The 72089-nt window shown below is 36.7% G+C and overlaps 5 protein-coding genes and 1 long non-coding RNA gene across 10 annotated transcripts in view; 3 read left to right on the top strand and 3 right to left on the bottom strand.

Moving 5' to 3' along the window:
- LOC139818956 (uncharacterized) overlaps positions 1–6072 on the bottom strand; it is an 8241-nt gene extending 2169 nt beyond the window's left edge. The window contains exons 1-2 of one of the 2 annotated variants that reach the window (XM_071788021.1): positions 5934–6072; positions 3942–4748 (exon numbers count right to left, since the gene is read on the bottom strand). In XM_071788021.1, the coding sequence (XP_071644122.1) occupies positions 4024–4626 (603 nt within the window). In that variant the 5' untranslated portion in view covers positions 4627–4748; positions 5934–6072 and the 3' untranslated portion in view covers positions 3942–4023. Of the gene's footprint in view, positions 1–3941; positions 4749–5933 lie in introns of those variants that run through there. The other variant, XR_011733562.1, reaches the window with a different exon arrangement.
- LOC139818955 (putative inorganic phosphate cotransporter) overlaps positions 1–9952 on the top strand; it is a 15521-nt gene extending 5569 nt beyond the window's left edge. Inside the window, exons 3-7 of one of the 2 annotated variants that reach the window (XM_071788019.1) lie at positions 1330–1630; positions 5939–6195; positions 7287–7436; positions 7679–8053; positions 8293–9952. In XM_071788019.1, coding sequence (XP_071644120.1) covers positions 1330–1630; positions 5939–6195; positions 7287–7436; positions 7679–8053; positions 8293–8460 — 1251 coding nt within the window. In that variant the 3' untranslated portion in view covers positions 8461–9952. The remainder of the gene's footprint in view (positions 1–1329; positions 1631–5938; positions 6196–7286; positions 7437–7678; positions 8054–8292) is intronic. The other variant, XM_071788020.1, reaches the window with a different exon arrangement.
- Positions 9953–16398: 6446 nt separating this feature from the next.
- Positions 16399–20394, bottom strand: LOC139818962 (uncharacterized). Of its 3 annotated transcripts, XR_011733565.1 has the most exons (7): positions 20380–20394; positions 19688–19839; positions 19306–19487; positions 18992–19236; positions 17603–17758; positions 17161–17271; positions 16399–17047 (listed from the first exon to the last, which is right to left on the bottom strand). It is a non-coding gene; the product is annotated as an uncharacterized lncRNA (long non-coding RNA). The 3 variants fall into 3 exon arrangements; XR_011733564.1 differs by lacking the exon at positions 20380–20394 and having other exon boundaries at positions 19688–19911; XR_011733566.1 differs by lacking the exon at positions 20380–20394 and having other exon boundaries at positions 18992–19232; positions 19688–19911.
- A 9267-nt stretch (positions 20395–29661) lies between these two features.
- LOC139818904 (uncharacterized) lies at positions 29662–34328 on the top strand. The gene has a single exon (XM_071787934.1). It carries the CDS (start codon positions 31215–31217, stop codon positions 34326–34328), a length of 3114 nt encoding a protein of 1037 aa, XP_071644035.1. The 5' UTR covers positions 29662–31214.
- Positions 34329–34576: 248 nt separating this feature from the next.
- On the top strand, positions 34577–45742 carry LOC139818905 (putative inorganic phosphate cotransporter). Its single transcript, XM_071787935.1, has 6 exons — positions 34577–34699; positions 36685–36985; positions 41779–42035; positions 43782–43931; positions 44155–44529; positions 44826–45742. The coding sequence occupies exons 1-6, from the start codon at positions 34643–34645 to the stop codon at positions 44997–44999; spliced, it is 1314 nt and encodes a 437-aa protein (XP_071644036.1). The 5' UTR covers positions 34577–34642; the 3' UTR covers positions 45000–45742.
- Positions 45743–62934: 17192 nt separating this feature from the next.
- LOC139819217 (uncharacterized) lies at positions 62935–63666 on the bottom strand. Its single transcript, XM_071788413.1, has one exon. It carries the CDS (start codon positions 63664–63666, stop codon positions 62935–62937), a length of 732 nt encoding a protein of 243 aa, XP_071644514.1.
- Between the last annotated feature and the right edge of the window lie 8423 nt (positions 63667–72089).

Raw genomic sequence — 72089 nt, 5'->3', positions numbered from 1 at the left:
TAAATATAAGATAGCTTTATTATAGCTTTACATAGTTTCTTGTCGAACTTTCGAGAGAGAACAGAAAACGTAACGCTTACGAGGCGGAAGTGCCAGCTCAACCTGAAGCTATATAAGCACAACGACGGAAAACGCAGGGTGTCGCTAGCGCGACCATGAACATACTAAATATATAAGAATTGCCTACTTAACAGATTTATTTTGTCTTTTTCGACTGACAACGTCACACCAGCGATACCAAAATGTAGAACAATGGCACCTAGGCCTAGAACAACTATACATTGGGTGCCATTGTTTTACATTTTGGTATCGCTGGCGCGACGTTGTCGGTCGAAAAAGACAAAATAATTCTCTACCTTCAAGAGTAAAGTGCCCTCTATATGTTTGTTCCGACAAAACTGGTAGTTGTTCCTGATTGTTATAGGCCTAGGTGCCATTGTTCTACATTTTGGTATCGCTGGCGCGACGTTGTTGATCGAAAAAGACAAAATAATTCTTACCTCCAAGAGTAATGCCCGATCTACAATAGCTGTAGTAAGCTGTAGTAAGCCTCAAGATGTAAGAAATTGACCAATCACAGTCGATTATTCTCCTCACATTCGCCTGTAATTGGTCAATTTCTTACGGCTTGAGGCTTACTACAGCTTACTACAGCTATTGTAGATCGGGCATAAAGTGCCCTCTATACGTTTGTTCCGGGAAAATTGATAGTGTTCTTCGTTGTTCTGTTCATTTTCAGCTTAAATATGTAATTTGGTTGTCAGAAAATAATAACGATAGCTACAAACATAGAAACATTACTTAAGCGCTCTATGTACTATTTTTTGTTATATCTTTGTAAATATATCTTGTAGAGATTTAATATTTTGGAACAATGTTTAATTAGAACAAGAATAATTAGAACAATCCAGAACAACAAAAATTTTGGATTTTTCAAAAACTGGAGGGTACTTTAAAAAACAGATTTTTTTCTTTTTCCACGGTGTTTTTCGTTTTTTTGAACTACTAACTGTGGAACAATGTAGAACAAATAGAGAACAACCGGGAACAATTAAAGAAATATTTGAAATACAAAAATGAGGGGCTAACTTCATACAGGTATATAATTTTTAAGTTCAGTTTAGGTATACATTTTTTCTTCTTACGCGCGCATTAATGTTTCTTTAATTTTATTTCATACATGTACATAACGGGATACAAAAATTATTAAAAATTATTTCAGACACTTAAATCTCTGTAGTAATTTTTTTGAATAATATTGTCTTGCATAATTTCCACTATAGGCTCACTGAGGTTAAAATTATTCGAAAGTATTGATTACGTTGTCAGGATTACGGTTGGACTAAGACGCAAAAAGACTTGGTGCTTAGTTCGTTCTACTGGGGCTACCTGGTGCCGCAGGTGCTGAGCGGCTACATCGTTAATATCTGGAGCAGCCAGAAGCTTATTGTTATCGGGATGCTGTTCTCCGGGATATTCAATGGCTTAACACCGATTGCCGCTCATTATGGGGGTCTGGAGGTCGTCCTAGTTTGCAGAATAGGCATGGGTCTTACTCAGGCTTGCATGTATCCTTGCATCCAAACCCTCCTCTCAAAGTGGGTGCCGCCCGGTGAAAGAGCACGACTGGGTGAGAATAGATTCAGAATCTGCGCTTAGCACATTCCAATTATATTAGGAAACAAACAATTCGTAGGTTATTTATTTTGTGAAAAGATATAAGGTAATTAAATACTTGACATAAAAATTTCTGACAATGAGTTATTATTAAACGCCAACATTCTCTCTGTTAAACTTGCTGGAAAGTAATGATTGACTCTGTGTGTGTGTGTTTTTTTTATAGAGGTCGGAAAAATACTCTTACGTATCATCAGGACTTGATGTTGTGCCTGGGTATGTCGGACTCGGATCTCCTCTACGGACTAAAAAACCTCCTCTGTCCTCAGCCTCTGTTTTCCCCGCGGTACCGCCATTAGGCATTACTTCACGGGGGGAGAATCTAGCTATTGCTCTTTCTTCTGTATGTCGAACGTCAAGGCTTCATTGCACCTCGTTGTCGAAGTCACATCTTCCTTTCTTCAATTGTTTCGATTTTTCGCACGTTCTCTTTCTAAACGACGGAGCTCTTGGAGAACCTCCGTTGCGAAAGAACTTGTCGCCTCCCATGCTTCCTTTGATGAGAGCATAGCTCCAACTAGTGACTTTGGCCGAATTTCTAAATGAACGGCAGCTTCCCAAGCACTGCGTGACAGGTTAAAACGAGGACACGTAAAAAACACGTGCTCTACATCTTCACTCACTCCGGGGCAAGACGGGCATTCTGGAGAAACATCTAATTTAAATCGATGTAGATACGCTCGAAAACACCCATGTCCTGATATCATCTGCGTGAGATAATAGTTAACTTCACCATGTTCGCGGTTTAACCAAACATCTATTTGCGGAATAAGGCGGTACGTCCACCTGCCATTTGTTGTGATGTCCCACGTTTCTTGCCATCGTTGTATGCTTCTCAGTCGTTCTTCAGCTCTGAGCTCCACCGGGCTCATTGAGGTTGATCCCTTTCGTCGGTAGAGAGCTCTTCGTTCTTCCGTTATACTTCAATAGGTAGCATTCCGGCAATGACACACACTGCGTCTACAGACACGGTGCGGAAAGCATTGGCGACTCTCAGGGCACTCAGCCTATATACTGGCGTGATTTTTTGTCGTGATTCTTGTGTTTTAAGTGCGTCACCCCAAACGGAAATTCCATATGTGAGCACAGACGTACGTGACTATACTGAAGACAGTAATGCTCTCCTCTTCTGCTTCGGCTCTCTTATGTTAGACATTAGCCGTACTAGGGTCACTCCGACTACCGACGCTTTAGCACCTACATGTTCTGCCTGCTGTTTGAAGCTAAGTCGGGCATCAATTATTACTCCTAGGTGCCGAATAAACGGCTGGGATGTTATTTCATGCTCTCCAACTTGCAGTGTGACTGTCTCTAGTTGCTTCCTACTAGTGATAAGCACTGCCTCGGTCTTGTGTTCTGCCAGCTTCAAGCCAACTGAATCTATCCACTGGCTGATCTTCTCGAAGGTGGTGTCAAAGACAAAGTTTATCTCTTCTAAATGTTTCGCGGCAATCACAATAGCAACATCATCTGCATATGCCACGAGTTTAGTTTCTCTTGGCAATGCTAGTTTCAGCAACCCATCGTACATGATATTCCAGAGGAGAGGGCCCAGAACCGATCCCTCAGGTACTCCTCCAGTGACTCTATACTCTTTCGGACCAATCTTAGTGTCGTTATTTAAAATCCTATCTGTGAAGTAGCTTGCTACCATCCTTCGTAGGTATTTCGGTACACTCATTTCGGTGAGAGCTCTCATAATACAGTCCCACTTGGCGGAATTAAAGGCATTTTTGATGTCTAGTGTCACCACCAAGCAGTACTTCTTCGTGCCTCTTTTCCATCTGGTCCCGGCAATCGCCTCCTTCGCTGTGCCGACGACAAGATCGATTGCATCCAGCGTGGAGCGACCTTTACGAAAGCCATATTGGTTGCTGGCGAGCAGCGGCTCGACTGCTGCTTCAATTCTTCTGTGAACAATAGTATTTTTCCAGCTGTATCCAACATGCAGAGTGGACGGTAAGATGTTGGTTCATCCGGTGGCTTTTTCCCCTTAGGAAGCAGTACCAGTCTCTGTTGCTTCCATTTCCGGGGAAAGATACCTTCTTTAAGGCGTGCGTTATATACCTCTAAAAATAGGTGCTGTTTTGATAGCCGATTCAATGCGATGTTTGGGATTCCATCCAAGCCAGGAGCTTTCGTATTGCCGACTCTATTACACGCTTGCATTAGCTGGTCCTCTGTGATTAGTGGGATCTCTTCTATCTCATGTTGTTCTGTCAGGTGGTGAAGCTTCTTTTGTTGGGGAAAAAGCGTAATCACAATCGTCTCCAGGAGTTTCGGGCACGTGGGCGATTGCATTGGTTGCCTTTTAAGGTGAGTCATGACTACTTTATAAGGTTTGCCTCACGGGTCGTTTTCTACTTCCTCGATCAGATCACGCCAGCATTGTCGTTTACTATCTCTGATGGCCTTGCGTAAACTTCGGCGTGCATTTTTGTACTCTGCCACCAGTTCTTCATAGTTTGACTTCTTGCGGCCACGCTGCGATGCTCTTCTCTTTATAAGACATTCTTTCCGGAGAGTAGCAATGTGGTCGTTCCACCAGTGCATCGATGGTAGATTATTTATGCCGCGTTTTCGGGGCATACTTGCGTCACAGGCTTCCGTGATCCTCTTCATCAGCTCTTCTGACTTATTTTCAGCATTTCCACTGTTGATTGGCTGAGTATCCAGGGCCACGGTGTAAACAGCAGTATCAAAGGCGGATACCTTCCAACCAAGTGTATTAAATTTCCTGTACACCTCTCCAGTAGTTTTTCCAGTGGACACTTCCCACAGTATCGCGCAGTGGTCACTAGCCGTGTAAGTGTCCAACACCTTCCAAAAGCAGTTTCCCTTAGCGAGGCTGCTGCTGACGAAGGTAAGATCCACAGTGGAACTCGCATCACCTCTTACGAACGTTGGTTTATTACCACTGTTGAGCAGGACCACATCCAATGTCGACATGGCCTCTAGTAGCGCTTCCCCTCGTGCATTTGTCTCCTTGCTGCTACAGTCCACTGCCTAGGAGTTGAAGTCCCCTGCGATTGCCACGGGAGAGTGCTGCTTCGCATCCTCAGTCAGTCGATCTAGGAGATCCGTGAACTCTAGCTAATGGAAGCAGGCTGGGTGTGTGTGTGTGTGTGTGTGTGTGTGTGTGTGTGTGTGTGTGTGTGTGTGTGTGTGTGTGTGTGTGTGTGTGTGTGTGTGTGTGTGTGTGTGAAGAAGTTGCTAAAGATTTTATTTCAAGATTGTAGAGAAATTAGTGACTGCTCGGGAAAATATTTTTTATACGTATATGTATAATTATATATATGTATAAAGTATATCCATATTGTATATATATTTTTCACTTTTATAATCTCTGTTTGTACACATATATAAGAAAAATAATAAGAAGAATAATTAAAAAGTAACTTTTAATTAGCCTTTTTGGTAAAAAATAAAACTGCGATTACATTATACAATATTTTATCTATATAAAATCATATATAATTTCGGCAAGTCCGTACATCAAATACATGTCTGCCATCTCCTGATTTAAATAATTATTCATCCTTATTCACTTAACTATTACTTATAAAACGCATGGCCAATTAGTGAATTATTAAGTGTTTCTAACAAGAGAACAAACTGAAGTGAGTAAACTCAATCAATAGAACGTGTGAAATCCACAAGATCGAGAAATATTCAGTTGATATTTAGCACTGTTTACAAATACAAACCAAATATGGCCATTTCGATCCTCCTATGAATAAGGTAAGCAGCTGTAAATAACTGGAACACAAAAATGGTTATAACTCGGGACAAGATCAAATAAATGTTTATATAAACTTTTTTCATTGTTTTTGTGTTTTCAATCCACTGCTGAAGTGAGTTCCACATGTTAGAAAATACCTTGTATAAGAACAGAGATTATACAAGAGAAAGAAAAAAAATATATAGAAATATTATATATACATATATATAATTATATATAATAAGTTTTTTCTCAATTGTTCTGCAGTAAAGTATTTTTGAAACGTCATACCATCACGTTACTTCCTGCTTTGGTTATTAAAATTAAATTTAGTTTCTTAGAAGAAGAGTTTTATATGTATTTCTTTCTCCTTCTCTCTCCGTATTGTTTATAGTTCCGAAAGATTACTGATAAATGAGTAGAATTTGCAAAAAACGAATTTTATAATTCTATAGTAAAACAACTAACAGCAAATTGTATTTAATTGTATGTTAATTGATATAATTTTGCAACTAAATAAGTCTAAACATTATACCTCAGGAACATTCGCTTATGCGGGCAGCCAACTCGGCGCGGTGATCACAATGCCGATTGCTGGAGTTCTCGCTGCATCCAACAGTGGTTGGCCCAGTATCTTTTACATATTCGGTGTATTAGCGATTATCTGGAGCATAGCGTTCCTTTATTTTGGAGCAGACACACCGTCCATTCATCGCAGTATTTCTCCGGAGGAGAGGATGTATATAGAAGAAAGTTTGAGGACAACTGAAGCGAAAAGCGATGACGAGGTCAAACAGGTAATAATCCATTATCATAAATCTCAATGACACAAATAATGATTTTTGGTGTTACATATACACTGGGCAACAAAATTATCACAACAAAAATTTACGTCAAAAATTTGCCCAACTTCAAATAAACATAACTCCGCGAAAAATTGTCATATCTGAAAGATTTTTTTTCATTTTAAAGGGTGAAGTCTGTACTTTAAGGAACCATTGTTAGATTTTGAATTTAGCCTCCCCCCTCCCGCCATTCTTCCAAAAGTAAGGATGTGTTACGTCTCCAAAAAATTACATACTTTGACACATTCTACGGAGTAGAATGAATTTTTTTCGTAACTATCATGGCAACCATCGTAAAATATGGACTTGTTTCTGCAAATTAAAAAAAAATTAAGTCCGTACGATTTTTTTTCGCTGAGTTATGGCTTATCAAAGTTATCTATGCATTTTTGTGCATTCAATCACCGCCAACATTAGTATTACCCGATGAACACTACGGAGAGGTTATTGGTCGGATTTTGCCTATAGTGTGTGTGTGTGTGTGTGTATGTGTTTAAAAATTTTTTTTTAATTTGCAGAAACAAGTCCATATTATACGATGGTTGCCATGATAGTTACGAAAAAAATTCATTCTACTCCGTAGAATGTGTCAAAGTATGCAATTTTTTGGAGACGTACATAACACGTCCTTATTTTTGGAAGAACGGCGGGAGGGGGGAGGCTAAATTCAAAATCTAACAATGGTTCCTTAAAGTACAGACTTCACCCTTTAAAATGAAAAAAAAAATCTTATAGATATATGACAATTTTTCGCGGAGTTATGCTTATTTGAAGTTAGGCAAATTTTTGACGTAAATTTTTGTTGCGATAATTTTGTTGCCCCAGTGTAGTAATACTTGTTTATCGCCTTAATATATTTTTCTGTATCATAATATGAAGAAAGAGTTTCTTCAATTTCGAGCTTGAACATCTTTTTTACATTAGATTATTTTTACGATACTCGCGACAAAAATATTTTATGTTATATAATGATTTAAGGCTGTAAACATGCAATAAAAAATAATACAAGGTATTTATATTCAGAATAATTTTATATCTTTTAGAAACTGAAAACACCGTGGAAGCACATATTCACTTCGCTACCTATGTGGGCTATCATAATAGCCCACTCCACGCAAAATTGGGGAGGAACGACTTTATCGACGCAAATACCGAGTTACATAACAGGCGTGTTGAATTTCAATGTCAAAGAGGTAAGCAATAAAATTTGGCAAACGAGTAAACAGGATAAAGAATATTTTCTTCCTATATTAGTTTCACGAATTTGGCGAAATTCATTTATTCGACTGCAATCGTTTTAATATCCGTGATTTAATATTTATAATAGATATATTTGAAATTATTTCCACCTTATTTGGAATTATTTCTTCTTTAATCGATTAGACATAATACTTTACATAAAGAAATTAATTAAAATATACATTTTCTTTTGTAGAGTGGTATAATTTCCGCTTTGCCATACTCGGTGAAGTTTATTCTTACCTTTCCCATAAGCTGGCTATCCGACTTCGCATTGAAGAAAGGTGCGGCTAGGGGTACAATTAGAAAGATTTGCAACACAGTGGCTTATTGGGGTCCGGCTATCGCTCTGGCATGTATGAGCGTCGTACCCACCGATGGTTATATATGGGCCATTGTCATCCTTGTTCTGGCAGTAAGTCTGAACGCTGGGGGTTTAAGCGGCTTCCTCATCAATCATATAGATCTTAGCCCAAACTTTGCTGGGACCATGGTATCCATCACCAATACCTTTGCCACCGTCATCTCTATTATCGCGCCACTAATATGTGCCATCATCGTCACCGACGAGGTAATCATCTGTTCTCTTTCTTCTGTGTGTGTGAAATATCTGCATGTAATATATATAGTAATTTTATAGTTTACTCAATTTTCTGAAAATTTTTTATTTAATTCTATATCTTCAAATTTACCTATATATCTACTTATTATTTACAATTCCTACTATTTTATCCTTAATGAACTTACTTAATTGCTTCAGAAACAATGAGAAAGTTTCTAACGAGTAACGAGTGATCTCTCGCTTTTCAGAGTAACGTGTATCAGTGGAACATCGTGTTCTACGTCTCAGCGGCGCTTTTCTTTCTAGGTAATTTGGTGTTTGTGATATTCGGCAAAGGCGAGATACAATGGTGGAATGACCCAAAAGCACAACAGCCGAAACGAAAGGAGAAAAAAGAGAACGAGACGCAGATTTGAAATTTTATAAAATTAACTTTGATACGCTCTTGTGAAATTTTTGTAACTTGTCATTGGACTAAATCCTACGGCAAGTTATAAAGTATGCGGGTGTGTAATGTAGGGGAGACCGGGGCTAAAAGTAACACGGGTAAGTTGTCACAAAGCTTATATCTCACTTAATAGATTGAGTGGAATATTTTTATTTATAGTATAGGTTGCTCCTATCGTGTTAGTCGGGTGCACGAAATAGCTCATTTCAAAAACATCGCATGTAATATTTACGAGCACTTTTTAAAAATTGGATCGTGAGTAAGTTTTTCTTGCCTGTATTTTTATTATTCCGTTGGTTTTTGGAATTACTGTCGTAATATTTCTTTTTGGTCATAAGAAATATTATAGTTTTAAATAATTTTTCCTGTATTTAGTTAACCGTCATTGCAACATAGTTTATAAATATAATCTTCTTTGTTCAAAATGACCGTTCAGGGTAAGTTGTCTCAAATGAGATGGGATTCAAAGTTTATGAGAATTATTATTCTTTTATTTACTCAAAGCTTATGAAAGTATTACAAAGTTTATGAAAATTATTATTCTTTCATTTACTCTAAGTTTATGAGAATTATATTACAAAGTTTACGAAAATTATTAATTTTTTGTTTAATTCATGCTGCAATATATTATTAAGTTAAATTTCCCAAAAACTGGTACTAACTTTAATAAAATATTAAAATAGGAACTATTTGTCGTGTGTTTCCTCTATATGAAAGATACGTGACAATCAATCCAGAGTCATGTGACAACCAACCCAGGGTATGGGATAAGTTGTCACATTTGCGCGGTTTTGCTTAGATTTAAATAACTTTTTTGTGTATAAATATATATAAGTCTAATATTTTTTTTCTTACACTTAAAAGATGTAGCTACATTATAAAGTAGTATACGATATTATAAAATATTGCTAACATTTTTTTTAAAATCAGTATTTGAAAAGTGTGAGAACTAGCCCCGGTCTCCCCTAAGCCCGAAGTTAGGACTGGAGCTGATTTATATTAAATTTATATTTATAAATGTACTTTTAAATATCGGAACGTTACAAATGATCATTTTCATCGATAAACAGCTGTACATATCATTGGTCCAAAGTGTAATGTAATGTTTCAATTTTGTGTTACACCGATGTTTTCGTTATCCACTAGCCTCACTTATCAGAGCTGATTATATTATCGTTAATCTGACTAATAAGTTAGACTTATAACACCAGAGGTACATTATTATGTGTATATAAGAATTTTTACTTTTTATTTTGATTGGACTTAGAACAATATTTTAGATACAATCACATGCATATTACGTGTTTAAAATAATAATAGACATAGTTTTAAAAGTTTCACATACAGTGTTTATGATTTCCTCAAGCATTCTGGAAAGTTAAAATAAAGTCAAGTTTTGTACGTAAAGAGAACATTTGTCAAATAGCTTTTTATAAATAAAATAAAAACTTTTAAGATCACTAGAAGATTACTGGAAGCTAATTATAATAATTAAGCACTGTAATACTAAAATTACTATAAAGCTAATTATAATGTAAAAGAAAGTGTCTGGAAACCGATTATGAGATGATTTATTCCAAAACAAATGCCTAGTAACTTATCAGGAAAAAACAGGTTATAAAATTTAAATATGTGTAAAAATTGATTGTGAATATAGAGAGTGTTTTAGAAGGTACGGGACAAATGTTAGGGGTTGATAGGTCTCTCTCACGAAAGAATTTTTATTAAGGGACCCTTCCGATGCATCCTTGAGGAGCTATGCGATCTTGTTCGGATCGCCTGTGAAGTAGGCAACCAGTCGCACGACAGTGCGTGACAATACTAGTCCACATGTTCTTTAATGTTGTATTTTTTATTGCTTTTTAAAACTTTTATTTATATATTTTATTACAGGAGATGCTCAAAGTATCTGTCTTGCACTTGATTACATTTATCACATCTGTGTAGCATTGAATTTCTTACTGCTTGGAATATTTCAATATTTTTCCTGATTTGATTAGAAGCCCCCGTTATATTTTCAATTAACTTTCAGTTGTCGATCAACTTGACGCCTCTTGACTTGTTTTTGTAAATACATGTTAGGTAAAAGTAAAGGGATAAGAAATTTATTATTTAGATGTAATTAACGTAATCAGGTGCGAGGCAAGCACTTTGACCACCTCCTGTAATAAAATGTGTAAATAAAAATTAAAAAGAACAACCAAAAAGCCAAAATAAAATTAAAGAAAGTGGACTAGTATCATCAGACGTCAATGCTGTCGTGCGAGGTTGCCTACTTCACATTACAGGCGATCCAAACAAGGACGCGTCGAAGAACACGAGTTTGTTAACAAAAATTAATTCTTTTAGTGAAATTTAAAACATTTTTTCATACCTCACGGTTTCAGAGATATTCACTCGTAATCAAATATATAGAATTTTTTTCGAGGGGTTGTTTTAATCCCTAAACATGCTTCGGAGCTGATAAAAAAAAAATACGTGTTTGTTATTTTTTTCGCCACTCTGCAATATATCCAAATTTTACCGAAATCGGTGAAGGACAGTTCCAAACCCTTGTAAGTGCTACAAAATTCCCGTTTTTTCCATATCTTTCGACGTTTATTTTCCTGGTATGTATTGATCGATAGATACGACAATACACGTTTTTGCCAAGGCTCTAAATACTCGAGAGCGAATCTCTATCTGATAGAATGTCAACTGGCCAGTGTGGTGCTTAAGTTATTAACATTCGCGTTATCTGTACAGAACGCAGAAAAGATTATTTATCGTTCGCGATTGATTCGTATTCACGCGATGAAATCTCAATAATAAAATCTCAGTAAGTGACAGAATAATTAAGACTCAGTTACAGATTTTGTTAAGTCTTTTTCCTTTCTTTTATCGTACGTTATTCTATTAACGAAACACATTTATTTCAAATCAATCATCAAATAATTCATATTGCTCGCATCTTGGCAGTAGTGTTAAAATTTTCTTCTAATTACAAAACATTTCGATGTATATGATTAATTTAATCAGTATTAAATTAATAAAATCTTGGTGACGGACAATGATTTACCTCAAGTTTCTGATTCGCACACCTTTCAACTCTCTTCAATTATGTATTTATGAAAAGAAATATATCCAACAGAGAAGATTATGTAAGTATAGAAAAAATATTGTTTTTAAATAAAGAAATATCTCTTCTCTTTAGTAAATATTCCTTTCTTTTTTATTTTATATTCCTCTTTTTTTATTCGTTATAATTATTAAAATATATAAATTTGCAATTTGAAGCAAATCTGTGTTATTAAATTATATCACAATAATAATGCAATAAAAATCCAAAGATTAAATGTTAATCCCATTCAGGAAATTAATGGAAGATAAAACAGACAGTGAAGAATATTGAGCAGGTGTATAATTGAGTGGGATTACATTTTGCTATACAGTGATTTTTGATGCTAAAGAAATGATATGTTTATTAATATGACAGCAAGACGTGCCGTCGCTTAAGTAGACGTTCAAATGTAAAAAGGTGGGAGAATCAGTTTTCGGTGATAATATAAAGCTACGTGGATACGGTCGATGTGTCGTTGTTTCTGCAATTTGCTTCAGTGTCAGCTTCGTTAAAAGTTCACTATAATGGTCGTCTTTGCGAAGGAAAGAGTCTTTACGATACCTTTCTCGGAGAGGATAAAAGTTCCACCGACTAAACCGAAAGGTAATCTATTAAATAATGATATAAATAATATATATGTCATAAATAGTGCGTACAGATTAATAAAATTCTTGTGCAAAGGAACAATTCTCTATAAAGGGAGGAAGAATTTCAAAAAATATTTCGTGAATAAATTCATTAATCCTTTAGGAGCCACATTGCACATCGATCCCGTTGGAGTAAAATGTTATAATTTATAAGATAGTCTTAAAAGACGTCCTTGATGAAAATTTTTTAGTTTTTTTAGTTTTTTTTTAGTTTTTTTTAATGTACATAATTATGTACACAGGCCCCTAAAGGGTTAAAATGGAAGATTTCAGTGAAACTTAGAATTATCAAAGACTATCAATACTCATTTAAATTTATTTACATACTATAAAAGAAAAGGATAGCTATTGCTAAAATATACGTTTGACACTTCGTGAATTATTAATTTTAGTGACAAATTCCTTAATTAATTTGGAGTCAAGATTTTTTTTTTAGCAAAAATATCTTAGTTTTTAAAAATATTTTTTTTCTCGTTCTAATTTCAATGTCAAACTGATTTATGTACTTTTTTAAAATCAAGTTCATAGTAATTGGCAACTCTATACACTGTTGATTGACGATGCATAGTAGAAATGCGATAGAATTAGTAAGCATGTCAAGATGTACGTTTGATGCATATAGCAGATAGGAGAAATTCTTATCGTAGTCTGACGATGCCGAATTGATTAAATCAAATTACGTCAAAATTGATTACGTCAAAATTTTCAAGTAAAAAGTTCTTTACAATTTAGTATCCTACAATACAAAAATTTCTTTTCTGTCTTTTGGAGGAATCTTACACAGAAAAAAAAAACATTCTTATTTAGAGAATATTTTTATTTTTGACATGTAAATCTTAAAATGGGATTATATAGCGTTGAACAAAGATAAATTACTAGCACCGAGGCATTATATATAATTCAATAAAGAAAAATATATTCTTATTATTTAAAAATAAATTTTAATAACGGAAAGCAAAAAAATGAATAGAGAATACAGTAGGTAGGGGAGACCGGGGCTAACTCGACATCGGGGCAAACTTGACACTAGACTTTTTGCTAATTTAAATCTATCGTAGAAACTTGCCTTTCCTACTGGTAAATGCGTCTTTATGTACTAGTATTATCAACGGGATTTGATGACATTCTAAGTTATGGTGTAATTTTTAGCGCGACATAAGCGTTTTTGATGGTGAAAAGTAATTTTTCTGATCTCTCGAAAATTTCTACTCTTTCATCGAGCTTTACTCTTGCAAACCTATCATATATGTAAATGATTTTCATGGGAAATTTGATGCTCTATATGAATCCGATAATTGTTTTTGTACATTTTCAAAATTTTCATGTTTTTGAAGTGACAAAAGTTAAAAACGACGTCCGGGGCAAAGTCAACACCACGCCGTTTCGTCGGCTCCCAGTAACAAACAATGCTTGTCATGCAGCCGTATGGCTCATGACAAATGTATGCGCACGTCCGATCGCGAGTTTACCTGCATTAATTGTTTTTCAGACATGAGTTTAGATGAAGATAATTGAAAGTTCAACAATTTTTGTTCTCATTATTTTAAATGATTGTTCTAGCTACTTTATTCCGAATTTTTGTACTTTTTAAATACACAATAAACAATGTATTTTCATTTTCAGACAGTAAAAAATAAGTTCCAGATCAAATTGTGTCGATCAGACAAAGTGTTAAGTTTGCCCCGGCGGGGTGTCGAGTTTGCCCCGGCATTTTTCAATTCGAAAATTTGTCTTTGCGTCACTTTTCCTTTCCTGGCGGCAAAACATAGCGACGTACAGCAACTTTCTGAATCAATTTTCTACCTGAAGGAACACTCTTTAAATATATACCATTGAATTTGTCTAAAAATTAAATATTAAAAATTGCCTTTAAAAAAATAGTGTCGAGTTAGCCCCGGTCTCCCCTACTTTCAAACTAAAAATATTCATATTATAACGATAAAGACAGTTTAATCTTATTTTAAAAAATTAAATACTCTTTATATGTAAATACAAATAATGTTGATTCAATTTTATTATGTTACAATGAAGAAAAAGAAATCGAAAGAATAAAAGACATTGTGGATGCCCATAAAATGCATTCGCTCATTTTACTAACCAGTAATTCGCAAACGGAGAGACCAAATTAGTTGATAGGACCAAAATTTTTTTGTTGGCGAGTTTTGTTTTGTTGAATTAAATTAATTGATTTCTGCAAATGATTAGGTTGTTTAGAGAAACCAACGTCTTTTGTTGGAAAGTATTTGTTCCCTTAACAAATATTATTTAAATTTGTGTTGTCCGAAACAAAAATTATTGCTGTAGTTGCGATTCGTAGTTAATTCGTGACCCAACACATTATTTTTCTTCGTACAACACAATTTACTTTGTTCAAACAAATAGCCCTCGTATTTGGTTGTAGCAGAATTGGATCTTTTTTTCTTTGAACAAATATTTGGTTTCACATACATATTCTTGCAACAAAATTATTTTGTTTTTCCAACAAAAGTATTTGTTTGCTTATATAGAAACAAATAACTTATGTTGTGTCAACCAAAATTTGGTTATTTCCACCAAATGGGTTTCTCAGTGCAACAACGATGTTATAGACAGCGCATGGCAAAAAGAGCTTTCTCGCATTTAAAATACATCCAGCCGCGTATATTAAGCAGAGGCGAAAAGCGGATTGAGTTTCGGAACCTCATTATAATCAATAAAAATTATTTTTGAGTAATAAAAATATATTTTTTTTTATTGATTTATATATAATGCTTTGATGAGAGTAATTTATCTTTGTTTAACGCTGTATCATTTTAACATTTACATGTCAAAAATAAAGACATTCTCTAAATAAGAATGTTTTTTTCTGTGGGTGCTATTTGAGGACACCGCATTATCATTAAAATAATCATATTATTTATGTCACTCTTTAGGTGACAATTATTATATTTAAATTAAATTATAATATTCTTAAAATACAAGAATATAAAATTATTTTAAAAAAATTATATATTGTTGCTTATATATATGACACTAAATAATTGTGATTTAAATATATTCGTCTTGATTAAAGACTAACTTTTTTCTGTGTATATATTTAATTAGAGTAGATATAATTAAAAAATATGGAAATTAAAAAAAAAAAGATAAATTTTCTACAATTAACCCTTTCAGTCCCAGGCGGCGATATATTGACCACCTTTTGAGTCTTCTTTCCTTCATCGTAACTTTTAGTATAACTGCAAAAACTTGCATTTTTTTCTTTTTTATGTTGCTAAGGTTCAAACTTGATAATCAAGTAGCATATTTAGCAATATTGTTTATAGCTAAATTAATCCGGTTGATTTTTACAAATTCGTCCGCCATATTGGATCCGCCATTTTGAATTTTAAAAATCTGATTTCAGATTCGTAATCAGCGACCCCAAAAATCATATACTCAATGCGTTTTGTAGATATTTGGCTATTCCCTTAATTATGGGACTGAAAGGGTTAAGAGATACGGTAGTGTCTCGCACTAATAATAAGTGTACGCGTAGCGAAACACATTGCAGTCCAATCCCCAGGTAACACATATTAATTTCATGTACGTTTTTTGAACGTATACAGTTTCATAACTGTAAAGAACCACCCAGTAAGCAAAAAATCATTATTACAATGTTATTGCAACGATATTCTATAACTTGTAATGTTGTTAAATATGTAGTTCTTAATGTTGTATAGAACATCATTATGAACATACTTTGACCACGATTCCGAAATTTCAGTAATGTTGAAATGGGAGTGCCATAACGTTGCAAATAACATTGCGCTAAGGTTTTTCTATAATTCCTGTAATGTTTTTGACATAAAAATTTAAACGTACTATCAACTTTATTACAATATTATATTAAGATTACCGTAATATTAATTCTAACATTTATTTAAAGTTTTTATTGATGTTTTATTTCTATTACAGGCAACATGTTTTCAATAAATATGCAATAGTAATAAAATATCTCAATATTTATTGTCTAATTAATATTTAGATTGCTTTTATAGACCAGGCTGGGACAACTTTGAGCTCCAGAACCACGACACTTCTTTTCTATCTACGGAAAATAGGGGAGTGTTGTGACTCCGGAGTTCGAAGTTGCCCAGGCCTGTTATATACTAATCTGTATTAGGGAATAATTCACTAATTATCATAAAAAAAGTTTTATTTATATAAAAATAATATATACCATATATTACAGTTTTCAGTTTATCACAATAATATCTTTGGTGAAGATCACTGATCCTAGCGGAAGGTTTTGGGATAAAACTCATCTTTCAAATAAAAAAATCAGATTTCTGTCTCAAATCCAGGAAAAAATGCATTTTAAGGCAAGATCAGATGTGGTTCCACATCTTCGTCGTTGATCCTTGAATACAAACTAAACGTAATATTGAGAAAAAATGTCAAACCAAATAATTTTATCAAAATCTTCCTTTTTATTTGAAATGTGTCCCCTCGAATGAGGGTGTTAGTGCCTTCGACCTTATCCTTTTAGATCATATAGCACAAATCACTATTTCTAATGTATAAAAATTTTCTTTTTACTATTGCCTAGACCTATGTATTTTTTTTCATTCTACAAACTTTCTAAAACGGATTATTAAACCACATACAGGTCTTTCAATCCTTAAACCATTTACTTCCTCTTAATCAACCCCTTACAGGGAAACAAGTTAAACGAGGACTGTATATGCGGGATGCAGACTGAGTCGAGATCAAACCTAAGACCCTTTTGTTACTATAATAATCACTCGCGCGGAGCCACGCAAGTAAGATAATATATTTATCACTTCCTGAAAAATAAAAGTAGAATTAAATTAGTGAAAAAGCTACTTATAAATTATAACGCGGCAAACTATAATAATTTTATTTTATAGAGAGTATATACCAAAATACATTACATTACCTTTTTAATGTTTTTTTCTTTCCTTACGGACGTTTGCGAATCTGAACCACTCCATTACAAAGTGTTCAAAATCTTTTTCTGTATTCCGAGGGAATATTGCTCTAAAAGCTTCTGGAATAAGAAAAATTCAATACAGTTTATTGTTAGATGAAAGAAATAAATAATGTTAATTTAACGGCAATTAAAACTTATGATAATTATTGAAATAACACAAAAGTTTCCGGAATAGTTTACATATATACTAAATCGATCAAAAGTATTAGTTTATGGATATATATATATTTTTCTTTTATTTTGTAAGAATTTTTAACGTGTATGTGTGTCCTGCTTTTTAACGATGATTGCCACAAAAAAATAGGAGATAATTTTAATAAATTCTGAGACATAAAATATAACATTTAATACTGCAAGTAATATATACATCTCTTAAAAAATTACTTACTTTTAATGCTCAGAATTGCATATCTCCAATTTTATAATTATTTTTTTGGCCAGTCCATAAACACATGGAGGCTAAGTCATCAGAAAATGTAGCACTCAAACTTCTTCTAATAAAATCCTTTTCATGTTTCCCTCCAATTAACATAACCTTGTTCACCTGAAAAATTTATACTTGTAATTCTATATAATGCAGTTTATTATTATAAATTGCAAGGAAAATAATTCAGAAGACTTTTAAAATATAATAACACATATTATGGGATATTATAGAACACATTAAAGGACATATATTATAGATATAAGTTTGTAAAAAGAGTCAGAGTAACCATTTTTGGTTTTAGACCCATTGGGTGCTCCTCTTCAAGATTCTATTTGATCGTTTTATACATAAAACATACAGTTGAATACATTATAGAAATTAATACAAATACATTTTGATTTTTGAAGGACACCATATTTGAAAACTTTACCGACAAAATTCTACCTTCTTTTAGAAAATTTACATATATCGCATTGGTTGCATAGAATTACAAATGCTTTTACATAATAAAAATAGGTGTAAATCAATTAGAGCATTTGCTCAATATATCACAAAAATGATTAAAAAATTTCAAAGTAAAGATCTCGAGCTGTCAATGTAAATATTTATCTGTTACAAAAATTGTACAACTTTTATATATTATCAGTATGTTTGGTCCGTTAAAGAAAATTGTAAAAAAATATTACTGTACCATTTCCATTAAATTTAAAAGCTTAAAAATATACGAAAAGTTTGCAAGAAGATTTTTATATATAAATACTTAATCTTTCTGCTAAATATGGTAAAACAAAGCAACACACATTTATATATAGAATATCTATATGCATAAAAGACTTGAACAATGTAGTGTGAATGCGTTAGTACTTATTTGATATGACGTTTGGATGATTTTGTCTGTATGTTACTGACACTTTTAGAGTTTTCATCTATTTTTTCATCTAATAAATTGTGTCATAAACAAAAAATATATGCGTATGTTACGCCACAATCAAAATCACTATAAACATAGTAGATACAGATAATGCGCAATTACTATCTTTGCTATACCTAGGCACTACATTGAAAATAATACCAAAAAATCGGTAAAAATTACAAGTCCTGGTGATCTCTTTGTCGACTCTAAATTACAAATATTATATTTACTACTCTTGGAGAGAAAGGGAGAAAGAGGGAGAGAGAGGGAGAGGGAGAGGAGATATCTCTTACAGTCTTTTCTTAATTCTTAAATTTTTAAAGTCTGATTTTATTGTGTAAATTTATATCTACTACGATTATGTAACTACTAACCCGAAATGTTATTTGTAAATGTTTATAGAATTAATTATAATTGTGATAAGCAGCTTTACTTACAACTTGCATGAAAGCTTCTGGATCAGTTTTTAGCATATCTTCAAATTGTCAATGGAAGATAAGGGGAGATATTGTCCAATCTTTGTATCTTGTATAATATACTTTCCTCAGAATATTGTTCAGCCTCGCGGTCCGAGTACATCAAAAATATGTTCGATCCTTTTAATACTTTGGTATATTTCTTTTCTTCTGCAAATCTCTCTCTTATATATAGGTCGAAAAATAGATCTTAAATCACCAGCTACCTATTTACAGCACATATAGATAATTGAGTTCTTATCATTAATATGCAAGTTTTAGAATATAATAATTACCCATATAAAAATGTTGTATACAATTAAAAGTGCTCGACAGCACAAGCACAAACGTATACGTATATATGACACACTCACGCATCATACGTATATGTAAGATAATGCGACTACAGTCTCCAGAACTATTACTGCTTCCGATTGACTGTTGCGACAAGCGTGCGTCTGCTCATGATCTCGAACAGCTGAAAATAATCGGCAGTAAATTGCAAGAAAATAGCAAATAATTCCACTATATAGCTTCTACCGATACCCAAAGAACGTTATTTGTAGTTAACCTAAATTATAGGTTATAGATCATCATATCAGCTACTATTCATAGCACGTATGGTTAATTGAGTTCTTATTATTAATATACAACTTTTAGAATATAATAGTTACTTACTTATATATAAATATACTGTAAATAAAGAGCACTCCGCACTGCTCGATCCACACGCGTGTATACGCACTCACGCATCGTACGTAGGATAATGTACGCATCATGGCTGTTGTCTGTCGCGATGAGCGTTGCGCACAATATGAAACAATAACATTCTAACAACAGAAAATTAATATACTACCAACGTTATTTCCAAGTCCAAATTACAAGGAATTTTGAACTGTTGCATTGATCTCAAATAAATGTCAGAGTAACATTTGAAAAATATTTTCTGTAACGTTTTTAAAATATTTTAACAACATTCAGAAAAATCATATTACGAAATAATATTTTTCAAATATGTGTATAATATTATTAAAAAACGTTTAAAAAATACACATAAAGTCAATATTTCTAAACGTAAATTTAATGTTCCTTGCTTACTGGGCATTAAGAAACGTTTGAACAAAATGTTTTTGAAACCATGATTTAAGAAACGTACCGTATTCTTTACGTTTCTACAGTTAACAAAAATACCTATTTGTTAAAGTTTTCCTTCCAAAATTATAATTTGCTTTATCTATATATACATATAATAGCTTTAATAGCTTTTTTGAAACTTTTGAATTTATATATTGCACTAATTATTACACAAAATAAATCATTTTATCCGTGCACATATATCCACTTATTTACTTTAATTACTTTTGTCTTACTGGCCTTAATCTATTTGTTATCGGACAAATCTGAGCTTGGAAAACTTCCAACAGTTGCAAAATAAACGTTCTGCTGAACGTGGCCATTGAAAGAACATTTTATACGTGTGATCCGTTTTGAAGAACTTCCTGAACTGGTGCACAATAATAATGCAATTAAGTTAGAGTGAGACAAGTATATTTTGTTTTACTTTAACTTATTGCACGAATGTGCACCAGTTCAGGAATTTCTTCAAAAAGAATAGACGTCATAGATGGTATATGCATAAAGCTTCTAGAACATTCTTACGCATGTCTCAAAGATATCATAAACACGTTCAAAAGACGTGAAAAGTAGGAATTTTAAATGTCTTAAAACAAAACGTTTCTATAATAGTTTTTTAAACGTTATTTTATTGGAAAAGAAACGTTTTATCGAACGTTTTTCGAATGGACATTTTTACTCATAAGAAACGTTTCTAGAAATCGGTTATGAAACGTTTCGGAAAAACGCTTATAAAACATTTCTGAAACGTGTATGTGTTACCTGGGTCTATACGCGAGCCGATGCGCCACGTGTTGAGAGATCCTTAGATTGTTGAATCTTAATAACGGCTGAACCAATCTCAGGTAGTACATACACGTTTCAGAAATGTTTTATAAGCGTTTTTCGAAACGTTTTATAACCGATTTCTAGAAACGTTTCTCATGAGTAAAAATGTCTATTCGAAAAACGTTCACTGGAACGTTTCTCTTCCGATAAAATAACGTTTAAAAAACTATTATAGAAACGTTTTGTTTTAATGATAAAAACATTTTAGATAAAGACATTTAAAATTTCTACTTTTCACGTCTTTTAAACGTGTTTATAACGTTTTTGAGACATGCGTGAGAATGTTCTAGAAGCTTTATGCATAGACCATCTATGACGTCTATTCTTTTTTGAAGAAATTCCTGAACTGGTGCACATTCGTGCAATAAGTTAAAGTAAAACAAAATATACTTGTCTCACTCTAACTTAATTGCATTACTGATGTGCACCAGTTCAGAAAGGATTCTTTAAAACGGAACACAAATGTATAAATGTTCTTTCAATGGCCACGTTCAGCAAAACGTTTATTTTGCAACTGTTGGAAGTTTTCTAAGCTCAGATTTGTCCGATGACAAATAGATTAAGACCGGTAGGACAAAATTAATTTAAGTAAATAAGTGGATATATGTACATATTGTGCATGGATAAAATGATTTATTTTATGCAATAATAATTAGTGCAATATAAATTTAAATGTTTCAAAAAAGGCTATTAAAGCTATTATATATATATATAGATAAAGCAAATTATAATTTTAAAAGAAAAACTTTAACAAATAGATATTTTTGTTAACTGTAGAAACGTAAAAAATACATTTTTTAAATCATGGTTTCAGAAACATGTTTGTTCAAACGTTTCTTAATGGTTCTTTACGGTTATAAAACTATGTATACGTTCAAAAAACGTATATGAAACTATAATATGTGCTACCTGGGATCAAATCCTGAGTAGGTTCAATCGATAGTTTGGGTTTGAATTATGCAATAAAATTGCTTTTATTTTTCGTCTACGAGCGGAGATATTACAATGCAAAATCCGAAAGTATTATATTAAGATACGTCATTGTCGTCGCTCAAGAAAGGGAGGAGATACGTGTCTTTTTCGCTTTTCGTTAATGGATGACGTAGTTCTTCGCTAACGCTGCATTAAAAATAATGGTAATTGTTGAGGATATCTTCAGCGTCTCCATATATACACAGAAAAAAATAATATTTTTGTTTTGAAAATATTTTTAGTTTTAACGTGGAAATCTTGAAATGAGATTATATTGCGTTAAACTTGCTTGAAGAAAACTTTGCTTGAATAAAGTCATTACATATTTCAACTTTTTATTTCAATATTTTTTTCTTGTTGCACTATACAATGACTTTATTCAAGCAAGTTTAACGCAATATAATCTTACTTCAAAATTTCCATGTTAAAACTAAAGATATATTTTCAAATTAAGAATATTCTTTTTCTCTGTGTATACGTAAGGAATATCTGATCTGAGCATATTTCCGTGGGGTTAAAGTCTAAGAGGAAAAGAGAATCTTTATTTAATCAATTAAAATGGTGTCCTCTCAGGAAGGATTTCTGATAATAAGACAAAGATATTCTTGACATGTTTAATCTCATCACAACTTGAAGTAGTATAAAAATAAAACATTATTGAGATTAAATCAATAATTCCTATTCTTTTCTCTCGAATAAAATAAGATTGATATCTTGACTTAATATCTTCAGAGACAATTAAGAGATACACACATATATATATATATATATATATGTATATATATATGTAACATATATATATATATAACATATATATAACATATATATAACATATATATATAACATATATATATAACATTATATATATATGTAACATATATATATAATGATAGATATGTAACATATATATATATATATATATATATATGTTACATATCTATCATCTATCTATATATTGTTGCGCTCGCCGAGTCGTTCGTTCACTCACACACGCTCACACTCCCGACGCTCACGGAAATAACAGAAACACTGCAGTTATAACAAGAATAATCTCGATGTTTATTATAACGTCGCGATACAGGAGAGCGTGGACCACGTCCGCACGGTCCAGCAGCTCGAGAACAAATCTATCAGCTGTTTCATTAAATCAATAAAATCAATAACTGGCTCGTTACTAAGGACAGGCTACATTCGACTTTCCGTTGCACGCTTCAGCTCGGTGTCGGAAAGGTATACCGGGCGGCATGCACGCAACAATATTATATATATAAATTTAAGCTTATATATATTCTTGCGTTTAAATTAAATTTTTACGCAATGTTATAACGCGCGATGTGTTAGTGCCACAATATTTGGCGCGAGCTAGGCCGATGAGTTACCGTCTTTTGTCGACGCCAATATAAAGATCGATTTAGACACAGGATGGAGACAATAGGAATCCTTGTCTAATATGTTTCTGTCCGTGTACGGTACGGATACGGTACGGGTACGGCACGGTTGTGTCTGAATCGACCTTAATCGAAAATATATGATCCACTAGACGCTTCAAACGCTTTAGAGCATCATTTGGTCCTTGTTTAACATTTGATAAACAACAAGGATAAAATGTTTCCAAGAGCGTTTGGAGCGCCAAGTGAATCGGTTTTCGAGAACAAAGTGTTAGAGTTTTTGCACAAGACTCTCGTATGGTAACATAGCGTAACGTAATGTGGATCAACGCACAAGAAACGTATCAGGTACGGCGTTAGGCTGGAGCTACACTATGCGCGTTTTCGCGAATCGGATTCGCGAATCGGATTCGCGAATCGTGCATTTGTATACTATACCATTTGTATACCATTCGTGCTAAGTACACATGGTATACAAATGCACGATTCGCGAATCCGATTCGCGAAAACGCGCATAGTATAGCCCCAGCCTTATACATTCTTGTGCGTTGACTCACGTTACGTTACGTTACCATACGAGAGTCTTGTGCGGAGGTTCTAAAGCCGAAATCACATAATTTCTTGAATGATTAGCATGCTGCTATATGCTTACTCTGATGCATGCATATAGATACGTTCATGCATTGAGCGAGGTCAGCGAAGCACGCTGGCATGCATCATTACATGTACCAATTAAAACATTGAAAATAGTCACGCGCTCGAGCAATCGACAGTATCTTCAGAAATATTTTAATTATGTGCTAATTTTATAGTACATACACGTCAAACGTCAGATTCGAAAATGTCGTGGAATAAAAAACAAATAACAATATTAATAGAAGCATATAAAAATAAACCTACATTGTTAAACACTCAAATTACCATAATAAACATTTACGTAATAAAGCTCTACAAAGAATAAAAAATTAGAAACTTGCACATTGGTTCCTCATCATTCATTACAGATCACTATATACCATTGCTATTATTTTATTTCGCTCATAAAACTCTTCTTATGAGGAAGCTTGTATTTTATTTGATGCATAATTATTAGTATTTATTAGTTTGGCTTCCTCATAGAGGAAGCTTTATTTTATGAGCGAAATAAAATAACAGTAACGGTAGCGATCTGTAATGATGAGGAAGCAATGTGCAAGTTTCTAATTTGCACACTTTTTAAATTGTAAATTTAATCTTTTTATGAATTGAAAAAGAGTCAGCTTAATAGCACAAGTGGGGTTTTACAATAATTGACGCAATGTCAAATCGATATTGACTTCGGGAGTTCAAGCTATATGGTCTATACCTATATGGATTTCGCATATGGACCTTTAATCGTGTATAAAGCTGGGTCTAATCAACCAAATCCTAAATAATTATATATGAAATAGGGACAGAAAAGATTGAAGAAAATAATAGAATTAAAAATAGCCCGATATCTCCAAATTTGCGGAAGTTATAGCTATCACAAAAAAATAATGGACTTTGATCGCGTATAAAGCTGGATCTAATCAATCAAATCTTAAAGAATTATATATTATATGAAATAGGGGTAGAAAAGACTGAAGAATATATAATAGAATTAGAAATAACCTGATATCTCAAAATTTGCGGAAGTTAGAGCAGCCATGGACATTTCTAAAAAAATTCAAAATTTTATAAAGAAAGAACTCTTTTACCGATCTCCACCAAATTCAATATCAACCTTTCTTTATAATGATACTCTACATTAAAAAAAAAAATTAAGCCTGATATCTTAAAATTTGCGGAAGTTAGAGCAACCACAGATCTCAAATCCGTACACACACACACACACACACACACACACACACACACACACACACACACACACACACACACACACGCACGCACGCACGCACGCACGCACGCACGCACGCACGCACGCACGCACGCACGCACGCACGCACACGCACACGCACGCACACGCACGCACGCACGCACGCACGCACGCACACACACACACACACACACACACACACACACACACACACACACACACACGCACGCACGCACGCACGCACGCACGCACGCACGCACGCACTACACGCACGCACGCACGCACACACACACACACGCACGCACACAGAGAACACTCTGAACATATTAGCATCAAAAACTCAAAAAACAATCTTTTTTTTGGTTTTTTCTACCCCTATTTCATATATAATTCTTTTAAATTTGATTAATTAGACCCAACTTTAAACGCAATCAAAGGTTTATATACGAAATTTACGAAAACAAATTAAGCTTCCTCTATGAGAAAGCAATAATGAAGTGCAAAAAGTATGCCCAAATACAGAAATTAAAGAATGTATGAACAAATGTTAATAACATACAATGTAGGTTTTTTTATATACCTATATTAATATTGTTATTTGTTCTTTATTCCACGACATTTTCGAATTTGACGTTTGACATGTACTACGAAATTAGCACAATTGAAATTTCTTTTCTGAAGATGCTGTCAATCGTCTGTTCGATCGTGATTATTTTCAATGTTTTAATTGGTACTACATGCAATGATGCATTATGCCAGCGTGCCTCCGTATATGCATGCATTAGAGCAGGCATAGCAGCTTGTTAATCATTCAAGAAAATCATACTTCGTGTGATTTTTTTATATACGACAGTCGTAGTCGTGCATCGCTACGCCATGTTATATTATGCTTTGGCCCTAAAGCCGGTTCTACAATACGTCGCAAATGATGGCAACTGCTAGTTGAAAAGTGTTATTTCCACGTTGCGCTTGTCAATTGCGGTTGTCAAAAGAGAGTTGGCGAACTTTTAACTTTTTTGGCGACAGTAACTGGCAATCAGCAATCAGAAATAACATTTTTCAACTAGCAGTTGCCATCGTTTGCGACGTATTGTAGAACCGGCTTAAGTGTTTACATCTACGTCGTAGCCGTGGACATAAAGTAAGGCAGAGTAAAAACGTAAGTCATAAAAGCTATATTCTATAATAGACTTTTACGTATTACGTTTTTCTTTGCCTTAATTAATATCTACTATACGCTACGACATACGTTTCGTTTTCTGTCATCAGCCATACACGAGTAACGTGTTCGTGATGCCTGTGGTAGATCTGATTATTTATTACTTGTGGTGGATAAATAAAAAAGTTACCAAACAATATCTGTGTTTTCGCTCATAAAAACCTTTATTTTTCATTCAATCACAAAAAGGAACTTCAAAGAATAATATAAGATTCCTGACAATCTACAAATTCTTTTTTCGCAAGAGTAGAATAAGATTTCCTTCAGATCCGTCTATCGTTGAATCAAGAATATTATGAAATTGTCACAAATTTTTATCTAAATCTTTTTGAGAAAGTTAGAGAAAATAATATCAAGACTATTTTATTCTGGTTATTCTTTTTTAAATACTAAATATGATTAGTGCTATTTCGATCCTATGTTATGATAGATTAAAGAGTAATAGCATATTGTATCCAGAAACCTTTTCTGTGGGTGCGGTGACGGTTAATTAAAATATTAATGTATTAATAATAAAATAAAATACCACATTATTAATAATAAATTTTATTATTAATAATAAAAGAAAATCATTGAGTATGATTTTCTTAGCTTGAATTCAATAACTTCTTGTTTATCGTTTAGTTATTTTACCTGGAATTATCGGGTGCGCAAATTGTAAGTTTGCTTTGTTCCCAAAGCAATAAAAAACGTAAAAACGTAAATAAAAACGCAAAAAAAACGAGTAATCACGTTATGAAAAAATATATTTGTAGGCATATATTTTATGTTACCTTTATATGTTCATAAATCTCATTACGAATCACCGCATCCACAGAAAAGACTTCTAGATACAATGCTATTACTCTTCAATCTATCATAAAATAGAATCGAAATAGAGCCAATCATATTTAGTATTGAAAGAAGAATATTTTAATCTTAAATAGAGGAATTCTTAAATCTAGAATAAAATAATCTTGATGCTATCCCTCTAATTTTCTCAGAAAGATTTAGATAACAATTTGTAACAATCTCATAATATTCTTTATTCAACTATAGACGGATCTAAAGGAAATCTTATTGTATACTCTTGCGGAAAAAAAATTTGTACACTGAGAAAAAATTTTTTTAGATTTTAGTAAATATGATTTTGCATACAACTGTGACTTTATTTATTAAAATAAAAAAAAATTTCCTTTTATTAGTATATTGTTTCTCAGTAAATACACATATACTAATAAAAAGAGAAATTTTCTTTATTTTAATAAATAGAGTCACAATTGTATGCAAACTAAAATATATACTAAAATTCAGAACATTTTTTTCTCAGTGTAGATTGTCAGAAAATCTTATGTTATTCTTCCAAGATCCTTTTTGCGATAGAATAAAGTAAAGGTTTTTGCGAAACACAGATATTAATTGGTAACCTTTTATTCATAATAAATCAGATCTACCACAGGTAATAACTAGATCCGCCACAGGCACGAACACGAGAGAACGCATATGGCTGAGAGAACGAGACGTCTGTCGTAGTATAGATATTAATTAAGGCAAAGATAAACGTAAGACGAAAAATGTTGTTGTACAATAGCCTTTCATGACTTACGTTTTACTCTGCCTTACTTTATATCCACGACTACGATGTTGATGTAAACACTTACGCTTCGTTCTCGGTCAATAGCGTATCACGTTATTGGCGTTGACGAAAGACGGTAGCACACATCGGTTTCGCGCTAAATACTGTGGCGCTGACACGGCTAACATCGCGTGAAGATCTAGTCTAAACGCAAGAATATATAAGCTTAAATTTATATATATTACTCTTGTCTCAAGATATTAAGTCAATCTTATTTTATTCGACAGAGGAGAATAGGAATTATTAATTTAATCTTAATATTGTTTTATTTTTATACTGCTTCAGGTTGTGATAAGATTAAACATGTCAAGAATATTTTTTGTCTCGTTATTAAAAATCCTTTCTGAGAGTGCGCGGCTTATCTTAATGTGATTTCTGCATCTTATCGGATTCCATTCACTACATCGACCCGTTATCATCTAATTTTGTTGGAATTACCCGGGAAAAAAGGATTAGATCTGACCAGATCAAATTATATCTGGTCAGATATGCTCAGATATGACTTCTGTCTCATATGTACATGTTCTCATGTCTACGCAAATCTGGTCATATGTGTTAATATATAACTATATAGAGTGTAATCTGGTCTTCTTAGATTGAACCATATCTCCTCGTTTGTAGTGATAAATTTCAAGACAATTTCTTTAGCACGAGCAAATAATGTTTTTGTGTACGTGGTATACATTTTTAATATCAAAATTGTTCTTTCTACGGAAGAAGAATTGTTTCGCAATATACGAAAAATCTGATGAAACATTGTACCTTTTCTTCCGCATTATCCACGTTTTCCTTTCTTTATGCTATCTAGCAGTTATAACTATAACTATGTAGATATCATTGGTACATATCTACGTAATTATATGTGTTCTGTAAATTTACGTTAAGATTAGTAGTAATTTTGCGACGGAAAATTATTATGCAGGAACTTTTTCCAAGCCCATAGCACTCGAAATCTAAAAATTAAATAAATAAAGGTTTGTAAAACAAAAATTTTTATACAAAATTGTTGATTAGAAAATTTTACATTTGCTTTTATTTATATCCGAACATCCCTGTTGTTTACTTAATTTGTTTACTTAATTGTCGCTAGTACTTCAGATTAATCTCTTATCCAAGATTAATTTTAACGTTGTGTGACAGTCATAATTCGGGGAATGTCCCGGTAGTAATGAAACTGTTGAATCCCGGGACATCTCCCACACGCCTGAAGTAGGCCACCCGCGGTAAGAGTCCGGCATAACCCTTGGCTCCTACTCGGGGGCCGAGGGTATCCATGATGAATTTCCTTCGCGAAAAGAAATGTCATATCTAATCCAAAATCCCTTTAAGTTTTAATATTGAGCGAAATTAATGTGCTTTCGTCTAGATTGATTAATGTTTGAATAGTGTTCCTTTGTTTGTCGAAAATTTTTGAATTTTGTCCGAAAGACCACAAAAATTTATAAATGATTATTTCGGACAAGCACTAACAATAAGTATAACTTATCCTTTCTTTTAATACAATTAAAAAACTTCTGAAATAGTGAGAGCTAGGCACTCGGCCACTACTGATTATATAATAATATTTATCAAATTTAGACAATTGAACAAAAAAATTCTCAAAAATTCTAAATGTAAATATTTATTAATTTAATTGTTATAATGATTTTTGTTCGTTATTACAATAAAGGGGTGATCGACTTCCGGGATTGAGTAAGTAGAGAGAGGCACGCCTGTCAAACGGTCAGTGTTTTTCGAGCTCATCTGCCGTTCCTTCGCCGTGGGGCGATTTTGTTTCAGGTAGTTTGCATTCTCAAATATGCAGGACTGACTGCAGATATAAGTCAGCAGTGAGGGAGTCGAACTACGGACGAATTCGGGGATTCTGTGCGGCTGCGACAATTTGGAGGTTAAGGGTAGAGGCGGAAACAGGCACGGAGAAACCGGAGTCGGAGCAGCACGAAAGCAGGTCGATAAAGAAGAGAGTGACAGGAGGAAAGAGGTGCCGAAGGGATAAGAAGCGAGAAAAAATTCGGATGGACGAGAAGAAGGAGGGGGACAAGAAAATAGATATTAATCTTAAGAAAAGCGAGAAGGAAAAGAGGACGATAGAAAAAGGTACGGGAGGCAGGCCCACGAGGGCGGAGGAGCTGTCAAAAATAAGGAATAGGACAGGAAGCCAAGGATCAATTACAGAATACGTAAGGAAAAGAGGAAGGGAAGAAGAAAAAGAAATAGCAGAAAAAGCGGAAAAGGAAATTTTGGAAAATTTCAGCAAAGAAAAAAGGGTGATAAGATCGCCGCCAAACAAGGTTAAAAGAGAGGAAAAGAAAGAAGGAGATATGGATGTGGAAAGAATGCTGAAAGAGATTTTAGTGAAAATGGATGATCAAGAGAGAGAAAGAAAGAAGGATAAAGAAGAGTTAATGAAAAAGATACACGACCTGTGTGAGGATTACAGAAAGAGAGAACTGCTTTGGGAAGAGCAGAAAGCGAGTTTAGAAAATAGAATAAAACAGCTGGAGGAGAAAGTGGAGAACAGGGGAGGTGAAAAGGTAGAGAGCACTGAACTAATGAAGAAGATGAAGGAGATGGAAAGAAACGCCGAATTAGCCGAAAGGAGAAGAAGAAAAAAACAACATAATCATAAAAGGAATGAAAGTAGAAAATGGAGGAGAAAGAAAAGAGAAGATGGAGAAATTTCTTGAAGAAGTCACTAAAAAGAAGGTGGAAGTGGACGAAGTGCAGGCAATTGGCCGAGGAGAATACAAAATGACGCTAGTAAGATTCAATAGATGGGAAGATAAAAAAGAAATAATGGCAAAGAGGAGGGAGATAGGAAAGGCAAGAAACATATTTATGGATGACGATCTGACGGCAACAGAGAGGCAGATACAAAAACAGCTATGGAGTATGGTAAAAGCAGAGAGAGAAAAGGGGAAGAAAGCAACGGTAGGATATCAAAGAATATGGATAGACAATTGCGAATGGAAATGGAATGAAAGAACCGAAATGCTGGAAAGTAGAGATGCTTTTCGGAAAGAGTAGAGAATAGAGAGGATAGGGAGAGGGAGAGAGAGGGAGTGAGAGAGGAGGGAGAAGAAGAAAATAAGGTGGAGAAAGAAAGAGGGTTAAGGATATGCTTTTGGAACGTGGCGGGACTGGCTAATAAATGTGAGGAAACATGGGACTATTTGGAGAATTTTGACGTGATAGGACTAGTTGAAACATGGATGGAAGAAGACAAATGGAAGAAGATTAAAAATAAATTGCCCGATAAATTCATTTGGAATTGTGTACCAGCGAAAAGGGAGCACAGGAAAGGAAGAGCAAAGGGAGGGATAATAACAGCAGTCAACAAGAATTTGAAACTTATAGAGGTTAGGGAGATTAGCGACAAAGTGGTAGAAAGCAGATTAGAGTATAATGGAAACAAATGGAGAATAATCACGCTGTACAGCCAAAAGATGGAGGATACGATGGAAACACTAAGGGAGAGGATACAAGAAGAGGACGAAGAATGGTTGCTAGTAGGAGGTGATTTCAACGCGAGGACGGGAAGCGGAGGAGGACCGATAAATGAGGAGGAAGAGAAAGAAAAGAGAAGTGAGACCAGAAAGTCGGTAGATAAAGTTGTAAATAGAGAAGGACGTATATTAATAGATAAAATAGAAGAGAGAGGATGGGCTATATTAAATGGGAGTTTCGGAAGGGAAGGGGGATGGACGTATATAGGAGAATTGGGATCATCGGTTATAGACTATATCTTAGGGAATGACAGAGCAGGAGAAGAAATTAATATGGTGGAAGAAGGAGTTAGAACGGAATCGGATCACGTCCCGCTGGAGGTGGAGTTGACAGGACCACGAGTGTTGGAGACAGGGAGAAAGGAGAAAGAAATGGAATTAGAGAGAAGCGACTGGACAGAAGAAGGGAGGAAAGAATATCATGAGAAATGTGAAGGATGGTCGAGCACACAAATAGATACAGAAGACATCTGGAGGGAGATGAAAGAGAAAGTAAAGAGCGCTATCACGAAGTATAAGAAAAGGATAATACCATGGAGATTAGGAAGAAAAGAATGGTATAATAAAGAATGGAAGGAAAGGAAAAGGAGATTGAGGAGATTGATGAGGGACTGGAAGAAGGGAAGGATCGGAAAAGAAGAATATGTGAGGGAAAGAAAGGAGCACAAGGAATGGTGTAAGGAGCAGAAGATGAGGCACGAAAGGGAGGAAGAAGAAAAGTTAAGGAACATTAAAAATGAAGCGGAAGCGTGGAAGTATATAAATAAATACAGGAAAAAGAAAACTGAGGGGATAAGCGAGGAGATACAAATGGATGAGTGGAGAGACCACTTCATGGAAATGTTAGAAGGGACAAAGAAAAGAGTGGTGTTAGACATTGAAGAGGAGGAAGAAGATGGCACGAGAGGGGAGGTAACAGAGGGAGCCGAAGAAATATCGAGGGAAGAGGTGATTGAAGTAATAAAGAAACTGAAGATGGGAAAGGCAACAGGAGAGGACGGGATTGAGAACGAGGCGTGGAGATATATGCAAAAAGATGTAGGTGAAGAGTTCCTGAAGCTAATTAACAGAATATGGAAAGGAGAGAGTATACCGGGAGATTGGAATAAAGGCATGATTAGTCCAATATATAAAAAAGGAGAGAGAAACGACCCAAAAAATTACCGAGGAGTTACTTTAATGAATACGGCGTACAAGATATATGCAAGTATCTTAAATGCGAGGCTGGAGAGGGAGATGGGGGCCAAGTTAAGGGAAGTGCAATTCGGGTTTAGAAGGAATAGAGGAACGATGGATGCAGTATACACAGTAAACTATGTAGCGAATAAGGAGCTGAGTAAGAAAAGTGGAAAGGTTTTTGCATTCTTTGCTGATCTTAAGGCAGCTTTCGATAAAGTAGATAGAAGGAAATTGAATAAAATTATGAGGAAGATAGGAATTGAAGATAATTTGAGACGAAGAATAATGGAGACATACAAAGAAACGAAAAATGTAGTGAAGATAAGAGATAAAAAGACAGAGGAATTTTGGACAGGAAAGGGACTAAGACAAGGATGCCCGTTGAGCCCGAACCTATTCAACTTATACATCATGGATTTAGAGGAAGGAATGGAAAAAGGACAAGCAGGAGGCCTGGTGATAGGGAAAGAAAAATTCTGGACAATATCATACGCAGATGATATAGTGTTAATGGCGACGAGAGAGGAAGAATTGAAGGAAATGATGAGGAGGCTCAAGAGGTATTTGGAAGGGAAGGGTTTGAGTTTGAGTCCAGAGAAATCAAAGATAATGGTGTTCGAGAAAGCTAGGGGGAGAAGGAAGAAAAGGGAATGGAAATGGGGAAGAGAAAACATAGAGGAGGTCAAAGAAATAAAGTATCTGGGATATATTCTACAGAAGAATGGGGGAGCGGAGAATCATATAAAGGATAGGATGAAGAAGGCTACAATAGCGATGAAGAGGACATGGAGCATTGGAGAGAGAATATTTAAAGAAGATTTTGAAAGAAGGATGAAAATGTTCGAGGCACTGGTAGAAAGCGTGGCATTATACGGAGCTGAAGTATGGGGGTGGCTATATGAAAGCAGATTAGATGTGATAAAAAGAAAGTATGTTAAATGGATTTTAGGATTGGATAGTAGAACCCCGAATTATGTAATAGCAGAAGAAACCAAAATGAAGGAAATAAAAGTAAGGGCAATAAGGAGAGCTGTGAGGTATGAGGAGAAGGCGAGACAGTCAGGAAAGATAATAGTTCAAGCATGTATAAAGAATCTAGAGAGGAGCAGACCAAGGAAAGAAGAAAGTAAGTGGGAGAAGAAGAGAAGAGAACTGATAGAGAGGGCAGGAATGGAGAAGGAGCAGCTAAGGAGAGAAATGGAGGCGGGAGACCGAGAGGCGGTGGGGAATCTTGTAAAGAGAATAGAGGAAAAAGAGAAGGAGGAGAGACAGATAAAGATAAACGAGTCAAGGTACAATAGTAGCTATAAAGAGATCTTAACAGAGGAGTTACCAAAGTATCTACTAGGAAAGAAGAAGAAAAAGGATAGAATGCTGATAGCCACTATAGCCAGATACAGATGCGGAAGTGAGGTGAAAGGCAGTCAACATTGGAGAGAGGAGGAAGATAGAAGGTGCAGAATATGCCAAAAAGAAGAGGAGAACATAGAGCATATACTAAAAGAATGTGAAGCGACAAAAAGCGAGATACAGTTAAAAGAATTTTTAGGAGAGGAAGGAAAAGGACTAGAAGTAATGAAAAGGATAGAAAGGGTTAGAAAAGAAGCGGAGGAAAGGGAAGGGATGGAGGGTGAAGAGTAGGAAGGGAAATTGAAAGACAGTTAGAATGTTGAATTAGTTTTAGAGTTAGCTAAAATGATCTAAGTGATGTATAATATATATGTATGTTAAAGAGAAAGTTATATGTTTGCAAATTATGTGTATGTTTGTAAATTTATGTAAGAGTTGATGGAAGTCATCCTAAGCCGTAAGGCAAGGATTAAATAAAATTATTATTATTATTATTATTATTACAATAAAGGGGTGATCTTCTCGTAGGTACCCTTGGAATTAGGCACCTGCAGGTGACGCTGCTTTTCCTGGGTACTACCATCGGATATAGTGTCAGAGTTGGGATGTCAGTGGCAGTGGTGCCGATGGCGAACGCGAGCACCGCGAATCCTGACATCGAGGTAAATCACATACTTATATCTTTTCTGCATCGGCTTGAAACTGGTGACTCAAACACCGACGCTGCGCCGCGCCTGGACAATTTGAAGCACTTGAGATTACGTTCTAGCGATTGTCAGATGAGCATATACCGAGCATACCGAGCTTCGATATATATGACGTCAACTTCGCAGATAATAGCAACGTGTCTGCATTGTTGCTGGCATGTTGCCGACATAGTATGTGTTGCTATCAGACTTGTGGCGACTGAGTCCGCATTTGTCGGCAAGTTGATGCTTTCACGATATAACAATTTTGTATAGCAACTTGCCAGCAACTTGTTGGTAACTTATGCTGCGGTCTAAAATCGTCTGATTCAAAATTTGAGCTATTGCTGTCATGTTGCTGTAATAGTTCATAGGATCACACAATGCTGTCATATTGCTAGCAACGTGAAGTAAATTTGATGCTACTTTCTTGCCGACAAATTGTTGGCAATACATATAGCCAATGTTGCCTGCGTTGCTTCAAATGTTAAATTACTCGAAATCAATTGAAACAAATGTACGGTAAGTTCCCAGCATCATAAGCAATCACAGGTTTGCGCGATTTTGCTCAGACACGTTTTGCTATCTGGGTTATTAATTATTATTGTTGCTTGCGCGGAAACTGATATGTGTCTATAAAACATTCGTTTCTTTAGATTCGTAGTTTCTCGCAACTATTATAATTTAGATTAACGGTACATACCTTGTGCGCGAGTTTACATCTCTGGGTGACGAAAATGTTGAATTTGACCGATCAGAAATCTCTAAGTTTCTTCAGAGACATGTCATGCTGTAAATGACGCATCTGCAATGATTGAAGTATTCTTCACGTATTTTTTAAATATTTATTATTTCTAAAATTAAATTTTACGTTCAAGATATCGAATTTCATAGTTGATTTGTCGTCGATATAGACTTTTATATCGAGTTGTATGCAGAGATAATCAAAACTGTTAATTTATTAAATTTGCTCAATCGAGTGTAACTGCTTACGTCAGTATACAGGGGGGTTTTTACCGGTCGCAGAATGTTCTGTAAATTCGTAATTGCGCCGATTACCTATCTGGAATCTGTACCGGAGGAAGGAAATTTTTCTCGATTGTCTGCAGAATCGGGGGAATAACGTGCATCGAGTCGAGTCGAAATGCCTTGGACGCGATGAGATGAAATGCCTTTTCCTCTTCACGCGTGAGATTAATCGCGATGACCGCTGATAAATCTTACGACAGCTGGAAGAGACTATCTTCTTTACATTGATCTTGCGTTAAATACAGTAAAGCTAAATATATTTACTTCTGTGCGAATTCTTGCCGCATATAGGTACACTGATCTCGACTGATTCTGAGCGGATAACGGCTACCGTTGTCTTTACAAGAGCTCTAATAAAGATTGACAAGATAATGACTTGTCAGATTGTAATCGCCGTCATTGTCTCGTCAATGATCTTGTCATGATAAACTTTACGGAATTGTTTTAATACTTAAAAATTCTTGTTTATGCTGAAAGATTAAGAACACACACACAAAATTAAATTAAATTAGTTAAAATAATATGCATTGTGAAATAATTATTCCTGCCATGAGTGCGAAAATAGTACAGTCGTAAAATATTTTATTTTTAAGATCAGTTTAGATATATTTCCTTTTTTTACGCGTACATTGACGTTTTATCAATTTTATTTCATGTATATGTATATAATTGGATATAAAAATTGCCATAAAAGCATTATTTTAAATGCTTAAATGTCTACGATAATTTTCGAATAGGTAATAGTGTTCTGTATAAATTTTATTATGTAACTTATATACAAAAGTTACAATTTCTTACTTAACAATGTAAATGCAATGCAACACATGTTATATTGTAGGATATTGTAACTTGTATGTAAGTTGCATGTTACTTGCTGGGTAGGCTTACTGAGGTTTAAAATCTTTCGAAAATCATATTGATTACGTTGTCAGGATTACGGTTGGACTAAGCAGCAAAAGGATTTGGTGCTCAGCTCGTTCACCTGGGGATACGTGGTAACAATGGTGCCAAGCGGCTACATTGCCGATGTTTGGAGCGCCCAAAAGCTTCTTGGCATCGGGCTGCTGCTTTGCGGGATTCTTCAAGTTTTAACACCGACCTTCGCCCATTACGGGGGTCTGGAGGCCGTCCTGGCTTGCAGGATAGGCATGGGTCTCACACAGGCTTGCTTATATCCTTGCATACAAACCTTCCTCTCAAAGTGGGCGCCGCCCGCTGAAAGAGCACGACTAGGTGAGAATAGATTCAGTATCTGCGCGCGGTAAATTTCAATCGGATATCAGGAAACAATCGGTTCTCAGGTTATTTTGTAAAAAAATATAATTTAAATACTTGACATAAAAAAAATTTCTACTCTCTAAATCTGAATAAGTGAAAAGTCACTGGATCCAGTGACTTTTCACTGATTCAGATTTAGAGAGTAACAAGGAAAGGTCCCCAACTCGGAAATTCAAAAAATTCTGAAACTTTGCCAATACGTAGAGGACATCCTGACATGTAAAAAACTATTTTGTTTGTTGCCCGAATTCACTCTAAAGGAGTAAAATTTACCCCTGGAATTTCACCCATTTTTCATTTTATATGAATATATTATTAATATTTCATTTTATAAATAAATTAACATGTAAACATTGTACATATAAACATACGTTAAAGAGATATAAACATATAAATAAAGAGGTATAAACATATAAATATACAAAATTGTTTTTTAAAACATTTATTTCTGTGGGTTGAGCTATACCTATCGTGTGTGTCTCCATGTGGCGGATTTACTGAAAATTAATCAGGGACATTGTAAAAGACCCAATCCTTGTGATGAGGCAAAACAATGTCACCGTTATTTTTTAATTAAAAAAATTACACAGTTACAATAAACTCAGAACTCTGGGAAGACATGGACTGAAGGCTGCTTGAAGATGCTCTGATATGGTTTACTGACGGTTCCTGAGCTGACTCGATCGGGCAGCGGATCTGGAATATTTGGTCTAAGACCAGCGGCGCAAATAAGCGTTCCTCTGGGCAAACATGCCACCGTTTTCCGGACTGAAGTCTATGTCATTCTACACTACGTGTGGGAGAACTTAAGGAGGACTTATGCAAATAAGCGGATTCTCATATTATCGGACATCCAGGTAACACTAAGGGCTATCATCAATTTTAAGGTAACCTCCGAACTAGTCCTGGAATCTCGCGAAAAACGATTGTATTAAAACCGTATTAAAAGCTTATATGAATTCAATAAGAGTCTTATTAGAATCGATTATGCAAATCAATTATAATTTAAATATAAGTCATATTTAAATCAAATTAAAGTACCCCAATCTTATTTAATCTATATATGGATTAAACTGGACCTTGCTTTGTTAAAATATGCAAAATTAGCCGCACAGACCTAAGGAAATGCAGAGTTAATATGGTTTTAATATGCCAAATGTGGATTAAATATGGTAATAAATTCAAAATTAATTTGATCATATAAGTTAAATATAAATCAAATATAGTCAAATTTAAACCAATTTAAATTTAAATTTAAACCAGATTATATAAAATTCTAATAAGATCCAAGTAATATTTATATATGACTGTAACTTAATCTTATTTGGTCTTAATGGTTGTAATTATAGGGGGTTATAATATTTTTTAAGCGTGCTACTTTATTATAAGAGTGGACTTCACGATATAACTGATACAAAAATTGTGTCGCTCCGAGACAGCGTCGCGCGAGAATAGCGCGAGACAGTGTCGTGTCTTTTTGATACCGTTCTTATAACACTCTTTGTCAAATTTTAATTACGAGAAACAGATCACATCAAATGCCATCTATCGGATACTTTGAGATGCAATATTCTGATCTGATCATATATAATCTTATATGACTATATCATTTCATATACAATAATCCAATAAAAAAATCCAGTAAAATTTAAAAATAAAACTTTTATTTAAGAAAGATATACAATCTATAGCGGACTGAAATACACTGCTGGTTCATTCCCTGATCTTTTGTATTATTCTGTCCAACTTTAAATTGCTCAATATGCTCCAATTATTTCAAATTTATATTTTGTTAACATAGACGTAGATTGTGATAGAATCCACAGCTTGTTATAGACTCAAATTATTTTGTATACCGTATAATTATCTTTTTGTAAAAATCTTTAACAAAAAATTAATGACAACATATACTAACTGTATTGTAATAAAAGTCTATAAAATATGAAATTTAATCTATTGGGATTTTCAGTCGTGACGTTACAAGGCCAAGATGGCTGGCCTATTCCTGAAAGTATTAGAGCTGTCATATGTAAACACATATAACGCTTGTGTTTTTCATAAATAATTAATAAAATAACGGTGTTTGTGATAAAAAAAAGTGCGATGGGTGAACACCTAGAAGACAGAGGGGCAAGGTTTTCCCCTAGAGACACAAAAAATCGCGATTCTTGCTGTGTAGGTATTTGGTTGCAAAAGCTATGGATTAAAAGATACCTCTGTGCGATTCCACATGTTTCCATCTAAAGGAAAGTTTTATACTGAGAAAAAAGACATGTTTGGAAATATAGAAAAGATTGATGTTCGAAAAGAATGGGAGAGAGTTTTGAAAATAGCAAAACCAGAGTGGATAACCAAAAAGTGGGCAGTGTGTTCTTTGTACTTTGACAGGAGTGACGTTCTGCCTGGCAAGTCAATATGATAATAACTGAACAATAACAAGTAAAATATATTCACTGAATATTAATGAGTAATATTAGTTATAATAAATTGTATATTAAATGTAGTATGTAAAAACAATTCACCGATTTTTTAAACGCAAAAGTATTTCAAACACTCCTGTTATCAATTGAAGATTAATAATAACAAATAAAATTTTCACCCATCGCACTTTTTTTATCACCAACACCGTTATTTCATTAATTATTTATGAAAAATACAAGCTTTATAAGTGTTTACATATGACAGCTCTAATACTTTCAGGAATAGGCCAGCTATCTTGGCCTTGTAACGTCACGACTGAAAATCCCAATACTTAATTTTCCAATTATTAACTTTTCGTAATTTTTCCAAAATCAAATTAATATTCAACATTAGTCTAACTTTTTAATTTGAATCAAATATTTACATGTTAAGTTCGACAAATAAGGAAACAAATTTTACCGCAAATATTATTTAAACAAAAATACGTTTTAATAAGAATCAAATCAGAACCAAATTTGGGTTAAAGCCGCAATTGAATCGAGTAAAAGTCGCATACAGAACACATTAACTTTTTATTAAAGTCTTATATATAAATATTCTGCATCATGTATGGTTCTGGATCATGTATAATCCACATAAGTTATCTTATTAAATACAAATTAAAACCATATTTGATTCGAAGTGTTATATGATCCACATAAGTGATCTAATTAAATTTAAATTAAAGCCCTATTTTATTGTGGATCATATTTAATCTACATAACTGATTTTAATAAGTACAAATTAAAACTGTATTTAAACAAATATAATTTTAATATAAAATCTGGTTTAATTTGAATTTTACTCAAATTTAATATAATTTAATATGATTTTAGTTAGATTCATATTAGATCGTTTTTCGCATGCTATCTCTGTGTTGGCAGACCGGAATAATGTACATATCTTATCTAATAAAATAAATGTAAAAAAAAAAACAATTTTGTATATTTATATGTTTGTACCTCTTTATTTATATGTTTATATCTTTTTAACGTATGTTTATTACATGTTAATTTATTTATAAAATGGAATATTAATAATATATTTATATAAAACAAAAAATGGGTTATGTCGTCGAAACATCGATATAATGAAATTAACAAGTAACGTGTAATTGAGAGGCATCGTAAAGTTCAACACGGTTGATGGTCCTTAAAGTTAACATTATATATTGAGTTTGAATAACTATTATGATGCACGTAGTTATACCATAAGTAAAACTTGGTTAATGATTATAATTTATTATGTGATTGAATCAAAATGACAGTCATAACTGAACAATAATCATTGAACAATAATCATTAGCCAACATTTACTTGGATTTTCTTGCAAAAAATAACGCCCTTTTTAGATATATATACATAAAGTTTTGAAGTTACTTTATTTCTCGTTGGAGAACGTAAGATCTTTTTGATTTGCCGCATCGCTAAAAATGGCTCAAAGCAAGATCAAAACGTCCGATTTATAATTGGTTTTTTGTCTCTAGAGTGTTTGCGTGTGCGTGTGCGTGTGCATGTGCGTGTGTGTGTCCGTCATTATAGGCGTAGTAACTCTGTCCGCGTTTTATTGTAAATCGTTTCTAACAAACAAAAGTTTAGTAAAATTGACTTTCTTTTTCAAGCCCATTCCATAAATAACCGTAAGACGTAAACAATATAAAAATTGAACAATTACAGTCAATTATTCTTGAACTGTAAAAATCCTATTAGTCAATAGCTTACTACTTACGTCTTATTGCATATTCTTATGGCTATTGTAAATGAGCCTTCACCGTGTTAAACCCACAATCGTTAACATTTTTTAATTCTTCTTATAATTTTTTTTTATGTATGCATATACGAACAGAGTTTATCTTATATATGTAATATATATATATACGAGAAAGAAAACATACATGGATATAATTTATATATAATTATATATATATATACATTTTTTCTTAATTGGTTATAAAGTAATTTTTATTTTTTTGCCATCACGATACTTTCTGCTTTGTTTATTAAAATTAAATTTAGTTTATTAGAATTCGGATAGAATTTTATACCTTTTTCTCCTTTCCTGCTTTTTCTTCGTATTGTTAGAAATTTCAAAAGATTATTGACAAACGAGTAGAACTTGATGCAAATACACACCAACACACACACACACAATACATTTTATAATTTTATTTTATAAAACGACTAATTGCTTCGCTTATACGGCAAATCATATCTAATTGTGGTAATATATCTTTAATTTTGATTATAATATAGAAATTAAATAAGTCTATTTTGTATTTTGTATTTCAGGAACACTCGCTAATGCGGGTAGCCAATTCGGCACGGTGATCGCAATGCCAATTGCTGGACTTCTCGCTGCATCCAGCAGTGGTTGGCCTAGTATCTTTTACTTATTCGGTGTATTAATGATTATCTGGAGTATAGCATTCCTTTATTTTGGAGCAGACGCACCGTCCAGTCATCACAGCATTTCTTTAGAAGAGAGAATGTATATAGAAGAAAGTTTGAGGACAATTGAAGCGAAAAGCGATGATGAAGTCAAACAGGTAAAAATCCATTACTATAAATCTCAATAACACAACTAATTAATGGTTTAGGGTTACGTATAGGGTAACTCCGGTATATACCTACTCCACAGCTAAGGAAAACTTAATTAATTTATCGAGTATTGTAATTCTGGTATATACGCTGCAGATAAGGGAAACTTAATTTATCGAGTACCTACTATTTACTATGTTTAAGGCAAATGAATTATACTAATAAAAACTTTATACTGTCTACTACTATAAAAAAAATAGAAATATGAAATATTTATTCTTTGTATTTAATATTAGGTGCGCAACTAAGTTTCCGGGTTTCACACATAAATGGCACCAATAACACATGTACTCGACTTACATGTTTGAAGTTGTCTGAAGTTATAGCTTGGACATCTGTTAACAATAACCAGTCGTTATACCAACACATATCGCAACGCAAAAATATTTTTTCTAACAACGGAGATGTCGAGTTTTGTGCCAAATAAACAGCATTTGCGTCCAGGACACCATCAAAACGCTGAAATGGGATCTGCTACCGCACCCGCCGTATTCGCCAGACCTGGCGCCTTCCGATTAGCACTTGTTCCGGTCGATGGCGCATGGCTTGGCTGGGCTACACTTGACCAATTTCGAAGAAGTGCAAAATTGGTTGGATAAATGGTTTCGGTCCAAAGACGCGTCGTTTTATCGTCGCGGTATTCATGTATTGCCAGAGAGATGGCGAAAATGTATAGCTAGCGAGGAACGATACTTTGAATAAACCATTTTTTGTATTTATTGATAAAAAAAAACCCGGAAACTTAGTTGCGCACCTAGTAAAAAAAACTTTTAGAAACCCTTGCATTTTTTGCCATATATCCCCATGAAATATACGCCTTATAAAAAATTACAAATAATGTTTATAAATAAGGCAATAAAATGTCATAGTAAGTTACAAAATGCTTGTAAAAAGTTTATTAAGATGTAAGAATAATAAACAAATTATAAAACTGAAAAATTTTAAAAAGAAAATAGAAGAGCGATAGATGCATTAAAGATTATTGTTATACGATCCAAAAAAGAAGGAAAAAGAACACAGGAGATTTCGAGTTTTACAAAGTGTCTGTATTATGGCACAAATCCCGCACGCTAAAAATGCCGTATATCCTAAACAAGAGGTATATACAAGACATCAAGCTAAACAAAAAATACAAGAGCTATGCACTTGTATTTTGCTGTATTCCATTATTTACTATCCCTGTACACTTATTATGTATCATGAAATAATCATTAAACCTTTTACATTCCCTACAGTAATCATTTTACGTAGGTCGTAATATATGATCGCGCTATTTACTACGATGAGAAATCGATTCAACTCACGACGGTTTCGTTAATATTAACAGTAAAGAACTGAAATTACAACACAATACTAATATGGCATAAAGGCGCATAAAATGCAGTGTGATTGCGAGCAAGTATCTCTATTCCTTCTATTTTTTCTGACTTCTGCGGCGCAAATACCGGAGTTACCTTAATACTTATCTATTGCCTTAATATAATTTTCTGTATCATAAGATAAAGAAAGATTTTCTTTAATATCGAGCTTAAACATCTTTCTTAGATTATTTTGACGTTATAAGGTTATAACAGTTACTTGTAACACAAAAAATATTTTATAAATTTATATAATGACTAAAAAAAATGTAATAAAAAGTATTATAAGGTATTTAGGATAATTTGTAACATTCAGAATAATTTTATACTTTTTAGAAACTGAAAATACCATGGAAGCAGATTTTCACTTCGATACCTATGTGGGCTATCATAATAACTCACTCCGCGCAAAATTGGGGGTCCACGACTTTATTGACGGAAATACCGAGTTACATGACAAGCGTGTTGAATTTCAAAATCGGAGCGGTAAGCAATAAAATTTAGCAAACAAATAAAAAGGACAAATAATATTTTTTCCTACATTATGGGGTTTCACAATTTTGGCGAAATTTATTTATCGATTGCACCATTTTAATATTTATAATATATTTGAAATTATTTACACCTTATTTGGAATTATTTCCCCTTTAATTGATTAAACATAATACTTTACATAAAGAAATTAAAATATACATTTTCTTTTGTGCAGAGTGGTGTAATTTCCGCCCTGCCATACCTAACGCAGTGGGTTCTCTGCTTGGTTATAAGCTTTTTATCTGACTTCGCATTGACAAAAGGTGCGTCCAGGGGTACGATCAGAAAAATCTCCAACACAGTGGCTCAATGGTGTCCGGCTATCGCCCTGGCATGTATGAGCGTCGTACCTGCCGATGGTTATATCTGGGCTATCGCCATTCTCGTCCTGGCGGTAGGTCTGAACGCTGGAGTTTTTTGCGGTGTGCTCATAAATCATATAGATCTCAGCCCAAACTTTGCTGGGACCATGATGTCCATCACTAATTGCATTGCCAATGTTATCTCTATTATAGCGCTGCTGACATGTGGCGTTATCATCACCGACGAGGTAATCATCCGTTCTTTTCCTTCCGAGTATGAAATATCTGCATGTAGTAATCTAGTTTACTTATTTCTGAGAATCCTTATTTAATTCTATCTCGTATAATTTAACTATATCTACTTATTATTTACGATTTCTACTTTTTTATCCTTGGACTTATATCTAATTGCTTCACACACACACACACACACACACACACACACACGCACGCACGCACGCACGCACGCACGCACGCACGCACGCACGCGCGCACACGCAAGAACAATGAGAAAGTTTCTATCGAGAGATCTCTCGCCTTTCAGAGTAGCGTGTATCAGTGGAACATCGTGTTTTACATCTCAGCGGCAATTTTCTTTCTGGGTAACTTGGTGTTTGTGATATTCGGCAAGGGCGAGGTACAATGGTGGAATGAACCAGAGGCACAACAAAGCAGGCAGAAACAAAGAGGGAATGAAGAGAACAAAACGCATACTTGAAATATAATGAAAATAATTTTGATATAATCTTGTGGAATTTTGTAACTTTTGCCACTGAACTAATTGTAAGTCCCACGGCAAGAAAGAGAAAGAGAGAGAGAGAGAGAGAGAGAGAGAGAGAAAGAAAGACAAAGTATGCGGGTGTGTAACCCAAACCAATTTGTAAGCCCGAAGTTAAGACTAAGGAGCCAATTTATATTAAATTTAGCTTTAAGTATACGTCTTAAAATCGGAAGATTACAATCGACTACATTTTACTACAAAATCGTAATTTGTTGCTGTCGTCGATAAACAGGTGTACCTATATTAATGCTTCGTCTTGAAGTATAATGTGAGCTTTCTACTCTGTGTTACACCGGAGTGTTGGATGCCCATTATTTCCACTCACTAGCTCCAATTATAATAATCGTTAATCTGACTAATAAGTTAGACCTATAATAAGGTTGCCACAAGCATGCTAGGGAGTAAAATAAAGTCAAGTCTTGCAGTTAAGAAGAATATTTATCGAAAAGTTTTCTATAAATAAAATATAAATTTTGAACATTACTGTAAAAGATACAATTAAACACTATAAGGCTAACTACAATATAAAAGAAAATATCTAAAAATTGATTATAAAAGGATTCATTCTAAAAAAAACAAATACTTGGTAACTTATCACGAAAAAATAGGTCATATTAGTTATAAATTAATTTTATAGAATTATTATTTAGTATTTTTCATATACAAAGTATAAATAAATGTTATATTGCTCAAAGTTAAATAATGAGAAAGTTAAATAACATTTAAATTTATAGTAAGTTTATAATAATATACATATTTATAGTTTAGTTGTGATATATTAGTATAATAAAAATCTATGAAATTAATAATAATCTTTGAAAAATATATTGTCCTAAGGTGTAAGAAATGATTCTTTCAAGAGATAAATATACATACTATAAATATATATGTATAGTTCTAAGATGTACAATATGATTCTGTTACAAGCTAAATGAACATAGTGATTATTATTTTTTCTTTGCCAGAGAAATACACAGAATTACAAAAATTTGCTTAATAAACATTTAAAATATAAAAAGGAAAAGCAGCAAGTATATATTTCTTACCAAAAAATTATAATATAGACTAACGTTATATAAGTTTTATACAAAATAAACGGAAAATTTTGAGTAAGAAGTCAATACATTTAAATTCATGATATATTCTTCCTTCCATGTTGTGTTATATGTAAGGTGAATCAGTACAAAATTATCTTTTTCAAAAAAAGGTAAAAAAAGCGCCAAGTACACGCGCATGTATGTTGTAAATCCAAAAATCTTAAATGATAGTAGCTTTATTTCTCCCTAATAAAATAATTCACAAAATTGCGTTACCTAACTCAACCCAAGTGATATTATTTCAAAAAAGATGTAAAATCTTTAAATTGCGCCAATTGCAAAAAGAATATGGCCCTAAATATTGTTAACGTCCTTCGGCTTCGCGTGAAGCGTTCTCCGGATTGAAGATGCGAGTCGGGAAGAAATCGCGGATCGTTCCTTGACGACCGTGTTGTTTACGGCCTTCGCCTGTTTGATTCTGTTTTGGGCTTCCGTCTCGTTCTGACGTGACAGCCCGTACTGTTCTCAAGTTGTACGAGTTATTGTAATAAACAAGTTCCTTTTCGTAACACGGAGTTCCTTTTTTTGCGCGAGGGTAAAGGTGGAAGCACATAAAATTGCAGGAGCCATGAGCAGAAAGCAGAAGCCATATGCGCATGCGCTATGGTATCCATAGAGCTCTACGGATATATGTGCTTGATATATGAATATATGTGCTTTATGCGTGGTATAAATTTCAGTACCTCTTCCGGTATAAAAAATCAAGATACTGAGCCTCAAAGTTTCAACTTTTACTAATGAAAAGGTTTTCCAGGCCAAACGGTAAGAGATATACGAGGTTGGCCAAGAAGACTAAAGTTGCTCCTCTCGTGAGTTCTATAAGGAAAAAATGCCAAAACTAAAAAAAATGGAATTTTAAATTTTTTTTTTGAAACTGAGGCTCAGTATCTTTATTTTTTATCCCGGAAGAGGTACTGAAATTTATACCACGCATAAAGCACACCTAAATTAACGTATATTCACAGTTTCAAGAAAATCCTAAGAAAATCGATTTTCTCTAGTATAAGGACAAGAGAACGTCCTTAACGAAAATCACAACTTCTATAAAGCAGGACATATATATACACACGTGTGTGTGTGCTCTGCTTTAACGAAAATCACAACTTCTATAAAGCAGGACATACACACGTGTGTGTGCCCTGCTTTAACGAAAATCACTTCTATAAAGCAGGACATACACACATGTGTGTGTGCCCTGCTTTAACGAAAATCACAACTTCTATAAAGCAGGACATATATATACACACGTGTGTGTGTGCTCTGCTTTAACGAAAATCACAACTTCTATAAAGCAGGACATACACACGTGTGTGTGCCCTGCTTTAACGAAAATCACTTCTATAAAGCAGGACATACACACATGTGTGTGTGCCCTGCTTTAACGAAAATCACAACTTCTATAAAGCAGGACATACACACGTGTGTGTGTGCCCTGCTTTAACGAAAATCACAACTTCTATAAAGCAGGACATACACACGTGTGTGTGTGCCCTGCTTTAACGAAAATCAGAACTTCTATAAAACAGGACATACACACGTGTGTGTGTGCCCTGCTTTAACGAAAATCATTAAACAGTTAAATACTTTTAAAGCGCGTTACTAATCTACATAGGTTAGTTGACGCGCTTTAAACACTTAAATACTTTTAAAGCGTCACTAATCTATACGCCGAAAGAATATCATTTCGAATTATGTTACACTTCTGACTTACCAATCAAACAGTTGTCATGTGATCTGCTGCATGCGCTTGCGGCCACTGAGCATGCGCTTATGGCTGTAGGGGATGTTCGTAGTCGCTACATGTCGTCGGTATGACAGGAATCATAACCTGATTTCTGTCAACTTTAACGTTTAATATCTCGCGTCGCGGGGCAGAGCGACACTTTTTTCTGCCAGATTCTTTCGTTTCGTGCAAAAACGCGTCGATTGAGCATAAGTTCATCGATATTTGAGGTGAGGCCCCTAAACTGTATAATTACCAGTGCTCGGCGAACGTTGAATAAGCGTGTGCGAGTGCTGTGGACGTGCGGTCGAGCGTAACATTTGAGGGCTCGTCCGGGATCAGCCTTACGGGCGAGCGTCAACGAGCGATGAACGAAATGACAACGGCGGCTACGACGCGCTCGGCGGACGTCCACCTCAGAAAAAGGCCACGCTGCACGCGAGGAATTACGAACGTTCCAGGAAAAGAGGAGACGACATCAGGAGCGAGAAGCAGAATTTTTTATTCAACTTCAACAAAGGGACGAAGTGATACAACGAATGGAGAAGAGATTTGCGCAGCTAAGTTCCTCCGACAATATTTCCCCTACCGATACAAATTCCTCGTCGGAAAGAATGCGACTCGATTTGGGTTATAAACTAAAGCCTGACGTTTTTGACGGAAGTGTTCCGTTGCGAGAGTTCTTCTCGCAGTTCAACTTAATCGCGCGCGCGAATCAGTGGAGCGACGCGACGAAAACCGTGGCGTTGGTTTCTTGTTTAAGAGGAAAGGCGCGTTCGGTTTTAGAGAGTGTACTTGACATAGAAAATTTAGAATTCTCAGAGTTAAAATCAAAATTAGAGCTACGTTTTGGGGAAAGTAATCTCACACAAAATTACTATTCGTTATTCACGAATAAAAAACAAAAGTTTGGCGAAGATTATGCTTCTTTGGGTTCGAAAATCGAAAGACTTTCTCAATTAGCTTATCCCGAATGTTCTCATATGGTTACAGATAAAATTGTGCGTGCGCAATTTGTTTTGGCTCCTTACAATGGTTTTGTAAAAAGGACTCTCCAACTGAGGGGATAACATCTCTGAGGTTAGCAGTAGAAAGGGCTAAGGCTATTAAAACCATTCAAGAGAATAGTTTTGATAGGAAGGGAGGTAATAATTTTAAGAAATTTAACGAAAATAAAAATAAAAATGATGATGAAAACAAAGAAGGAAATAACTTCAAATTAAAGTGCGACGAGAATAATAAAAATAATAACAGATTTAAATTTGGAAACCAGAGAGAATGTTGGCTTTGCGGGAAAACGGGGCACTTTCGGGCAGAATGTCCTTCTTTGGGGATTGAAAAAAAGGGAAACACGGATTAGTCGAACTGAGCGGGGCGAGTTCGACATCGGGGAAGAATACCCCGGAGAAAACTAATATTTATTCTTACAGGATTAATAGGATAGTTCCAGGAAATAATTATTTTTGTTACAATGGTACTGTAGATAAAAAACCTTGTATTTTTAAATTGGTTAAATTTTAAATCTAGATGGCGTATATTTCTATCTCTCTCGCAAAATTTTGTCGAAACTCCACGTGTCGCGACTCTTATTAGAGGGACTTTAGGTTAAAAAGGCCTGCAGCTCAGAAACCAGGGCAGAGTCCAAGGTGAGAGCAGGAAGACACGCCGAGGACCCGAGAGACGATGTCGAGCTAAGGAAAGCAGGAAAACCCAGTTTTTTCAGAAACTTTTACGGATAGAAACTTTTCTCTCTCTCTCTCTCTCTCTCTCTCTCTCTCTCTGTCTCTCTGTCTCTCTCTCTGATATTATCTAATATAGATACGATTATCATTAAAAATTTGGATAAATAGAAAGAAAAATTTGCACATTCAAGATTTTGCAATCCATATAGATAAGATTATCATAAAAAATTTGGAGAGATAGAAAGAAAAGTAAACAGAGACTAATATTTAAAACCCATCCTTACTTTTTTCCTTTATCACACTTCTACTTTCCTTCTTCTCTCTCTCTCTCTCTCTCTCTCTCTCTGTCTCTTTGTCTCTTTCTCTCGTTTTAACTGCAGGTTATTGCAAGAAAACTGCAATAAACTTTTCTATCACTCGCGACAGTCACGAAAGCCATGAATTGAAGTGACTGTTGACATATAATATGTGAAATAAGCAACTTATCCTACATGCCTGTGTTATTTTGCGTAAGAATTAAAAAAATTAGAAAAACCGGTTTCTCCAGCAGATCGGTAACGAAAAACTATACACTCTATAGCACTCCCCGGAAAATTCTACTCCTATTTTATATGGTTTTAATACAAATTTGGTCCAATAGTTTTTAAGTTAAAAACGTTTAAACATACACCACACTCGTAAGAATTTTATATAATAGTATAGATTCAGTAATATTTTTTGAAAACATTTTGTGCTGTATGGGATACATATTTCGAGATAATTGCAATGACGACTCCGCTCCGGTGACGACTTCGTCCCGGTCTCCCCTACTATTTACTATGTTTAAGGCAAATAAATTATTTATTATATCAATAAAAACTTTATACTGTCTACTACTATAAAAAAATAGAAATATGAAATATTTATTCTTTGTATTTAAGGTAGTCTTTTCGTGAGAATAAGTATTAAATATAGGTACCTAAATTTGATATAGGTTAAATATACAGTAATAAGGGGCATGTGTACGAAAAATCAGGTTAGGTTACCGACACTTTACAAGAAATAAGTCATTCTAAATGTGCGTTTGCGGAGCGTGCTATTGTCATTTTATTTTTGTTTACATCTAATGAACGAGAAAGATAGAATGATGCAAATTGCCATGGCCGAGGTTTTCAATAATACATGTACTTAGCGATTAGATGAATACATTATTAATATCTTAAAATACTCCCTGAAGTTTCCGGATTTCATACGTACCTTGAAAATAAAAACTTATACCGAATGTTTTGCTCTGATATTGGGATTTTCAGTCGTGACGTCACAAGGCCAAGATGGCTGGCCTATTCCTAAAAGTATTAGAGTTGTCATATGTAAACACATATAAAGCTTGTGTTTTTCATAAACAATTAATAAAATAACTGTGTTTGTGATAAAAAAGTGCGATGGGTGAACATCTAGAAGACAGAGGGGCAAGGTTTTCCCCTAGAGACACAAAAAATCGCGATTCTTGCTGTGTATTTGACTGCAAAAGCTATGGATTAAAAGATACCTCTGTGCGATTCCGTACATGTTTCCACCTAAGGAAAGTTCTATACTGAAAAAAAAGACATGTTTAGAAATATAGAGAAGATTGATGTTCGAAAAGAATGGGAGAGAGTTTTGAAAATAGCAAAACCAGAGTGGATAACCAAAAAGTGGGCAGTGATGTGTTATTCTTTGCACTTTGACAGGAGTGACTATTATATATTACGTTCTGCCTGGTAAGTTAATATGATAATAACTGAACAATAACAAGTAAAATATATTCACTGAATATTAATGAGTAATATCGGTTAAAATAAAGTGTATATTAAGTATGTAAAAACAATTCACCAATTTTTTAAACGCAAAAGTATTCCAAACACTTTTGTTATTAATTGAAGATTAATAATAACAAATAAAATTTTCATCCATCGCACTTTTTTTTATCACAAACACCGTTATTTCATTAATTATATAGTTATAAAAAACACAAGCTTTATATGTATTTACATATGACAGCTCTAATACTTTCAGGAATAGGCCAGCCATCTTGGCCTTGTGACATCACGGGTACGTCATGACTGAAAATCCCAATATGAGGTTAAATAAGTAGTGGATTCAATCGCATATTACTTTACTCGTGGCTGCGTTCGGAAACGTCACCCGAGCGCACACGAGCACACTCCCCTCTCCTTCTATCTCAGCAAGTTAGAAGGAGAAGGGAGCACACCCGAGTGACGCTTCCGAACGCAGCCCGTACCGTCATGCCTGACCTAACATAAATCGAGTCCAACCGCACTACTATTGTGATATTTCTTTAATTAGTAAATAATTAAATACGATTAAATCGTGCGTGTAAAATCATGTTATATTATTATAATTATTGGGATGTTGTGTAATAATGTTTGTCAATATGTTTGTTTTTAATTACCTTATGACGGACTTACAATTGACTAGCTGTGTCGTCTAAAGGACTACTTTAACCTATACTACACATATGAATTTTCTCATACGTGAAAGCCCAAGCGGGGTAATAAATTACCCCAAACTTGTACCGCGTGTATAATGTTTCTATTTGTTGTTAAAAAAGTTTGTAATAGATAATTTTATTTGTTCTTTAATAGGAAAGATGATAATATCATCAGCTTCTGGTAGTAAAAAAAAAACAGTAAAAAAATTTCGAAAAACAAAACAAAAGACCAAAAATTTGGCTGAAATGGCTTTTTTTATAAAAAATGCTGTAGTTTTTCATGAAATTCACCGATTTTAAAAATTCCAACGGATTTTGAAAGACGAATAGACAACCTTTAAGGGCATGTAAGCGACTTTTTCGTTTCTTAAAAAGAAAACATATTTCTTTGAACGTCTGAAGTAGAGGAAATGACGAAAAACTGTCGGATGGGAAAAATCGCAAGAAATGGAAAGTAAAACAGATTCTGTCTATTATTATTTACTTGAAAGGTAGTCAAAAGTTATAAAAGTATATGGAAACAGTAAAATTAACTCCACAAAAACTTTACAAAGTTTTAATCAGTTGCTGTACAAGAACAGCAAAAATGAAATAATTGACCGAATCTTAAAAAATTATATATGAAACAGGAGTAGAATTTTCCGGGAAGTGCTATAAAGTGTATAATTTTTCGTTTCCGATTTTCACAAAAAATCTAAAATATACTTTACTGTAGTAAATGTCGAACATAAACGATCAAAGGGGGTAGTACATTACCCCAAACGATTTTCTTTTTCGGTCACAGCTGCTGCACGGATCTAACGCACTCGCTGAATGACGGAGGTCGACTGCCGGATGACTAAACTGAATTATTATTGAACGGGGATAGTTTCGCCCCGGAGGCAAGATTTGCAATACTCGAAGGACCAGAGGGGGGTTGTCGCTTTCCCCTCACGACTATCAATTGTTTAACGCGAAAGCAGAAACGCATGCAACGAAATATTAAGCGAAGCGACTCACCGTGTCGGCCGTCGTCCCCGTGATTCCGTCAATCCTCGTCCTGTCCCCTGAACTTGGCCGCTCCGTGGGTCTCGTTCGGCATGCGATGGCGAAACTCGTGCAAGCAAGCAAACGGTGGAGAGCAAGCGATAGAGCAGGCAGGAAAAGGCAGTAGGAGACGTGCGCACTCCCGGTTGAGCAAGGCGGCAAAGGCGATTCCGTGATGCGTTTTGCCCGGCGTACGTGTGCCGTAAGACGGCTCTTAGACTATGTGTGTGTGTGTGCCGCACGGCGGCTTGACGAGAAGTTCTGATGAGAGGTGTGTCCTCTCCGACTATTTGACGATAAGTGTGTGTGCCGTAAGGCGGCTGTCCAAAATGTGTTTGCCGTAAGACGGCTGGATTGCTAATGCTCCCCGCGGTCCTGGAACACGTCGCTGCGGCGAGTAGTTGTTCCCTTTCCGGGGGGGTGGATACCGTCGGCGGATGGGCGATGGCAGCACCGACAGGTGAGTCGCATGATTTGGCTGATCGCGATCCGCCGACGTTTCGCGCGAGAACTACAAACGACTTATGCAACTAAGTATAAACGATACATGAATACATGAACATGAAGTAACTATACTATTTACAAGGCGATACGCCGAACATACCGCCCACCAAAATACGACGTATTTTCTACGCTTGAATAGGTTCCTCTGGCGAAGTGTCCATCGGCAGTGGGCCCAACTTCACCAGAGGACGGGCAAGCACGCCATCCGTCGTCCGCACCGTAGCGACCCGAGCGACGCCGTCACGGCCCGGGCGCAGTTCCACGATTCGCCCTCGCCTCCATTGCAAGGGAGGGGCGTTTTCGCCCTTTACCAGGACCAGTGTGTCCTTTTTTACCGTAGGTGCTGATTGCAACCACTTCGGTCGCTGTTGGAGGGTGTGCAGGTATTCGTTATGCCACCTCTTCCAGAACTGCTGGTGCGTATGTTGCACCATTTGCCACCGATCGAGTCTGTCTATCGGCATCGGGTTCAGGTCAGGGTGTGGAACCGCCACGAGAGGCTCCAGGGTGAGGAAATGCCCCGGGGAGAGCACCCCGAGGTCGTTGGGATCTGTACTGGTGGGACAGAGGGGTCTGGAGTTCAGGATAGCTTCTACTAGGACCCAGAAGTTTTGTAACAAGATATAATGTAACGCTCGACGTCCCGGATGCAAATGTAGGCGGTGGGTGCGCTCTACTATAAGTTCCGTGAGTCGATGTCGGTTAGGCAGCAATGCCGGGTGTTTAGCCTCGTATGAGATGGCGGAATGAGTCAGCCTGCCGCCCACCCTGAGGACTCCGCGAGCATCCAAGAAGGGGGCGAGTTTTTGCAGAGGTCTGGAGCAACTCTGATTGCGTCTTAAGCTACTGATATCCTCTGCGAAACAACGAGATTGTACAAATTTGACGAGGTATAGCAAGGTCGAGTGAAATTCGATTTGATACACGACGAGAGTGAGCGCATTTGATCTAGTTTTGGTAACGAATCGGAGACAATATGCGAACATCAGTGGGGTCAAGAGCTCCCCTGGATCAAGGATGCGAGTTCGTTCAGGACCTCCGAATGAGGTCCGGCCGCTTGGCGACACCCAACGAGCCCTCCGCGATAGCGGGAGGAACAAGGCGATACGCCAAGGCGGCGGTAAGGTCCTACCGTTCGGCGACACTCGAGTGGTGCTACGCCGAGACGGCGGTAAGGTCCTACCGTTCGGCGACACCCGAGTGGTGCTACGCCGAGACGGCGGTGTCCAAGGGCACCGTGAGTGTAGGTGACTCGACGGTGCGCGATGACGAGATGAGTGTATAGGGACTCGACCTCGTCCAAACAATGCTATGGGTGCGCGGATATCTTCGCCGCGACGTGCCCGTGCGACGCGCGGACGAGAGAGACCACGCGCGCGGTTATCCCCGCCGCGACGTGCCCATGCGACGCGCGGACGAGAGACCTCCCGCTTGAGTTTGTGACCCCCGAGCGCGTGTGACTCGGCGGTGCATGATGACGAGGTGAGCGTGTAAGGACTCGACCTCGTCCAAATAAAACGACAATTACGCGGATGTCTTCGCCGCGACGTGCCCATGCGACGCCCGGGCGAGAGACATCCCGTGTGGTGAAGCGAAACGACGATTACGCGGATATCTTCGCCGCGACGTGCCCATGCAACGCCCGGACGAGAGACATCCCGCGTGGTAAAGCGAAACGACGATTGCGCGGATACCTTCGCCGCGACGTGCCCATGCGACGCCCGGACGAGAGACATCACGCGCGCGGTTGTCCCCGCCGCGACGCGCTCATGCGGCGTGCGGACGGGAGACCTCCCGCTTGAGTTTGTGACCCCCGAGTGTGTGGGGATCTTGTCTAACTGCCAACATCGACTGAGAGGTGCATCTAGAGAATTGAGAGTTAGAAACGAATGTGTAGACTGAGATGCTTGCATCGACACTGAGCCAACCAGAACCCAGCCGAAAATGGAATTAAAGGCGTCTGGTTCACCTTTCCTTCCTACACGACGACCGTCCCGAATCAACGAGGCAAAGATATCCGCGCCGATTAAGATGTCGACGGGACCAGGTCGGTGATACCGCGGATCCGCGAGCTTTAATCCCTCTATGTGCTTCCACGCTCTTTGTTCGACTTGTCTACTAGGTAATTGGGCGGAGATGCGTGGGAGAATCGTAGCCTCTATCGGAACGCGAGTATTGCCATTACCCTGTACTTGAATCACGAGTGAGGTTGTGACCGGACGGTACGTGTTGAGCCCGATTCCGGCGGATAATATTCCTATCAAACGGTCGCCACTCGGTTTTACCTTAGACTACCGAGAAGGTAAGTTCGCATCAACGCCCCGATTATTCGCAAGACGCTAATAGGAATTATTTGTTTCAGAAGGATGTCCCTGATGGATCACCGTTGCTGCTTCTCATCCCTGGATCCTCGCTTTACATCGCATACCAGATAGAGGTAAGTAAGGATAAATTAATTAAATCCTAATTGTTTGAATTTTATTTCAGACTGATGTCCTTGTTGGATCACCGTTGCTGCTTCTCATCCCTGGATCCTCGCTTTACATCGCATACCAGATAGAGGTAAGTAATTATAAAATAATTATGTGATAATTATTTTATGTTTGGTTGCAGATCGACGCCCGGAATGGATCGCCGTTGCCGTTACCCGTCTCTGGATCCTCGCTTTACCTCGCATACCAGATAAGGGTAAGTCCCGATAATTATGTTTTAATTATGTACTAATTCGCTTCTTTTCTTTCAGGTTCCCGCCTCGGATGGATCGCTGCTCTGTTGCTGCTCTGCTTCCCCGGATCCTCGCTTTACATCGCATACCGGATTGCCGCTGGCCAACGTTGGATCATCGCCGAAGGACAAGGTAAGTAGAAGGTAAGTATCGATAATTTTTTATAATTAATCAGGAAAATTTGTTTCAGAATTAATTAATCTTTAATTCCAGATCATTATTTCAACATTACAGGCCGTTTCACAATATCATAAAGGTGTCTCACAACGCGAGTTTCTCGCCTCGGTGTGAATGTCGCTTTATTTTAATAAAGTTGCACAATTATTCAAATTGCGTATCTCGGCTTATTCGTTTAGTCGATACGATGCTTTTATTCCAGATAATTATTCCGATCGGAGGACTTTGTTCCCCGTGATTGTTAAACTATAATCACGTACTCGGCCGTGATTATCACTCTATCATACAATGTCCGTGCGCTGAATTAACGAACGAGTATTCGGTGGTTAAATACAATGATTAATAATGTCCGCACAATATTCCGTATCCGCGTGACCCAATGCCCGTGGTTGTTATATACTCGATAATTGCACTTCCGTTAATTAACAATGTATCCGAATTTCAACTCGCGTATGGTTGCTAACACTCGATTGTATTTGGCAATTAATTGCCCCTCGCTGTTATTTAAGACGAGTAATTTTACGCGATAGTACGCGGGAGTTCTCGGTTGTAAAGTATAACGCGTATGCCGATCGTACAGAGTGTGATACGTGTATTCGCCACGGCTATACTCGAGAGACTGCCTCGAGCGGTCGCTCTCGTTTGGGCTCCCCACTTATGCCGGATCGTTCCCACTCCTCGGAACTTTCTCGATCGTCTATTGTTCGCGGCCGGCACATCTGGCGCGATCATGCAAAAACACGATGATTTTCACTACCCTCTCGCGTGCCCTTTTGCGCATCGCTCACTTATGCCCGTTCTAGAAGGTTCCCGTGGAAATTTCCACGCGCAACGCAGTGCGAGAACCTTCCTTCCTCGGTACCGCTGCACCAGGTTATCACTCGCGGAAACTGTTCGACGCGGACGACGTCGACCCATGCGCACCTCCTCGGAGATGCCCCTGAAGGTGAATTTGGGTGTTCTCCCTGTAGACGACGTCCGGGTGACGTCGGTGTCGTCGGCCGTTGACGCCGACCCTCTGGCTGGGTTTCCCAGGAGCTGGTATCGCTGTTCCGGGCCACTGTTCCCGTAGATGATGCGTTTCCTGGGGATCTTCGTCGGAGCTTGACGTCGACCCCCTTGGCGGGTGTCCCAGGACCTCTCGCGACGGATTCCGTCGGTTGTTCCCGGGGAAGATGCTTTTCCCGGGGAACTTGTCTGGCTTTGACGCCGACCCTGTGGGAGGGTGTCCCAGGTCCTGGTGAGACCGTCGGATGGATAAGTTCCTGGCGAAAGTGCGTTTTGCCGGGATTTTGCCGGACAATGGCGCCGACCCTCTGGAGAGGCTCCTCTGGTCCTGGTGAGTCCGTCGGACCTCTCTTTCCCTGGAGAAATTATGTTTCCCGGGGATTTTCACCGGGTCATGGCGCGAACCCCCTGGGAGAATATCCCAGGTCTCACCCAATCCGTCGAGCGTCCTTGTACCCGAAGCCGGTATCCTTTTCGGGAACCTTGCTTCGTCGGTAAATCTGGCGTCGCACTTTTGTGCGCCAGGTATGCGGGATGGTCCTCTGGCCCATTGCCTCTGCCGGTCACTACGGTTTGGGCGTCTCACGTTATCGATCCCCGCCTTCGTCCCCTCAGTCGGTATCTTCTCCATTGAGGATGCTCGTCGGATCGTTTCCGAACTCGCCTCCGAAGCGCGCGGTCGCAAGGTGCTACCTCGAGTGGCAGCCGCTTTAGTATCATTTACCGCTAGGACTATAGTACGACACTTGGTTCGTCTAAAACCACCCTTTTTCATGCAATTTTCCGAAATGAAGTTTAATTGACTGGCACTATCCAAAAGAATGCGAACAGGGAAGGGATTTCCGTGAACGTCGAGAGCTTCGGCCTGCACCGTTGACAATAATACTGTCGAACTCGATTTCGCGACGCTAGCCATGGTGACGAGGGGTTCATTATTCTGTGGCGACGAACTCTCGTCGACGGCCGATTCGGAGGAGGCTCCGGTATCCGCCGGGGTGTCCGCTGGACCCGAATTCCGTCCGAAATGCAATAGGGTATGATGCCTAGCCTGGCACGACCGGCACGTCCCCGTCGATGTGCAGTTGTTAGTGCCATGACCCGCGCTAAGGCAGTTGAAACACAAATTCGCGGTTTTGGCCGTTGAATGCCTTTCCCGAGGGGATAATTTCAAGAATCGAGGGCACTTGAACACGAGATGTTGTTCCTCGCACACCGGACACTCGGCAATCTGAGTAGCAAGCGACGAGGCCGACGCGGACGATTGTGATTTGAACGGCATGGTCGACGGACCCGAGATGGCCTCAAGGACTTTACAGTGCTCGGAAAGAAACTTGATGAGTTGAGCGTATCGCGGTATCTCTTCGGCCCGATGGACAGATTCGAACTTTTCCCGCAATGATCGGGGAAGCTTCTCGAGCAGGAAATTGAGCAAAAGGAAATCCCACGAATCGGTAGGGAATTTCATCAGGTTTAGCGCGCGAGTGTTTTCGGTGAACGTATCTAACAATTTATGGAGGGCATCGGCCGATTCTATTTTTAACGGTTTGGCTTCGCGTATCGACTTTAGGTGGTGGTCCGCTAGCTTCCTTCTGTTCCGATATCTGTCGAGCAGCGCGTCGTATGCAATCATGTAATACTCCGCGGCGAGGGGCAAATTCTTGATTACATTGAGCGCCTCCCCCTTTAGCGAGGCCAGCAGATATTGATATTTCTCTATTGACGAGATCTGTCGGTTGTCGTGAATCGAGGTGTTGAATAAGGCGATAAAAGACGGCCACAGCGTGAGATCGCCCGAAAATTGCGGAAGCGTAATTTTGGGTAACTTGATCGCCGACGCGTGGCTCGCGGAATGAGCCTGTGCGGTTCCGGGCGCCGTGCCCGTGAGCGCGTGATACCGTCCCTTCACGGCGTAATGCATTTTGTCGAAGTCTGCCCGAACCGCGTCTTCGGTGTCGAACTCAGTAGTCTCTTGTATAATCTTGAGATGCGCGTTCTCAAAGTCCTCGGCGATTCTCGCCACGCTCGGATAGCGGGCAAGAAAACTTTCTAGGATCGTCGGTTCGGACGAGGCCTTCCGGGCAAGGTCATAAATCTCCCTCATCCGCCGAACGCATAACTCGCGACAAGAGGGAGCTGACTTTTATTTCGACATGTTGGTTGATGCGTAGAGTGATCAACAGCAACGGCGAACGACCCCAAGGACACGTAATGTATTGTCGCCCCGTGGAAATACCGGCGAACAATAGGCTTCGAGTTTATGTGCTAAGGGACGAAAGAGAGAACGAAAGCAAACAACCGTTCCGTTCGTCAAGGTGACGAGGAATAACAGATGGCTCGTTTCGGATTCCTACGCGAAGGCTCAATGGAATGTTCCCGAGAGAATGTTCCTCAATTACGATATAATAACGTAGCCGAAAATGACAATTTTGTTAATCGCAAGAGCGAATGGCGAACGCAAAAAAGGGGGTATTAAATGCAGTGTAGAGCTAGCCAGGAAGAGGGTTGCAAGGGATGTACAAAAATAAGAAAATAGTTGTATCAGCGATCAAAATTATCAATTAGGTTGGCACAGGTGCCCGGTTACGACGAGAAATGCACTCAAGTATTTGTTCAGATTAAGTTTTCAGCAATACATGTTGTGCGCGGAACTACGACACGAGCAGCGTATACGACATGAGCAGTACACACATGACACGAGCAATAATCCACGACATGAGCATCAATTACGCCAACTTCTTTTGCAATTGTGATTATAATTGTAATTATAATCTTTAATAAGATTACCTTGAGTGCTACAATATATTCTATACCGGGAACCAGTGCCGGCGAACAGTATATTCGATCGGTGGCAATTATGTTTGCGAGAATTCCAACGATCGGAATAATATATTCAGTATGTGTTTTCAATATGTATTTCGAGTCTGGCTGAAACACACCCAGCAACAACGAAAATAATGTAGCGCGTTATTATGGAACGCGAGCTTATGTAGAAAAAATGTGTATATACGCTGCCGGCCCGTGACCGAGCGTCAAGGCCGTCGACGGCGCGGCGAAAACGTATGGCTTGCCCGAGAATATTCGAGATCTGAATATTTCGGTTTCTATGTTAACAATGACGGGCTTTAATAATTACCGCGTCAATTGCGCAATTTACAATTAATACAAATAACGGCGGTGGAACGTGTTACAACGAGCGAGAGAATTGCGAGCGAGAGATATCGTGCGAGATCGTGGATTCACGCGAGTATTCTCGTCGCGAATTGATTAGATTATTAGCACGCCACGCGCTATTGCAATTCGCGTTAATGCGAATAACAGCGACGGAACGTGTTACGACGAGCGAGAGGTTCACGCGAGTATTCTCGCTGCGAATTAAGAATTGCGAACGAGAGATATCGCGCGAGACTAAAGATTGTTAACGCGCCGCGCGTTATTGCGTCTATAAGAACAAACTATTAAGCGTATTCACGACAAAGGCAGATAACAACAATAGCATGGTTGCGACAGCGAGAAGTTCACGCGAGTATTCTCGTCGCGAATTAGTTGCGAACGAAAGATATCGCGAGAGACTGCCACGCGCCACGTGTTATCGCAATGCGCGATTACAAGAATGTGCGAATATTAACGAGTTAATGAATGATGCGACGTGAGCGAAAGGTCGGCGGTAATTTTCTAACGCGAAATCCGGCTCGAAGGACCAATGAACGGGGATAGTTTTGCCCCGGAGGCAAGATTTGCGATACTCGAAGGACCAGAGGGGGGTTGTCGCTTTCCCCTCACGACTATCAATTGTTTAACGCGAAAGCAGAAACGCATGCAACGAAATATTAAGCGAAGCGACTCACCGTGTCGGCCGTCGTCCCCGTGATTCCGTCAATCCTCGTCCTGTCCCCTGAACTTGGCCGCTCCGTGGGTCTCGTTCGGCATGCGATGGCGAAACTCGTGCAAGCAAGCAAACGGTGGAGAGCAAGCGATAGAGCAGGCAGGAAAAGGCAGTAGGAGACGTGCGCACTCCCGGTTGAGCAAGGCGGCAAAGGCGATTCCGTGATGCGTTTTGCCCGGCGTACGTGTGCCGTAAGACGGCTCTTAGATTATGTGTGTGTGTGTGCCGCACGGCGGCTTGACGAGAAGTTCTGATGAGAGGTGTGTCCTCTCCGACTATTTGACGATAAGTGTGTGTGCCGTAAGACGGCTGTCCAAAATGTGTTTGCCGTAAGACGGCTGGATTGCTAATGCTCCGTCCCCGCGGTCCTGGAACATGTCGCTGCGGCGAGTAGTTGTTCCCTTTCCGGGGGGGTGGATACCGTCGGCGGATGGGCGATGGCAGCACCGACAGGTGAGTCGCATGATTTGGCTGATCGCGATCCGCCGACGTTTCGCGCGAGAACTACAAACGACTTATGCAACTAAGTATAAACGATACATGAATACATGAACATGAAGTAACTATACTATTTACAAGGCGATACGCCGAACAATTATGGTTAGGGTCTCGGTATGAAAACTAACCTTCCTAAGTCAGGGGCGTAATTTAAATTTCGCGTGGGGTAACGTATTACCTCTCTTGTGTAGTCTAAGGTTAATAAAAAAAAACTTTTAGAAACCCTTGCATTTTTGCCATATATTCCATAGGGGTGGGATATGACATTCATGGGTGAAATATACGTCTTATAAAAAATGTATAAATAAGGGAATAATAAGGGCGGCAGTGTGGTCTAGTGGTAGAGCGCCAGACTCGTAATCTGAGGAACCCAGGTTCGAGTCCACTAAAGCCATGAAGCATGGAATGTTTTTCCGATATATGGATATAGAGAGAAAAGAAGAGAGGATAGGAAAAGGAAGAGCGAGGAAGGAATGCAGATTCGAGTTGTAGGGAGAGAAGAGAGGAAGGAAAGCCAAAAAAGGAGGAGCCAGATAGATGAGACGGAGGCACGAAAGACGGATGAGAGCAAGTAGATGATAGTAAAAGCAAGACAGAAAAAAATTGAGTGAAGACAGAAGCCCGAAGTATGAGAGAAACAAAAAGCGAAGAGAAGAATAGCGAACAGTCGAGGAGGAAAAGGAGCAAAGGAAAAGAGAGATGTTGGCAAAGTAGCGTGGCGTGATAAAGAAAGAGAGAAGAATGAAAAGGCAGACCGCGAGCAAGAAAAGAAAGAAAGAAAGAAAGAAGATCAGTAAAATGAAGTCGCGACCTACTGTGCCTCGCTTGCTGGCTTTAACCTAATGTTGAGCACGTTTGGTTTTCAAAGCTTCGGGCTCTTCGACAGGTAGTGGACAAATCTTTACAATCGGTCTTTTATAAATGCCTTTGCTAGTACGGACAGTTATGGTTCGTATTACGCCGTCTGAACCGGGATGAACGCCATCAATCCTCGCCAGCACCCATTTCAACGGCATAGACTCATCTTCTTTCAGCATAACCAGCTGACCTACTTCTAAGTTGGTGTGAGTTTCGGACTTCTACTTTGTTCTTCCTTGACAAACGGCTAGATACTCCTTGGACCATCTCGACCAAAAGTGCTGCTTCAACCGCTCCACGTGTTGCCACCGAGAAAGCCTGTTCATGGGTACATCTAGAATGTCAGGCTCTGGGTATGAGGTCGAAAAATCCCCTATCAAAAAATGAGCAGGTGTCAATGCGCTCAAGTCCAGGGGATCGTCCGACAACGGCGTCAATGGCCTCGAATTAAGAATTGCTTCAACCTGGGCCAATACTGTCATCATTTCTACCACCGTAAGAGATGCATCTCCTATAGTCTTCGTCAAACGTTGTTTTGACCGAACAGCAGCCTCCCACAATCCGCCGAAGTGGGGCGCCTTTGGGGGTATGAAATGCCAGTTCAAACGCTCCTCCGTGGCGGCGTGCTGCAGATCCGGACTTTGAAATAGATCCTGCATCTCGTTATCTGCACCTCGAAAGTTCAGCCCGTTGTCCGAGTACATGTTTACCACCTTCCCCCTTCGGGAGATGAACCTTTTTAGGGCTCCTATGAAAGCCGTAGTGGTCATATCTTCGACCAGTTCCAGGTGGATAGCCTTAGTTACCATACAAACGAAGATGGCAACGTACGCCTTATATTGCTTGCTATTTCTCCGCACTCTGTCACGGACGAAGAAAGGGCCACAGTAGTCCACTCCAGTGTTGTGGAATGGCCTAACCGGAGTAACCCGAGCCGGCGGAAGCTGACCCATGATTTGTCGACACGGTACGGGCGATGCCTTGGCACATCTCACGCAATTCCTAATGCTTCTCCTGACTTCATTTCTCGCAGCGAGAGGCCAGTACTCGTCCCTTATTAAGGCCAGTGTAGCTTGAGTGCCCGCGTGAACAATTTTTGATGCTTATCTCTAATGATCAGTCTCGTGATGTGGTGCGCCGACGGCAGTATGATCGGATGCTTGGTGGTCTCGGGCAGCTGCGCATTTTTGAGTCTTCCACCTACTCGTAGTACCTCAAAGTTATCTAAATATGGATTTAGACTGAATAACCTAGAACCTTTGGGAACGCTTTCGTGGCACCTTAATAATCTTATTTCCTTCTCAAATTCTTGCGCCTGAGCGATCCGGATCAACGCGACATGCGCTTCGTTTACTTCCGATGCGGATATGCAACCCGTCTTACGATTTTTCACCCCGCATCTCGAGTTATAACTATATCTTAAGATGTACGCTATTACACGCAATAATTTTCCTAACGAGGAATATTGGTAGTAGGGTATGATTGCTTCTTGCAAGGAAGTTTCCGCCGTCAATACCTCTACCCGCTCTTCGAGTACAGTTTTGCTGGATAGTTCTGCGCCCTCTGTAGGCCATTCATTTTCGCTCAAGCGTAACCATCGCGGACCCTTCCACCAGAGTGTTGAACCAGAGAGAAACCTGAGAGCGGCCATCCGGCTTCGGGGGACGTCTGTCCTATCTGCCCTCTGAGAAAGTGGACGTCAACTACGGCGTTACGCTCGGTAACGATCAGAGAGGACTCGGGTAACAATACATGGGTTCGTATCCATGCTATGGTTCGCGTCCAAACTACTCAAATGGAGGGGATATGCTGGTCGCGCAAGCCTTTCCTCTGTCCGTGTACGCTAGGCCCTCGGCAAGCTTCGAGCGGGGAGAGAAGGGCAGACATACGATCTGCTGTCTCTCTTGAGCTGTGACGTTTCCGCTTTGCACGGGCCGGCTTGCCGGCTATACCACGATGCCACGCATTTCGGGTATCGCGTCTCGCCGAGTGCCGAGTCTCGAGTTGACAAATCGACGATACGCTATACCCGCTATATACGTTACATTTGCTTGTATACAAATTTTAATTTTTATATTTATAATTAAATAAATAAATAAATATATATATATATATATATATATATATATATATATATATGTACATATATTTGTTTATAAATATATAAAGATTGCAAATATAATTAATTAAATAAATATTTATAAACATAAAAACTAAAAATAAATGTAATGTATAGAAATCACCGCTCTATGCTTTTCTATCTAAAAAAGTCTTACATTAAAAACCTTTACTTTGCATAATAAATTTTAAATATAATATTTAAATGCATACCAATTTTCAGGAATGTTTTATAGAGAAACGAAGAAAGTGAATAACGTTAAACTTTGCATGTTTTCTTCACTTTATTTTAAAAATTTATTTTTATTTTTTAAGTAACAAAAATGCTCTTTTTTCTGTTATATCCTGGTCACTATAAATGACAGACGATGTAAATAATTCTAGCTGTTTTAGGTATCTGAAACGCAAAAAGCTAAAATTTTCTTATTCTGCAGGAGAAGTGTGGCTATCGTCTGAACTAGAACTAAATCAATATTTCCATTTTGAGCGGCTTTTTTATTTAAAATATTATAACTTTTTTCAAAATTTTATTAGTATTTTATTTAAAAAAAATATTTATTCTAGTTCAGACGACAGCTAGCCCATATCACTTATTCTGAATAAGAAAATTTTTGGTTTTTACGTTTCTGATACCTAGAACAGCTAGAATCATTTACTTCGTCTCTCATACTTACGTCTTTTAGTGATCAAGATATAATATAAAAGTAACAAAAAAGAAGAATATTTTTCTTACTTAAAAAATAAAAATAGATTTTTAAAATAAGATTAAAAGAACATGCAAAGTTTAACGTTATACGCTTTCTTCGTTCCCCTATAAAAAATTCCTGAAAAATACCTATTTTTAAAGACCCTCTCCGGCTCCAATCATACTCAACTTGTATTCATGCTTAAAAAGAAAAATTTATTTTACTAAAGTTAATTTACTAAATATTACATATAACAACTAAAAAATAAGAAGTTAACTTCAAATCGCGTACTTTACACAAGTATTTCTCGAAAACGAGTACCGCAAGGATATTGAAACTTATCGCATATTATTAATTTCTATTTTTATATATAAAGCATCATATACTAGTCTTTCAAAAACATTTAGAGAAAACTTTTTTCACAATTTATTAAAATGTCTGTTTCACAATACCTCGAAATAGGAATTCCGTGTTAAAAGTTAAAACTTTGAAGCTCAATATCTCGATTTTTAATACCGCAAAAGGTACTAAAATTTATACTACACATAAAGCACACCTATAAATTAACTAGATTCTATTCCCCTCTCCCCAAACTCACTCATTAATTAGGAGCACCTTTGATATTCTTTCTCCTCAAACTCTAACCTGCATCTTCGAATTCTTTTTTAAAAAATAAAAAATAATAGATAATAGTACAGATGCAGATTAGCATATTGTCAAATATTTCAAAAATGTAATCCCGTATATTAAAGTCTTTAAATTTTATTTTTGCTCGCGCCTCGCGCGTTTCAACCTCCGTTGACCCACCATTATTAACTCTCTTTCATTTTCTTCCATTTTATTTTCTTTTTTCGAAATCATCAAAAAATTAAAAAAATTTTGGCACTGGTTTCAAGAAAATCAATTCTTAATGAAAAATTATCCATTAATAAAAAATTAAACTTATCCTCCAAAAATTAAAAATTTTGACTTCTATTTTATATATAAAGATTTGGTCAATTAATTCCCGAAAACTTGGAAAAATTTTGTAACCGGTTCCCAAAAAAATCGGTAACAAAACATTATACACTTTATAGCAAACCCCAGGAAATTCTACTTTTATTTCATATACAATTCTTTGAAATTCGATCAATTAACTCTCGAGAAATTTGAAAAATTTTGTAACCGGTTTCCACAAAAATCGGTAACAAAAAATCTATAAAAATTATCCATAAAAAAATTCAGCTTGATATCTCAAAATTTACTGAAATTGGAGCAGAAATCGGAAACCCCATTATTATTAGCAATTTTTCTATAAACTCATCGTAGCCATCCTCAAAAATTAGAAAATTTTAAAACCGGTTTCCAAAAAATTGGTTATAAAAAATTATACACATCTTCGCCATCCCCGAAAAAATTTGGGCATTGTTTTTAAGAAAGTAACGAAAAATTATCTCTAAAAAAATTCAGCTAATATCTCAAAATTTGAGGAAATTAGAACAATTACGTACATTTTTTTAAACAAAAATTGAAAACCCCTTTAGAAAAATTGGAAAAACTTCGTAACCGGTTTCAAGAAAATCAATTCATAAATAAAAAATTATTCATTAATAAAAATTAAACTTATCCTCCAACAATATTTAAAAAATTTTGACACGACTCCTATTTCATATATAATTCTTTAAGATTTGGTCAATTAATTCCCAAAAAATTGCAAAAAATTTGTAACCGGTTCCCAAAAAAATCGGTAACGAAAAACTGTACACTTTATAGCAATCCCGGAGAAATTCTACCTTTGTTTCATATGTAATTCTTTAAGATTCAATTATTTTCGGAGAAATTGGAAAAATTTTGTAACCGGTTTCCAAAAAGATTGGTAACAAAAAATAATACACTTTATAGCACTCCCCAGAAAATTCTACCTCTACTTCATATACAATTGTTTGAGATTCGGTCAATTAATTTCTAAAAAATTTTCTGATACCGATTTTCCCAAAGATCGGTAACGAAAAATTATACACTTTATGGCAATTCCCGGGAAATTTTACCCCCACTTCATATAATTCTTTAAGATTCGGTCAATTAATTTCCGAAAAATTGGAAAAATTTTGTAACCGGCTTCCAAAAAGATCGGTAACGAAAAATTATACACTTTATAGCATTCCCCGGAAAATTCTACCCTTGTTTCATATATAATTCTTTTAAATTCGGTCAATTATTTCCCGAAAAATTAGAAAAATCGGTTTCCAGAAAATTGGTAGCAAAAAATTGGCCGCGACATTTTCATCCCCGGGAAATTCTACCCCTGTTTCATATACTTTTGGTAAAAATTCGGTCCACTAACGAATGAGTAGTTCGCGTACATACAGACAGACAGACAGACAGACAGACGTGACTTATATATATAGATGTATATTCACAGTTTCAAGAAAATCTAGAGAAAATCGATTTTCCGTAGAACGTCCTTAAGATCTTTCAAACCAGAATACGCTCTTGTAATTTATTATTTGTCATTAACATATTTTATTATTAACTACATACATATAAGTGTGAGAAAGCATATGGTACAAAATAATTTCAATATTTAAATTATTGTAATAATAAAGAAATCAATTATTTACATTTTCTTCTGTGTGTGTATGTGTGATGTTATTGACAATAGTTTCTTTGCACGTTTACATTTCTTTTGCAGATTTTTTACACGCTTAATTTTCACAAGTGTGATGTCAAATACAGACAAGATTTTTGTTTATCTGCTATAAGCGTTATTTTGAATGTAAGATTTTAATAATCAAATGTTTTTAATAATCAAACATTTTCAAACTGCAAGCGAGGGACAAGCAATATCATCTACAGCATGTATCCTTAAAATACTACGATCTTTTCTAGCAGCACTAGCCACTAGCGTATAATTTGTCCGCCGACATTACTAATTTCTTCTGCAGCAACACATAAAATGTTGAACAGTTTTCTCGAATGGTTGTAATAACGTCTGTATGTTCTTGCATTATTAATTCGTTAAGGTATTGCTCACATTCTCATTCTATTAACAAAATTTTGAAAAAAGTTATAATATTTTTAATAATATTTTTAATAAAATTTAAAACTATTAATTTAGAAATTACATCTTCTGACCAAAAGCGTTGGTCGAAATTAATAATGTCTCGATGATTGATCCGAAAAAGTGCTGTGTGAATCCGACAAAGCGAGTTGGCTCACGGTTTTTTCAATGTTCATATCGGTAAAGACGTTATATATTGCCAGTTACTGTCGATTTAAGCTGCTTTAACTGTTATTCTATTCACTGGCAAAATAAATTTATTATTCTGATTTTTAATAATATAAGAGAAATAAGACCGTTTTATGTGACCGTTATACAATCAATCAATATTAAATAAGCCGTGTACGATCCGAGCTTGGATCTTAATAGCCTAATAATATTTTTTATGTATAATTACACGTATATTTTTTCCAATCTTAATAAATTGCGCGCTGACTAACTTGTCAGACTTACAACACAGCTCCTGTTAGAGTAGTAAATTCTTTACTATTATTTAAATCGATTTAATTAGAGGGGTGTGAGGGGATTTTATTAATCCAATAGGAGCTGTGTTGTAAGTCTGACAAGTTAATCGGCGCGTATTATAGTTGATTAAAGTTGGAAAAATATGTAAATATAGTATATAAAAAATATTATTAGGCTACTATAAAATCTAAGCTCAGATCGTAAATGGTTTATTTAATATTGATTAATAATATTTTTGATAAAAAAGCCGCCTAGAACCTAGAATGGAAATATTGGTTTAATTTTAGTTCAGACTATAGCCACATATACTTCTTCTGAATAAGAAAATTTTAGCTTTTTGCGTTTCAGATACCTAGAACAGCTAGAATTATTTACACCGTCTGTCATTTATGGTGACCAGGATATAACAGAAAAGAAGAGCATTTTTGTTACTTAAAAAATAAAAATAAATTTTTAAAATAAGGTGAAGAGAACATGCAAAGTTTAACGTTATTCACTTTCTTCGTTTCCCTATAAAAAGTTCCTGAAAAATATATATTTTAAAGATCTTTTAAATCAGAATACCTCCGTTAATAATTCTTTACATTCTCTTCCTGACAGAAGAGATTTTACCACTTCTCAATATAAATATAAATTTATCTTGTTATGGTTTTATTCGATTATTCCGGCGTTTTTATATTTGTGATTTAATTAGATTATTGTTTACTTTGTTTATATTATTAGATAATTGTTTAATGTTTTTGTCTAGACTAATGTTTAATGTTTTAGTATGTAAACTTGAACATTAATTATCATGTTTTTTTATATTTATCTTCTTCTATCGTAGTAATCCGTTCCGAAAAAGACTAAGTACAGTCGAAACGTTAAGCATGTGTATTGTTTATTTAAGAAATTGCTTTTATTTTAATTCAATATCTCTCTGTTGTTGCTCGTGGCCGCTTATAAACATTAATAGCTAATATAAATTTAATAAGAGTAAAAAGAACATTATGAACTACTTTTTTCATATAGTTAATATGTAATTATTGTTATGCATTTCAATATTAAATTTAAATACTATTATGCTAAAGTAAAGGTTTTTAATGTAAGACTTTTTTTTTATATAAGAACAAATTTGCCAGAACGGGGATTTCTATACATAACATTTACAAATTTTTATGTTTATAAATATTTTTTTAATTAATTATAATTGCAATCTTTATATTTATAAATTTCAAATATATACAAGCAAATGTAACGTATATAGCGGGTATAGCGCATCGTCGATTTGCCAACGCGAGACTCGACATTCGGCGAGACGCGAGGAGCGATACCCGAAATGCATGGCATCGTGGCATAGCCGGCGCGTGCTAAGCAGCTACGTCACAGCTCAAGCGAGAAGGAGACAGCAGATCGTATGTCTGCCCTTCTCTCCCCGCTCGAAGCTTGCCGAGTGTCGAGTCAGCCGACTGGCATATCCCTTCCATCTGAGTAGTTCGGACACGAACCATAGCACGGACACGAACCATGTGTGTACCGTTACCGAGCGTAACGACGTAGTTGACGTCCACTTTCTCAGGCGGCGCGTCAGTATACGTCCGCTGGAACGGAATGATCCCGGTGGCCGCTCTCAGGTTTCTCTCTGGTTGAACCCTTTAATTTCTCCGGGGTTGCACCACGAGAGATCAAATCAGCTGGGTTTTCTTTTGACTTTATATGGTGCCATGCAGAGGGCGACGAGCCATCCTGTGTCTCGCTAACACGATTTGAAACGAACGTCTTCCATCGTCTCGCCGGTGAACTTAACCATGCTAGGACTATTTGCGAATCCGTCCAATACCGACGCTTGTACACTCTCACGTTTAGGATGGAGGCCACCTTGTTCATCAATCTAATCAAAAGAACCGCCGCGCATAGCTCTAACCGTGGCAGAGACAATGTTTTTAACGGCGCCACTCTAGATTTGGAACAAAGTAAAGCAGTTAAAGCGCCATCTTCTCTCACGTATATGCAAGTCCCGTATGCCTGCTCGCTCGCGTCACAAAACCCGTGCATCTGTATCCCAGAGTCGTGATTTTTCGAGATTACCAACCTGGGAATCTCATCTATAAACTCCAACAGGTGTAGTTGAGATTTTATCTGACACCAACCCTTGTGAATTCTCATGGCCACGGAATCGTCCCAACCAACATTACATGCCCATAGAGATTGTATTAGCATTTTCGCCGCGGTAATTATCGGGCCTACCAATCCCAATGGATTGAACAGCTTAGATACTTCTGCTAACATAACCCTTTTTGTTATCTTGTTTTTTTTTGCTTGACTATCGGACTTTTGTAAAGTAGTATGTCCCTACTCGGATCCCATAAAATGCCTAGCAGCTTTGATTCCGGTTTTTTTACACAAATTTACAGACGGTTTTTCTACGCTCACCTCTTCCTGCGAATCTAATAGTATATTTGAATTCCATTTATGCAGCTCAAAGCCTCCCAGCGCCAATAGATCGGTTACTTGCCTTTTCAAATCCTTGACGCCTTGTATCGTGGCGGCCCCGGTTAATAGATCATCTACGTAGAAATCCCTGACAACGACCTCTGAAGCTAAGGGAAATCGTTTTCTCTCAAGCTCGGCTAATTTCTGCAAGCATTTGATTGCCAGAAATGCGGATGTTTTCTGGCCGTACGTCACGGTAAGTAGTTCTAGAATTAAGAGTGTCGCCGCGGGGTTTGGTCGCCAAAGGATAGTCTGTAAAGGCACATGCTCTTCGTGAACCCTAATCTGCCTGTACATTTTCCTTATATCCGCGCACAACACATACAGAAATAATATAAATTGCAGCAGAATAGAGAATAAATCGGATTGAATCACGGCACTTTTGTACAATGCGTCGTTTAGAAAAAGGCCTTTAGAATCTTTGCTTGCCGCATCAAATACTACTCGCGTTTTGGTAGAGGTGGCCTCTTCTTTTATTATGGCTTGATGGGGAAGAAAGACCCTTTTCGTTTTAGATATTGATTCGTTAGCCGGCCTCACATGCCCTAATTCCAAATATTCGTTCATGAATTTAACGTATTCGGCCCCGAGTTCT

This window comes from Temnothorax longispinosus, chromosome 9 (genome assembly GCF_030848805.1).
Source record: "Temnothorax longispinosus isolate EJ_2023e chromosome 9, Tlon_JGU_v1, whole genome shotgun sequence".
Taxonomy (NCBI): domain Eukaryota; kingdom Metazoa; phylum Arthropoda; class Insecta; order Hymenoptera; family Formicidae; genus Temnothorax; species Temnothorax longispinosus.
The sequence above is the reverse complement of the archived record's forward strand: the minus strand, read 5'-3'. Positions and strand labels throughout refer to the sequence as shown.

Coding starts and splice junctions, on each gene's coding strand:
- LOC139819217 (XM_071788413.1), bottom strand. CDS start 63,666: ATGGGTCAGCTTCCGCCGGCTCGGGTTACTCCGGTTAGGCCATTCCAC.
- LOC139818905 (XM_071787935.1), top strand. CDS start 34,643: ATGTCAGTGGCAGTGGTGCCGATGGCGAACGCGAGCACCGCGAATCCT. Junction 43,932..44,154: donor TGAATTTCAAAATCGGAGCG/GTAAGCAATAAA, acceptor TCTTTTGTGCAG/AGTGGTGTAATTTCCGCCCT. Junction 44,530..44,825: donor GCGTTATCATCACCGACGAG/GTAATCATCCGT, acceptor CTCGCCTTTCAG/AGTAGCGTGTATCAGTGGAA.
- LOC139818904 (XM_071787934.1), top strand. CDS start 31,215: ATGGAAGAAGACAAATGGAAGAAGATTAAAAATAAATTGCCCGATAAA.